Source organism: Mercenaria mercenaria, chromosome 7, assembly GCF_021730395.1.
Source record: "Mercenaria mercenaria strain notata chromosome 7, MADL_Memer_1, whole genome shotgun sequence".
Taxonomy (NCBI): domain Eukaryota; kingdom Metazoa; phylum Mollusca; class Bivalvia; order Venerida; family Veneridae; genus Mercenaria; species Mercenaria mercenaria.
In genome coordinates, this window is record NC_069367.1 from 5,865,857 (window position 1) to 5,937,945 (window position 72,089).

The following is a 72,089-nucleotide window of genomic DNA, read 5'->3' on the forward strand; positions in this document are numbered from 1 at the left end:
AAATGTCCAGACGAACTGACTATTATGACTTAAATTCCTTTGAAAAGATCGCAAATTTTACACCACAATAACCACTTTCTTTTATTTAGAAACATAAGAAAGACGTTTAAAAAATTAAGCACGAAAGAAAATATCTCTCAAAAATCCCTATCAATGTTGGTATATTTGTCGAAGACAGCGCGTTTGAATAAACAACTTTTATAGCATTATCTTGTGCCTTGTCCAATATGAGCAACATTGCCGCCTTTAACGTATCATTTAGCACATGACCTACATTGGTATGTACATATAGATAAGTAAATAATCGACGAAAGGGAGATACCTGCAGTTTGTTTTCAACTAACAATCTTTGTGCGAATCTCCCGTTATTATAGATTATAATACTCACTCAGGGCGTTGAATTCTTCATGTGAGGAAGCCATCCAGCTGGCTTACGGAAGTTCGGTGGTTCTACCCAGGTGCCCGCTCGTGATGAAATAATGCACGGAGGGGCACCTGGGGTCTTCCTCCACCATTAAAAGCTGGAAAGTCGCTGTATGACCTATCATGTGTCGGTGCGACGTTTAATCCAACCAAAAAAAAAAAAAAAAGATTATAATACATATTTTTGTATTTTTATCTAATTTTGTTGATTGATAAATAATGCAGGTGTAGACTTTTTAAAAATAAAGAAATTTAAGAAAGTATTATTCCTAATGTTTGCTGATAAAAAGTTTGCAAGCGACAAATAAGGTTGTTACATTGGGTACTAAGAACATATTTTTATATTATGTAATATTTCGTATTTTGATCTTTCTTTTTCATTCATGCAAATATATTTGATGTAGATATTCTAAAAATATAAGCGATGAAACTTTGTACTTTGTTCTCCTATTTCCCATTAGAAGAAAATGCCTCTTACCTGATTTTATCATTTTTGATTCGTCATATTCTATAGTGTTTATTTAAAACATCTACTTTCCAGAAATGAAAGGTCGTAAGTGAAAACAGGTTCTTTTAAGAAAACCGAAAAAACTGTATGTTATACTTAAACTTGTCTGTCCATATTGAATCTTCATATCAAAATCTTTAACATACTGACATTACTGTATGTCATATATTTATAGAGATGAATTTTTTAAAGAAATTGTATATACGCCTTTTACGTCACATATTAAATAGGGAATCTTAAAAGCGGTAAATACGACCTTATTTATCAGTTTATATTTGTAAAACTGACCAAAATGGGTCATACCTTAGTAACAGGTACGACCTTATATGAGCCGTGCCATGGAAAAACCAACATAGTGGGTGTGCGACCAGCATGGATCCAGACCAGCCTGCGCATCCGCGCAGTCTGGTCAGGCTCCATGCTGTTCGCTTTTAAAGCCTATTGGAATTGGAGAAACTGTTAGCGAACAGCATGGATCCTGACCAGACTGCGCGGATGCGCAGGCTGGTCTGGATCCATGCTGGTCGCACACCCACTATGTTGGTTTTCCCATGGCACGGCTCATATTATTAACAAATTATCATTTTAGGTCAAATAAATAGGGTAACATAATTCTGATTATATGTTCACGTTATAGCCCTAAAGGCTTTCAATACATTATTTGAAAAAGTACGGTCCATATAAGGTTACGACCTTATATTTCTGGGACTTTGAGTCATGCGATTAGTCCTATCCAATTTACAAAAAAAAACGAGAAATGAATTCGTTACATTGGTACTGAAATCATATTTATATACATAGCCATCACACCAGATAATTATGCTGGATAAGTATGAATATTAAACGATATTCAAAGGTTTGACGAAGCTTTATCACAGCCAATGAGCCGCAGTTAGTGTATCTATCGTCTGCTTCGGAGCTAAATAGCAACATAAAAATGTATTTTTAAAGTGTGTTCGCGGACATAATCATATGATTTGGTTTGATTTCTGCATTTTATTTTCAAATTTGTAAGAACATCTTAAGGCAAGCACAAGAATACCAAATTCCGTTTTTCTGTTGGAAGTACTAATACGTGCAAATCCCTTCACGATCCCTAGACCAGTTTTAAGCGAACCTTTATGGTAAAATGTGAAAGGAATTCATGACCAAGAAGAGGTATAAATATTAACGATTCTAAACATCCACTTTACAGCACTTAGAGACTTGCGTTATGGTTAATCAAAAGAATAAGGTATCATTATGATATACCCGGTTTGATTGAACCTGGTCACAAAAGGTCATAGAAAGTGCAACACACCTCAGGCCTTCGCCCAGCAAACACAATTCTAAATAACGATTACAAAACAAAGTCTAGCATTTTGAGAGCAAAGGTCTTATAAACTAATCAGATTTCCAAAGCATTTGTTTTCCTACGTAAAGTACGTAGAATGTCACTGCTATAAATCAATTTTTTTTAGAATCCAGTGACATTTTGGAATTCTTACTGAAAATATATTAGGATTTAACCAAGGTTAATTAGCTTAAGATGCAAGAAAGAACCCATCATTGTTTCAACATTTCATTGACAAATGTCCAGACGAACTGACTATTATGACTTAAATTCCTTTGAAAAGATCGCAAATTTTACACCACAATAACCACTTTCTTTTATTTAGAAACATAAGAAAGACGTTTAAAAAATTAAGCATGAAGGAAAATATCTCTCAAAAGTCCCTATCAATGTTGGTATATTTGTCGAAAACAGCGCGTTTGAATAAACAACTTTTATAGCATTATTTTGTGCTGTCGTTATTTTTACAACTTGACGTGGCATGATTCAGGTTACGCATAAAATCATTTCGATTACATCAGACATTCCTTTACTAGATACGTGTGCATATTTTAAAACGATTACACGTATATACAGTAACTTTCAAATATGAATATTTATGTCAATGTAATTACGTAAAACATACGTCTGTTTTCTCATTCCGTAGTGATATTACTCGGATAGGATTTTTTTACCTGTTTTCTGAATTTTATGTGCTATTAATCTGTGTGCCTAACAAATTGACCAGATCAAGTATACCGCCTTTGTGTTTTCTAAAAATTGACATTCAAATAGAAAGCGAAATTGGAAACCATTTGAAACCGGGTGCGGAGAGTTAAAACAGAAATACTTTCGTACATTGACACGCAAGGTAACATGCTGAAATTGGCTATACATAGGTGCTATAGTTAGGAACTATTTTTCCAAACGTTTGAACAATTAATTTTTTATCATATAAGGGAGTAGTGCAGGCATTTGAATTTTAAATCATAATGTAACATGCAGATATTCTATATCTAACTCACTACTTAGGGGAAAAAACTAAACATAAATGATAACGAACGTTCTGATTACATTGATTGGGCAGCGATAGCTTCAACACATAATAGTTTCAAACTACTGAGATAAACCATAGAACGTTGAGCGTATAATTATGGATGTCGTTAATTCAGATATTCGTATGGATATTGATGACATCAGAGCAATAGAAAAAGTATTTGCTCATATGGATTTACACACGAAAATCAGCATGGACAGTGCCGAAATATTAAACAATTTGCGAAGACTACACTTTATTAAGGAAGGCGTGTTCAAATTATTTCAAGAAAATTATCCGATATCCGGTGGATCTGAAGTAAGTCGACTCTTACAATTTAACAGATTTCTTTGGTATATAGCGGGTAAACTGTCGTTTAAACAATTTATACTCGTGTTACAACATTCAGGATACCGGAACGTTTGTACCATTCTCATTGCAGAGAGAGGAAAAGCAGGACCAGATTTAAAGCAGTGTCAAAGGAATTCGTACAACAATGTCAAGGACATAAACACAGTAGACGTTATTTCAAAGACAGTCCCAAAACACGTACCGCCTCATGCTGAATGTTTAAGCAGGTACTACATCCAACTAAAGGTGCTGGTTGACAATAATGCTTTACCGAATGGTAATCGTATGACACTAGAATCAGGAATTACTGTACTTGATAAGTTGTTAAGTACATGTATGAATGCTGAAAGAAGACAGCTCCTGGTCGACAAACGTGTGGTATTGTATTTCCTCTTGGCGCAGCAATATGCTGACTGCAACGAACGAATCAACATCTTAAAACGTCTGCATGATGCTATGCCTCACGGAATTGATGTTGACAGAACAACCTTCGATGTGATTTTTCACTCATACATGGCTGTGAATTGGGCAACGAAAGGGAATGACAAAACAGCATTAGAACATATGGCTATTGCAAGAGTAGCTAGCTCTACATGTTTACCTTGCTTGCCAGTGGTTGTTTCTGCCACTGGTGCACATTACATGGACAGCGAAGCTTATTTGCATTTAAAATCGACTGATCATCTCCAGAATGCATCAGCAGACTATGAAAATGCTATAAGACTTGTTAATGAAGCTACGGAAGAAGAGAAACACCTTTGGAGAAATGCTATCATGTTGCAAAGGGTTCAGTTACTATTGGGCATTAACATGAATTTTAATGTCAATGACACTGAAATTCGGCCTGATGAAAATAATATAAAGGAAGCAAGGAGCATATTGTCTAGAGTACATCAATTTAAGGCGCCACTTCAAAAGCGCCGAAAAACGATACTGTATTTCTGCATCGCAAGGCTGCACGAGTTGGATGGGAATATACATTCCGCAGTAAAATATATAAACAAATCTTTGGCTGAAAACGGGTCGTTCGATATTGCTGAAAAAAGAAATATTACTGACTATCTTGATCGTTTACAATATTCACAGCCACGATAGTTACTTACAATGGAAGACATATGAATACGTCGGGGCATGTGCGGTTCACGAAATAATACAAATAGAGGGATAAGTCAGATGTATATCTTAAAAATTCCACAAAGACCTTAAGCTGATATGTTAATACATATATGTGGAAATCGATTTTCCATGAAATTGTTTAACCATTACATAGGTAAACGTCCGTTGATTATGGAAAAAGGGTTAAAAATGACTTCGGGGCTACTCCTAACCATTAGTGATGTAAATATTACACGTCCCGATGTGCATGGTAACAAAAAAAAACACTTCAGGTGTTTACTGCATCGCAAGGATGATTGAACATACTATTATGAAGAGTGGATTAATTCTAATTCTAATGATTTTTTTATGCTTGTTTTTGTTAAAACACGCTAATGCAAAAATGACGTCAGGTTAATGGGAGATGACGTCAATGTTTTGTTGCAACCAAGAAAGCGCTACTATATTTTATACATATTTCATTATGTTGACATAACCTATATATTTTATTTCATGTTTTAGCAAGTAAACATCTGAACGAAAACGTTTAAGATTTATAACTGCAGTCAGTTTTTAAGTAGTACATGTGAATATGGGTTGCTTTCTTGTACATTTTGCGGAAATAGCTATACACATGTATTACGTAACATTGCAAATGACATTGCAGTCATACATAATTGGGTTATGAATCGTTTGAATAAATTGATTGTTTACTTTTTGAATAACTTTCAAAGGGTAGTCTTAAGATATTCAGCGTCAGTCGAACATTATCTTGCTATCGATAAGTATCATTCCATGATTAAACAAGAGTGCCAGAATGTCACAACATACGCCCATCATTTGCATATGGATTTTTTATGCCAATTATAGACAAGTCATTGTACTTCCTCCCAATGCCTCCTTTCACTATGTGAACTATCAACAAAATCCTTTCCATAACAGGTGTATAACAGTAAGCCCAAACAATGACATATCCAATTCTAACAACCAAGTTAAAAAGATTCAAGAATAAGCTATTTATAGTAGCAACAAAGGAAAGTAAATCTTCAAGAAATATATACATTTTTTCTTAGTCCACATAAAACTCCTTACCAGGTAGAGATACCTTAAAATACACCCAAATTTTAAGAGGAAAAACCATGTTGTACCACAAAAAGGTCGTCTTGGTTTTTCCCTACGGTCAATTATAAAAACAAGTTACATCGTAAGTTATTTATTTTATTTATAGTAAAACTAAGAAGCATGAATAAGAAATGATCCGAACAATCTTATTTTTGTATCTGACTTTTGGCCTTTTAAGTGTGATATTGACCTTAGACCTAGGGACCTGCATGATGGTTCTTGCGCATGACACTCCGTCTCATGATGGTGAACAATTGTGCAAAGTTACATCAGAAACCCTCAATGCATGCAAAAGAAATGCTCCGGACAAAGTTTGTGGACGCCGCAAGCCCTCCCGCCCGCCATGGGCGTTCCTTTATTATTATGTTCCGTCTTTCGAACGGGCATGTAAAAATGTTAAAATGTCTTTGCTACAGGTCTTCAATTTTTTTTGAATATGAGTTATGTATATTTATTTGGTTTTGGGTACTTAAATACGTTTGGCTGCCGAAAGGAAGATGTTATATTTCACTTAACAATATTTAGAACGGGGAGGGGGAACACATCACTGTGTATAGACTCTCTGTACGCCCAAACGGAAGTCGCCAAAAACTAGGCGTTCACTTTCGTTTTTCAAATTTTTGGAAGCTGTCGGTAGTAAGTATTTTTATGTTTTTCTCTGGCTGTTTGAAATAAATATTCTTGTTGTATATATTTTTCAGTGTATGATGAATATCTCTCGGCACACAGTCGTTAAATAGACATTAACGCTTGAAATTAAAACGTATTTTCAACAAAAACATAGATGGTCAAAGCAAAAGATGAAGCATTCAGGCCAAAAATGCCCATTATTTTGGAATTGCGAAGGAGATTCATGTCAGAACCACTGGCACCAGATCATAAAGAAAATGCCTCCGTACGTGTTATACCCTACCCCTAGGTATTCTATAAGAACCATGGTCATGAACGGGAAAGTGCACTAACCCGTTTCAATCGTACATTTCTCAACTTAAACGCGCAGTTCGGTGCATAGGTACCTAGTATATTGAACAAGCGATAATTTATCTTCCATCGTGCACCAGTCACATTGTCTCAATATTCCATATTTATGGTGGCTGATTTCTGCCATCTCGTTCTGGCGTGTTGGCGCGTTTGCAGAGCGCCAAGACGCCAACACGCCAGGACGACAATTATACGCGCCAAGACAACAAAATACATATTTGTCGTTTTGGCGCGTTCATTTGTCGTCTTGGCGTGTTGGCGCGTTGGCGCGTTGGCGTTTGCAGGGCGCCAAGACGCCAACACGCCAGGACGACAATTATACGCGCCAGGACGACAAAATTCATATTTGTCGTTTTGGCGCGTTCATTTGTCGTCTTGGCGTGTTGGCGTCTTGGCACCCCCGCCCCCGCCAACGCGCCAACACGCCAAGACGACAAATGAACGCGCCAAAACGACAAATATGGATTTTGTCGTCTTGGCGCGTTCATTTGTCGTCTTGGCGTGTTGGCGTCTTGGCGCCCCCGCCAACGCGCCAACACGCCAAGACGACAAATGAACGCGCCAAACCGACAAATACGGATTTTGTCGTCTTGGCGCATATTATTGTCGTCCTGGCGTGTTGGCGTCTTGGCGCCCTGCAAACGCCGACGCGCCAACACGCCAAGACGACAAATGAACGCGCCAAAACGACAAATATGGATTTTATCGTCTTGGCGCGTATAATTGTCGTCCTGGCGTGTTGGCGTCTTGGCGCCCTGCAAACGCGCTAAGACGCCAGAACGCCAGGACGACAACTTCCCAATTTAGCGTGTTGGCGCCCCCGCCAGAACGACAAATGCCTTGTTTGTCGTCTTGGCGCGTATAATTGTCGTCCTGGCGTTCTGGCGCCCTGCAAACGCGCCAACACGCCAGAACGAGATGGCAGAAATCAGCCACCATACATATTTCTGAGATTATCAACAGATTTTATGCTTTCGTCAACGTTACAGAAAAAACTTGCTTGAACTTCCCTAATGAACATCCGGTCTAGAGGTCACGGCAGTGCGCACATGTTTGGCGAAACGTAAACAAACAAAAACAGATTTTTAAAAAATCACAATTTTACACTAAAACTCGAAATGATGAATGAAATTCATCTTGTATATGATCTTTAATTTGAAATCGTACTTTGGTCTGCATCTGTTCTGTATATTTTATTCATTTTGCACATTTTGCTGCATTTTCACATTTTAGCGAACACGTGTAGTAAAATGACGATTGACATACATTTTCACAACAGCCAATCAGATTGGTTTTGTAATCTAGAACGGAACTTCACCAGGGAAGTTCAAGCAAGTTTTTTGTGTAATGTTGAAATTACTATAAACTACGCGTTGTTTTTCTAAGATAAGATGTATTGAAAAAATGTGACCGGTACACAATGGAAGATAAATTACCACTTGTTTGATATCCATAGTACACATTTACCGCACTGCGTGTTTTAGGTATGAAATGCGCGATTGAAACGGGTTAGTATATTTTCCCGTTCACGACCATGGTTCTTATAGAATACCTAAAGGGTAGGGTATAACACGTACGGAGGAATTTTCTTTCTGATCTGGTGCCAGTGGTCAGAACCGCTTCTGAATGTTTCATTATCAATCCATGCATAGAGTTTATACCTACAAATATGAATTTACAATTCTGAATAGTTGAAATATTGTTTAATCTAACATGCATCTGAATTATGCACTGGCCGCCTAGTCACAAAACTTGATATAAAAACTGTACCACTATTCGCCAAAACACTGTACGCCTATTCAATAAAGAAATGATGAAGTGTTTGCGCTTATAAAGTCCATATACTGTACTCATTGAATTAATAAATGTAAGTTTTGTATTATATTTTACTTGCGACAGTCAAATAGTAATTATTTGGTCTATTTCACCAACGATGACCTTGTCTTGGACAAGAAATAGTACGCATGTTTCCGCTAACATACGAGAAAAAGATATAATATATTCCGCTCAGTTTGACAGGACACTTTATTTTTCATTTTAGCTCCACTATTCGGAGAATAGGGGTGTTAATCTACTCTCCCCGGCTTAGCGTTGGCTTTCTGTGGTTAAAAGTTTTTCGGTAACCTTTGTTTTTTTTGTCACATCTTTCTTACTTTTGCTTATATCTTACTGTAACTTCACATAAACATTGTGCAACAAACAAACAAAATCTTTTTTATGCAGGGTTTGTGTGCATTATACACAAGGTCAAGGTCACCCAAGGTGTTATACTTAGTGTTTGAAATTATTTTTTGTTTACAAATTTAAGCTTCGTCGCTGTCTACCTGATTACCTGGTAGAGTCAAAGTGTCCAATTTAAAAAGGGTCCCGCTAAGCTGTCTTCCAAGGTAGCTTTATTCAAATTAGTTATACGTGTAGAACAGCTGGTCATTTTCAGTTTGTTCTGTAGCGAATACTGCAATAAATATGACTGAAAACGAAACGAGAACGACCTGGATGTTAGCTTCGATCTGCTTGATTTTGAATGATATCAGCGGTGCTGTGGAGCCGGATATTAAAATAATAGACCAATTTAATTGATAAATGCTTACCAATGAAGAAGAACCTATACCAAAAATAGAATCGAAACTGCAGTAATAACATCTAAACTGATCCATGACTGTTCTGAAAACGAAAGAAATTATAACTATTGTTTCTTTAACTGTTGGTTATCATAAAACGAAGTCAAAACATTGAAATATAAGAATGAAAAGAAGTTTTGAATAGGCGTACAGTTTTTTGACTAAGCGTACAGTACGGATTTAAAAAATTGCGATTAGTGGGCCAGTAATATATCGAATAGTGGGACAGTGTAATCGGCATATATGTCTCAGAAAAGCATATTTTCCTGAAAACGTATTCGTTACCATAGAGCCAGGCTAGCATTTATCGATGCGTAAGATATTTATCTACGAAGTAGCAGTGGTTTCAATTTTTTTCAAAAGCTCAAGATACATGTATTTCAAAGAATTCATAGTTTCATTACAAAATAGAACAACTATCAACACGTGGTTTGACTTGAAATTAAGTATATAAAGAGTTTTATCAGGCGTGTTTGGTATCTACGTAAACAGTAGCTCTCAGACAAAACGTAAATTAAAAAATACACTTACTGTATGCGATATTAACGAAATAAACAAAGAAAATCCAAGCCATCCGCGACAGCAAAAAATTTGTGTTTTGATTTTTGAACGCCTAGTTTTTGGCGACTTCTGTTTGGGCGTACAGAGAGTCTATACACTGTACACATGGATAATAAAAGCTACTACATCTCCAGTCAATAACATTTTAGGAAACTGATGCATTAAGAAAATATAATTACATATGATAGCGAGAATTTATACGACCTGAATCACCACCACAAGCGACCTGAATCACCACCACAATATACTAGACTAATTACGGATAAGCGCCTAACATTTCAAACAAGCGCACGCATGCCACAGCAAGCCACAGCAAGTCCAATAACCCGATATGATTTGTTTCGAAGCTGTTTTATATACACGCCCGAATTGTACTACACAATCAACATTTGCATATATATTAAAATCTCTGTTTTTATGTCTCACAAATCTGCAGTGTAATTTTAGTCTTTTTAACTGATTAAATTTACTTAACATGACTATCACCGCCTATTATATCATATACTTCTTCCCTTTTACCTGGTTATTCACGTCACAACCTAGTTTTAAGAAACAAAAGCACTTCCACATAAAACTTCACAACAAAGTTTGAGCGTATTATAAACTATTCTTTACATTTTGGTATTATAAAAGTATCTTTTCAGGTCATTGTGGAACTTATAAGATATAAATCCGGCTTATCTCGTGAAGCGCACATACCCCGACCTATCCATATTTCTACCATGATTGTAAGTTATCATCATGGCAGAATGAATCCTGTAAACGATCAAGATAGTCAGCAATATTTCTTTTCTCAGCAATATCAAACAAACCATTTTCAGCCAGACACTTTTTGATATATTTTACTGCAGAATGTTTATTCCCAACAACATGGTGCAGCCTTGAGATGCATAAAAACAATATCGTTCTTCGGCGCTTTTGAAGTGGCTCCTTGAATTGGTGTACTTTACATAATATCTTCTCTGCCTTTTTAATACTTTTCGGTTCTGGCCGAATATCAATGTCAATTTTGAAATTTATTTTGATGTCCAATAATAACGAAGCCATTTGCAGCATGTTAACATTTTCCCAATGGTGTTTCTCTTCTTCTGTAGCTTCATTTACAAGTCTTAAAGCTTTTTCATAGTCCGCTGAAGCATTCTGGAGATGATCAGTCGATTTCAAATGTAAATAAGCTTCGCTGTCCATGTAATGTGCACCAGTGGCAGAAACAACCGCTGGAAAGCAAGGTAAACATGTGGAACCAGCTAACCTCGAAATAGCCGTATGTTCTAATGCTGTTTTGTCATTCCCTTTCGTTGCCCAATTCACAGCCATGTATGAGTGAAAAATCACATCGAAGGTTGTTCTGTCAAGATCCATTCCATGAGGCATAGAATCATGCAGACGTTTTAAGATATTAATTCGTTCGTTGCAGTCAGCATATTGCTGCACCAAGAGGAAATACAATACCACACGTTTGTCGACCAGCAGCTGTCTTCTTTCAGCATTCCTACATGTACTTAACAACTTATCAAGTACAGTAATTCCTGATTCTAGTGTCATACGATTACCATTCGGTAAGGCATTATTGTCAACCAGCACCTTCAGTTTGATGTAGTACCTGCTTAAACATTCAGCATGAGGCGGAACACGTTTCGGAACTGACTTTGAAATTCCATCTACTGTGTTTAAGTTCTTCACATTGATGTACGTATTATCTTGGCATTGCTCTAAATCTTGTCCTGCTTTTCCTCTCTCCGCAATGAGAATGGTACAAACGTTCTGATATCCTGAATGCTGCAACACGCGTAGCAATTGTTCAAACGACAGTTTACCTGTTATATACCACAGAAATCTGTTAAATTGTAAGAGTCGACTTACTTCAGATTCATCGTATGTCGGATAGTTTTCTTGAAATAGTCTGATCACGCTTTCGTTGATATATTGTTGTCTTCGCATTTTGTTTGATATTTCGGTAACGTCCATGCTCAGTTTCATTTCTAAATCCATATGAGCAAATACTTTTTCTATTGTTCTGATATCATTAACATCCATGTGAACATTGGAATAAAAGACATCCATGATTATATGCTCAACCGTCTATGGTTTATCTAACTAGTTTGTAACCAGGATTTGTTTTTTTTATTTGAGCTTTAGTGGGTTTGGTGTAATCGTTTTATCAACGAAAGTAACTTTGAAATGTTAAAAAAATATATATTTCATATAATCACTAGTCCGACCTACCACTGATAATATTACATACATGGCTGCGTTTTACTAATGTTTGTAGATGAATTACGTTATGCCACGCAGTTGATTTGTTTTTATTTTAATACTTTCAATAATCATAAAAGAAATACTGAAAGGTTGTTTATATATCTGAATTGTTTTGGTTCCTTTGAGCACTCCTATTTATAGGTAATGAACTAAATAAAAGCAGGTCCATTTTTCTTTTATTTTCTTCTTTCTTGACTAAGGCACATTTTCATTTTAACAACTGTATCATATTGGCCCCTGGGTAAATATAAATCTTAATTTTAACATTTAGTCGCTGGTGGCAAGTGATTCTGCCTTTGCGACTAGTGCAGACCAAGATCAGCCTGCACATCCGTGTAAATGGTAATACGTCTAGTGGAATAGTTCCATTATAACACAAATATTACAAAATATTCTAAATAGTCTGCACAGCGTCTGACCAGCTGTGTGTGTAAATTAAAACAGATGGGCTATGTGACATTTCTTTGTAAACATGTTTTTAAGTAAATTATTTGATCACATTTGAAAGCGTTATTTCTCATACCTGGCGCTAAATGTCACGTCGACATGACGTCAACATAATATCGTTGTGACGATTTAAGCATTGCCAGTCATATAAGAATTCAGATATGATAAAACCTCTTGATAATACCCCAGTCACACATACGGCGTGGACAAGTACGTGTAGCCACGGATAGAGACGTATCGATCTGTACCTGAGCCGTAACTCAAAGTAGTAATCCGTATCAATCCGTACCGACACTTGGTCAAAACATATTAAAGACTTATCCCAAATTTGCAAGTTTCTGATTTTTGAACATACACAAAAGTTTGAGCGATCCGTAGCCATTTGAGCGTGAATTTAATCCAACTTGGTTGAAACTTATTCATCAGTAGTTAAACGTACTAAAACGCAGTTATCTCTACTGAAACGTACCTTGCCGTATTGATCCGTAGCTGAACGTAGTTTTCCGAGGCTGTCCGTACTTATGCGTAGTTCAACGTAGTTCACCGAAGACCGTCCACGCGCTGGGCAAGTTACCAGGCGTAATAAAACGTAGTTTAACGTAGTACTTATTCGCGCCCTGTATTTTTGTTCCCAGTTTCTTACTATTGTTTCCGTACTAAGATCTACTGCTCCGTATTTATACGTGTCCGCCCCCACCACAGACAAATCCCATCCATGCCGTACCTCAACGGACATATCCGTATGTGTGACTGTAGCTTTAGGGAGTTCAAGTGAATCTAAGTGCTTTCAATACAATAGAAATTCTGTTCGCCAATTCGGACTCTGAGATAAATTAGCAATTAACATTGTCGAACTTGACATAAACTGGAATGAAAAGGGTATATAAACAAAACTGCAGTGCGTGAATTTCTTTACCATTTTCTCGTTTAGCCTAACAGTACCACCTGTTATATCGAAGGGGTGTTTACTGAAAATTTACTGACTGAATAGCGAACAATGCAGATCAAGATCAGCCTGCGCGGAAGCACTGGCTAGTCTTGGTCTTCAATGGTCTCAAAGGCAGCATCACTTGCCACCAGAAGGCTAAAGGCCAAATGTCTCATATTAGTTGCTAATCGATGTAAGGGGGACAACTGTCTTATCGTTTTAAATCACCAAAGCTTTGTGTGTACTTTCCCTTCTTTATAGTTACCATTATTTATAATTAATTGTGGTTTTATTGATTGATACATTATATGAATGTAAGTATATTCCATGCAGACATTCTAAATGTAAAGAAATTAAAAACAGAAAGTTAGTGCAATACATTCAAAGTTGGTTTTTTTTCTCCCCCATTTTGTAATGGAAGGTAGGTCTCTTACTTTAATGTCCTAATCAGAAGACATGACTTTCCTCTAGTGTTAGTTTAATAATAACTTGAATCCAATTTATGACAAACACAAGTAGCTAATTGGTATCAGAAAGCATGTTTAATTATATAACAAAGGACAAACAAGTTATTACGGATTGTTACGGACATTTAAGGAAATTAAAGGATTTGTTGAAGGTAATAGAAGGACACATTAAAAATTAAAATTTATATTAAAAACCTGTAAGAAGGTCCGAAAGCATAGGACGCATCCAGGCAAAGTAATAACAGACTAGATTCATGAGAGGTACTGAAAAGTTCAACATACCTCAAGCCCCCCCCCCCCCCCCACCCCTTACCACTCGATTTAGAGGAATTTTATTATTCTCGTAGTAGAAAATTACATGTTCGATATGATTTCAAAGATAACAATAATAATACGCCATAATACCGTAACAAACATATAATTGCAAACAACCGTTGCTATAATTTAAGGTTACGTACTGAAAAGAAGCGTCTAGGCAATTTCTGTCATGAGCTTAGGTGAACAGATTGCTTCATAACTTTATTAATAGATGATGAGAAAGACAGGCAAATAACCCTGCAGTCCTAGTGAGCATTTGAAACTTTCTATAGAGTCTGTGTTGTGATCTTTTTGGTCCATGAGATCATGAGATCTATTAACTTATTCACAGAATATGGATAATAATAGAGTTCCGCTTAAGCCGGTGCTTGTTTTTTTTTTTTTTTTTTTTTTTTTTTTTTTTGTTTGGTTTTTGTTTTGTTTTTTATGAACGGACTTTTATCAAATCGAGACTGCTATTATTTTCTTGTCTACGTTCAATGCTGCCAAAGTATCTTTCTACATATTTTATTTTCAACCTTTTCCGCCATATACAATCAAAGATAAAATTGTAGTATTCAGTTGCAAAACGGATGAAAATCAAACATGCACATAGAGCGGGTGTGGGTTAAGCAGTTAACAGTTAAGCAGTAATGTTGAATGTTCGGAAATACCTACTTGTATTGCCGTTTTAAAACAACTTGTTTATAGAGTTATTCCAAATGATTTAGCTTGTATAATTCCGAACTATATAAGTATACAGATATTGCCGGTATAATGTATTAAAGATATTACCTATTGGACGTGTATTTTCCGAACAGTGGGGGTTATTTCGGAAAGTATATGGGGGCTAATTCCAAACAGTCCCAACTTTTTAGAAATAGACCGTTTGATATTGATTGTTTGGAATTAGTCTACACATTAATTGACAAGTGTGTCTAATTCCGAACGGCTACTTAATCTTCCAATGTTTTCCATAAGGAGAAATGCAGTTAACTCCATTCCTACGGGTCACTTCTGACGTAAGAATCCCATCAAAACATTGTCAGCGATGTAAAACCAAAACTTATAGATCCTTACGTATCACTTACACCGAAATACAAAAACAGATAAATCCCACTTACTTGCAAGCTGTCGTATAAATTCTGGTCTGTTATTTTGAAAACATGCGCCTCAAAACTTTGCATTCGTTGCAATATTGTTGCACTACTGTACGGAATGTGATGATAGTACTTATTAATTTGACGTCGTGGGTTAGACTAGTGCCTTTCAAGAATACAAAAATGTCGTTGGAAAAATGTGTTCGGAATTATCACGAACGGGGTGTCGCTATCGCCCAAATATGGACTGTTAACTCATGAATTATAACATTAGCCTTGCCAGCTAGCTAGCCTTGATTCTGGTGATTTAACTAAAAGCTGTTTCAATCTTTACATTATTAACTTTATGTTAAAGGTTAATGAAACGGAATGCCTCAGATATTCTATACTTTGTATTTTGTGAATGAAATAAGCAATTATCTATACTCACTATACCGTTTCATTGTAAATCCATATAAAATTTCATTATGGGGTTTAGGGTATACCAATACATCATACGCTTGGTATAATAAAACCATACACATGGAACGCTTGCTCCTAAAGGAATCGATACTGAAGGAGGATCAGAGAGAATTGTACATGTTCAACATGCAATATTTCAGCTGGTTTCTTAGCAAGCTAAACTCTGCAGACTGAAACTGTAATCATGTTGTGTAATAGTTATGTGTGTTATATTGATAAAAGTTATGGATAGACACGCGGCGTATAAGGTAAGATAGCCAGTCATGTCGTTTAAATACTGTACAGTCATATAAAGCATGCCTTATTTCGTTGTTTTTTTTTTCTCGCGTTATACGTATTATCTTAAACTGGACTAAGAGGAAGCCTGCAATAAGAATTGTTGATAAATTTAAGTTGCACATTGATGCTTAATCTGTTAAACCTTAAGCCGCATTTCCCTTTACCTTGCAGCATGAGGAGACCTTTGCAATTGAACATTTACATTCTTAAAGTTAGTGTATTTCCTTTCAGAGACTAAAAGCACCCTATATATCAACTATCTCTATATCGTGTAAATTAACTTTTCTATGTATTTTTTTTGTCTTCTTTCAGTACTTAATTGGAATGTAATGGTGGCTTATATTTGTATAACATACTGCTTTAAAAATATGATAATGTAAAATTTATGTTTCTGCAGTGTATGGTACTACAGTTGAAAGTTTGAATTCGGAAACTGTTATATAAAAAAGAGGTTCAATAAGGACATAAAAAAAACGAAGAAAACCTAGCCACTAAATATACAAGTCGAATCAAAATTGGTGCATATGACTGGATGCAGAACTATTATTTTAACGAGGGAGTCCGAAATTAAATTTGGATCTGTAACAAACAAGAAACGTTGATTTAATCAAGTATATATTTGCGGCATTCAATCCATTTCAAACAAACTATTCGGCCTTATTTGTCTAAAACTACACTCCTTTTTGCCTGCAAATACAGAAGAAATAGGTAAATGTATAGAACAAAAGGGTGATTAAAGCAGTACCTTCAGTAGTTATGCATTCGGATCTCGTGTATTTTGCCAAACCAGATCAGAACGGCGCAAGCGCTCCTGGCAAAATCTGCTTGAGCCGAATACAGCGTTGAAGATCAAGAAACTGGTATAATAATCATATTGTATTAACGCTGAGGTATATGTTATACAATAAAGCACCTGTTTATTATACATATATAATTAGCATTATGTAATAAATTGATATAGAGAGGTACATGCTTCACAAAGTCTTATCACCTGTAGTGTTGTGGATGGAATTTTACTTCTCATATATTTCTTGCTGGAAGATTTCATATACATTTTTTGTATTTCTAATTGGCAAAATATTTTCCTGATATGAAGGGCATGCCGACCGATTAACTCATTAACTCCAATGGAAATTTACCAAATTTTAGATGCAGGAAAATTTCTGTCCCATTTTTAGCTCACCTGAGCACGAAGTGCTCAAAGATAGCTTTAGTGATAACCCTGTGTCCGGCGTCCGTCGTCGTCCGTCGTCCGTCCGTCCGTCCGTCCGTCGTCAACAATTTGACTGTTAACACTCTAGAGGTCACATTTTTGACCCAATCTTAATGAAACTTGGTCAGAATGTTACCCTCAATAAAATCTTGGACGAGTTCGATATTGGGTCATCTGGGGTCAAAAACTAGGTCATCAGGTCAAATCAAAGGAAAAGCTTGTTAACACTCTAGAGGTCACATTTTTTGGCCCAATCTTAATGAAACTTGGTCAGAATGTTACCCTCAATAAAATCTTGGACGAGTTCGATATTAAGTCATCTGGGGTCAAAAACTAGGTCATCAGGTCAAATCAAAGGAAAAGCTTGTTAACACTCTAGAGGTCACAATTTTGGCCCAATCTTAATGAAACTTGGTCAGGATGTTACCCTCAATAAAATCTTGGACGAGTTCGATATTGGGTCATCTGGGGTCAAAAACTAGGTCATCAGGTCAAATCAAAGAAAAAGCTTGTTAACACTCTAGAGGTCACATTTTTGGCCCAATCTTAATGAAACTTGGTCAGAATGTTACCCTTAATAAAATCTTGGACGAGTTCGATATTTGGTTATCTGGGATCATAAACTAGGTCACCAGGTCAAATCAAAGGAAAAGCTTGTTAACACTGTTGAAGCCGCATTTATGACTGTATCTTCATGAAACTTGGTCAGATTGTTAATATTGATGATCTTAAGGTCCAGTTTGAATCTGGGTCATGTAGGATAAAAAACTAGGTCACCAAGCCAAATCAAATGAAAAGCTAGTTTACACTAGAGGCCACATTTATGACCATACCTTAATGAAACTTGGTCAAATCTTGATGATCTATAGCTCAAGTTCAAATCTGGGTTAGGTGGGGTCAAAAACTAGGTCACTAGGTCATATCAAAGGAAAAGCTTGTTAACACTCTAGAGGCCACATTTATGACTATATCTTCATGAAACTTAGTCAGAATGTTAAACTTGATGATCTTTAGGGCAATTTTGAATCTGGGTCATGTCGGGTCAAAAACTAGGTCACCGGGTCAAATCAAAGGAAAAGCTAATTAACACTGTAGAGGCCACGTTTATGACCATATCTTAATGAAACTTGGTCAGAATGTTAATCTTGATAATCTTTAGGTCAAGTTTAAATCTGGGTTAGATGGAGTCAAAAACTAGGTCACTAGGTCATATCAAAGGAAAAGCTTGTTAACACTCTAGAGGCCACATTTTTGACTATATCTTCATGAAACTTAGTCAGAATGTTAAACTTGATGGTCTTTAAGTCAAGTTCGAATCTGGGTCATGTCGGGTCAAAAATTAGGTCACGGGGGTCAAATAAAAGGAATAGTTAGTTAACACTTTAGAGGCCACATTTATGACCATATCTTAATGAAACTTGGTCAGAATGTTAATCTTGATGATCTATAGGTCAAGTTTAAATCTGGGTCAGGTGTGTTAAAAAACTAGGTCACTAGGTCAAATCAAAGGAAAAGCTTGTTAAGACTCTAGAGGCCAGATTTATGACTGTATCTTCATGAAACTTAATCAGAATGTTAATCTTGATGATCTTTAGGTCAAGTTCGAATCTGGGTCATGTGGGGGCAAAAACTAGGTCACCGGGTCAAATCAAAGGAAAAGCTAGTTAACACTTTAGAGGCTACATTTATGACCATATCTTAATGAAACTTGGTCAGAATGTTGATCTTGATGATCTTTAGGTCAATAGGTCAGGTGAGCGATATAGGGCCTTCATGGCCCTCTTGTTTTGTTATTATTCATTCATATAAAAACAAATACTGGTGTTCTGCTTTGTCAAGCACTGAATCAGTTTCAGTGCATCAATATACATGAAGTAGAAAGTGATGAGTGGAATCAGACACGATAAGAAAGACGGTTGGTAATTAACTCATGGTTTATTTTTAAATACACCAAATCTTTTATCATACTATAGCAAATACGTAAAAACATTAAAGGGGTAATGGAAAGCATACAACAATAGTTGAATATTGACAGATTATTGCAGAAAATTACGTGAAAAAAGATGAAAAAGTAATAGATTATGAGTAAATTATTTTAATATTTTAGTAGGCTTATCAATTAATCTTACTTTAAATAGCCTTACCACCCGTTATTCAACACCGGAAATAACGATTAACTGTGTACGTGACAGTAAGCTATATTTATTATACTCCACATATAATTTAAACAGCTAGCCAAGCGATTGGCACAATGTGGAATAAGCAGGTGGCTGATTAAATCATGCGGAAATAAGAGCAAACTGTGAAAGCAGAAAGTCGGGCGCTTAAGGCAGGTGACTGCTGAATACAGGTAGCCACTAGGGCAAGTTCAAGTGCATATAAACATGAGTGACACGTTTTCCTGTTGAGATATATCAGTAGTTATCCTGGGAAGCCGTTGATAATATTTGTGCTTAGTCAGAAGAAATCAAACCTAATACCTATGCATTAAAGATCACTTAATTTGCGCTAATTAGTTTTATTGGCATCATCGAGTTTCTGATATTATCAATTTCAAGTTTCAAGTTTCAAATTTCAAGTTCCCAGGCTAATCAGTAAATGTGATCCCTGTGGAAACTCGGAGGAACAATAGCATTTATATCTCATTTATATCCAATTCTAAACTGAATAATATTTAACATCTTAGAGCGTAATTATGGGCCAACTTTATTCTGTTATTCAGATCTTTTTCAAAGTTATCTTTCCATCAGTCTCTCTTAGGAATATTTCAAAGTTCATGCTCGTGTCAGTTTGAAATCAAATCAGAACCGTCAACTTTAAGTGCCAAGTCACTGAGTATTTGAAAAGATATTACCTTTTATGTTTTGTTGTTTTTTTTCCAAATGACCAAGGTGTTTTTTTTTGTGGTTTAAATCAGAACAATCATCAGTCGTGGCAAATCAGGAGATAAACCACACTGAACATGACCTTCAATACAATTAATCAATACAATTGTATACAACTGAAAGATCAAAGGACTTGTATATCAAATATGCAACAACCCAGCACGCAAGCCTATATGGGGCCCATATGGGCTATATCTGGGCAAATGTAACATACTGGTCCCAAATGGGACCCATATTGTAAGTATTTGTCTACATCGGACCCATATACAATGCATCATCTATGTGATATACCAATGTATTCATTTTGAGTTTATAAGTTGTGTCACTAGTGTAGAAATTCGTTTTTATATGATTTTCTTCAAATGTTTGTACATTTTCTTTGGTCTCAAAAGAAACATGTTTCCCAGAATGGTCTCATTTGGGTCCCATATTGTAAGTATTTGCCCACATCTGACCCATGTACAATAATTTAGTGAAGTCATATATAGTTCTTTTTTGTATGAAATTATTGTTATTATTATTATTATTATTATTATTATTATTATACCAGATAAACACGTTCAAAGGCGCTAATTAAACCTAGCCTAGTACTGCAAATATAAAAACACCAAGTTTATCAAACATGTGCTGCCCTTCTTTCACGAACGTATAACAGATATTGAATTTTAAGGCATGCCAACCTCACATTTTCTCTAAATTTAACCTGGTGGACAAAACATCTGACCCATCTGCTGTAACTTAACATATTCGATTGTATAAACTTCTTAATAAGCTAACTTTTGATCCAGAGACATAATAATTAAACAATCGAAAACACTCCCTTAGACGAATTTCTATACTTAAAATACAATTTCAGGGTTTTGTATTTTTTTCTTTTATTTAGCGTAATATTGACAAATGTCAGTCTATTTTAGAGATTTTCTAATGGATATAGACTTGCTATACATTTACAACCTTAAAAATAAAATAGAATAAAATGAACATCGTACTCTAGGAGCTAGCCTAGCACTCCCTCTTCAAGTACTTTACAATTTAGATTTTTTTTATTAAACTCAAAACAATCATGCCGACTTTATCGAAACGAGTTTCTTGTAGTGCATATTGTCAACTGTAACTTTTGATAGCTCAAAACGGCGGCTAGTATGATATTTTTTGTTAGCTCACCTGTCACATAGTGACAAGGTGAGCTTTTGTGATCACGCAGCGTCCGTCGTCCGTCGTCCGTGCGTCCGTCCGTCCGTCCGTTCGTAAACTTTTGCTTATGACCACTCTAGAGGTTACATTTTTTGTGGGATCTTTATGAAAGTTGGTCAGAATGTTCATCTTGATGATATCTAGGTCAAGTTCGAAACTGGGTCACATGCCCTCAAAAACTAAGTCAGTAGGTCTAAAAATAGAAAAACCTTGTGACCTCTCTAGAGGCCATATATTTCACAAGATCTTCATGAAAATTGGTCAGAATGTTAACCTTAATGATATCTAGGTCAAGTTCAAAACTGGGTTACGTGCCATCAAAAACTAGGTCAGTAAGTCTAAAAATAGAAAAACCTTGTGACCTCTCTAGAGGCCATATATTTTAATGGATCTTCATGAAAATTGGTCAGAACGTTTATCTTGATGATATCTAGGTCAAGTTCGAAACTGGGTTACATGCCATTAAAAACTAGGTCAGTAGGTCAAATAATAGAAAAACCTTGTGACCTCTCTAGAGGCCATATTTTTCATGGGATCTGTATGAAAATTGGTCTGAATATTCATCTTGATAATATCTAGGTTAAGTTCGAAACTGGGTCACGTGCGGTCAAGAACTAGGTCAGTAGGTCTAAAAATAGAAAAACCTTGTGACCTCTCTAGAGGCCATATATTTCATGAGATCTTCATGAAAATTGGTCAGAATGTTCACCTTAATGATATCTAGGTCAAGTTCGAAAGTGGGTCACGTGGCTTCAAAAACTAGGTCAGTAGGTCAAATAATTGAAAAAACTTGTGACCTCTCTAGAGGCCATATTTTTCATGGGATCTGTATGAAAGTTGGTCTGAATGTTCATCTTGATGATATCTAGGTCAAGTTCGAAACTGGGTCATGTGCGGTCAAAAACTAGGTCAGTAGGTCTCAAAATAGAAAAACCTTGTGACCTCCCTAGAGGCCATACTTATGAATGGATCTCCATACGAATCGGTCAGAATGTTTATCTTGATGATATCTAGGTCAAGTTTGAAAGTGGGTCACATGCCATAAAAAACTAGGTCAGTAGGTCAAATAATAAGAAAACCTTGTGACCTCTCTAGAGGCCATACTTTTCAAGGGATCTGTATGAAAGTTGGTCTGAATGTTCATCTTGATGATATCTAGGTCAAGTTTGAAACTGGGTCAACTGCGGTCAAAAACTAGGTCAGTAGGTCTAAAATTATTAAAATCTTTTGACCTCTAGAGGCCATATTTTTCAATGGATCTTCATGAAAATTGATCTGAATGTTCACCTTGATGATATCTAGGTCAAGTTTCGAAACTGGGTCATGTGCGGTCAAAAACTAGGCCAGTAGGTATAAAAATAGAAAAACCTTGTGACCTCTCTAAAGGCCATATTTTCCATTAGATCTTCATGAAAATTAGTGAGAATGTTCACCTTGATGATATCTAGGTAAAGTTCAAAACAGGGTCACGTACCTTCGAAAACTAGGTCAATAGGTCAAATAATAGAAAAACCTTGTGACCTCTCTAGAGACCATATTTTTCAATGGATCTTCATGAAAATTGGTCAGAATTTTATCTTGATAATATCTAGGTCAAGTTCAAAACTGGGTCACATGAGCTCAATAACTAGGTCACTATGTCAAATAATAGAAAAAACGACGTCATACTCAAAACTGGGTCATGTGGGAAGAGGTGAGCGATTCAGGACCATCATGGTCCTCTTGTTGAAATTTAAGAGCAAAATGTGAAGGAAAAAAATAAGTCTGTCAGTTGTTGGGACATTTCTAATGCATGTTTTGGTAATTTAAAGCGCGACTTTCGGTTTCAGAGCATGCTTGTTCATTGGAATACATACTCAAAAGTCATTAATATTGCTTTCATACAAATACGATTATGCCTTGGAAATGTATATCAATATTGACATGCATAGCAAATTTTCAGCAAAATTGCTTCCACACGATTACGCCTCGTATATAAATATTACCATGCATAGCAAATTTTCAGCAAAATTGCTTCCACACGATTACGCCTCGTATATAAATATTACCATGCATAGCAAATTTTCAGCAAAATTGCTTCCACACGAATACGCCTCGTATATAAATATTGTCATGTATAGAAAATTTTCAGCAAAATTGCTTCCACATGAATACGCCTCGTATATAAATATTGCCATGTATAGGAAATTTTCAGCAAATTAAAAGTGCTTTCCATACGAATATGGCACGTATATAACAACATTAAGGCATTGCAAATTTTCGGCCGAATTACTAATACGCCTAGTATGTTTTACCCCTAGTCTATTAAAATTGAACCATCTAGTTAAAAGGTTGAACACAAGATGCTAGCTTATTCTACGAAAGTGTGGGTGAAATACTTTCATTCCAGTATATTAATGCAATTGTTTTCATAGGATGTTTTATTCTTCTTTTGTAGTGTAGCAGATGTTTGTGAGAAACTTTGGATGAAAATAGCATACATTTTACTAAAAGAAACTGATCGATGACTATGAAAAGTTATGATATGACTTAGTGTAATGTATATGCGATATAATGATTATAAATATTCATATCCTGCTGACATACATAATAATCATAGCGGGAAGTTATTATCGATGTTAAATATATTTCGTACTTAATTTAAACATATAGAATGAATATGTAAATGAATTAAATATACTATAAATGTGTGTTAAATGATTATGATTACCTGATATATTTACATATTTGATATATAATATAGTTTAAAAGGTTTAAGTAATATAGCAAAATTTATATACAAATTAAAGTGTAAAGGATATATCCAATCGGAAATTAACGCACAGAAAGGTGGAAAAAATAGCTTGTTTATATTATAAAGTTGTTTTGCAAGGTATTAATATTACGGACTGATTAACAATTAATCTCTAAAAGGTACATAATGGGAGGAAGGTAGGTTTACTATAACTATCCGTCAGTTGATACGTGATAATCGCCAACGGAAAATTACGCTGTACAATATTAGAATTATTTTATGGCCATTGACTCTTTTCAAGTGCCCGCATCACACGTGGTTTTCCTCCGTATTTTAAAGGGGCGTGGTAGCAGCTTGTTTGAAATATTTTCTTAATTATAGAAAGTACTAATGAGCCAGTGATTTCAATGTATTCCTTGGTGTTACAAAGCGAATTTCTTACCTCCTTATCGGATAAAGGTTTTGAAGAGAACAGAACTGAATAGAATTTTTTTCTCTTTTTAATGATCAGAACTAGTTTAAGCTTGTATATAATGCTCTGGGAAAGCATCAAAATCTAAGAACATCGTTATTTACATGAATATACATTACAGAAAGTACAATGAGTTCTTTGGGTATTTTGATTTCAGTAGTGGGCTAAATTCTGTACGTGTACCGGTAACGTGTAAATGTAAACAAGTGCACGCGTTATACGAGTAGATCTATCTATTTACAGCGAGAAAGAGAAAAATATACATCAAACTATTGTGAAGAATTTAATTAATTTTATCGTAGTTTTGTATGGCATGTTTAAATAAAATAAACATACACATTTCATTTAATTACAACAAACATTTGTGTTATTTGACACATGAATGAGTTGAGCTAACTAGCAGCTTAAGTGTTACGGTTAAGAAATACACTGTTATAATATTTATTTTCAATATTTTGTTATCGGATATATTACATAGTATGTGTTAAGAGTTATTCAGTCAATGGAAATATACCGTACGCTTTTCAAAGTAAGCCGCCTTTATTAAATGAAAACAATAGGATTGGGTGGGTTGGGTTATATCCAACTGGTGGAATTTTTATAATTGGATGGCCTATATAAGAGTTACTTAGTCGTTAATGCTCCATGGATGTGTTACTGTAGGGAAGGATAGCCACGGGCGTGTTAATGCGAGAAACAAAGCTGGCACGGCCAAGGTTTGTCGTATTACTTTACATCGAAGAAATTTGCATTTGAAACATTATTTTGTATTATGGTTGCATTACGTTTCTTGTTCCTATTGTGTTTTGGTTGCTTAGATCAATTTAAGTAAAAATATCAATATACAAAACAAAAAAAATACAGTTTTACATATAATGTATTCTCCATTATCGTTTAATATGATAAAATTTAATCATGTACTATGCAACATATATTAATGTATTAAGAGAGTGATGGGATATTTCAACAGAAAAGTATTTGATGTCTTGATTCATTATGCGTTGCTGTAGAAAAATGACCTTCCTATTACTTTCGCTAGGTAATCTTATCTGGCCAGTATTATAACTTTAATTGCAGCAATAAAATAAAAATCCATAAAATAGTAATAGTAATGTTTTATTCTTTACTTAAACAAATTATGCTTTTCGCCGGCTATTTCAATTTTAGAGTTATACCTCGCAACGAATAAAGGTTCTTAAATAACAGGCTCATGTTAAATTATATAATGCGAAGTAACATAATCCTATTGCAAAGGAGTAAATGACACAATTTTGTCAAATCTAAAGTCACTGGCTTCCAGATTTAGGCTAAAAATGGTCTTTCTTCTGTTTAAAAGTGAATATATGATGAACATATAAACACGAGTTTTTATTTCTTGACTGTCAGTTTAACTCCGGTATCCCGTTACAAACGCCTTTCAATTCTAAATGCAATTTATTCTTATATGTTTCCATATCTTATGAAAAAAAAAAGAATAGTGATTTTCTAATATATATGAAAAGATTCTCTTTTTTTATTTCGCACGATCTGGATTTAATCATCTCATAACCATACCTACGCTTATTGTTATAGAAATAAATGGAAGGAACGAATAAATCTATCGGCTTTTATAGTTTTTTTTTTAATAAGGGTTAGGACACATTAATTAAAACGTGAAAAAGAAAGCGTTTAAACCAACAGTATTATCAATAAATGATAAAACTGATTTTATTGTATGCAAAAGCTAGAACCTGATAAATCTTCATTTTTCAACGCAGACAGTTTAGGCATGTGCTTTTATAAATTAAAAAGAGAAAAAGAAGAATTATTCAAGTTACGTTTTCATAGAATAAAATGCGTTTTATACAAATAACGAAAAAAGAAGGAGGTAGATAACGTGTTCTTATTTGAATTTTGAGACCCGTTGCCAGTTACATGTCGGTGCCTGGATTGATTCCAAAGAATTAGATTCATATTATATAATTAAAAGAGGGCCTTAATTCAAAGCCCGGGTGTTAATTTTGGAACATGTCTGGATTTTGGCTGGAGTAGTTTTGTTATTGTAATGTTTGAAGTGTAATACCCCCCCCCCCCCCCCTAAATTATGCCTAAATTGTCAAAATAATAAATACATTATGAGATTAATGTACTGGTTGGGACCATTTTCCGGACAGGACTAGTTTCCGGACACATGTAATATTCGCTTTATTTCGTTGTTATTCACGCAATTGTTTCATCTAGATCATTTAAATGTTTGTTCTTCATGTCTACAGCAAACCACTATTTTATAAGGCTGTATAATGTTTTGGTTTTTGATGATAACTCACCTGCGTTTACAAAACAACTTTCTGTCTTAACGGGGCATGAAGATAGCATTGCGCATGCGCAGTAGTTCACAAATGCCGAGGTATCAAGCGGGGAAGAAATAATCAAACTACATAATGATTGTCTGCTGATAACATGTTCTATTTTTAATTTAACGCTAAAAGTTACGTAAGATGCAGGGCTGAGGATTTTTGCACTAATTTTATTCTATATCTATTGGAATTATCAAGAATTTGTATAAGACGAAATACGAATTTTTTATAGTCAACCTCGGTTTGCTTTCGTAGCTGCTATTGAAAGTCGAGTTACGCCGGTTTCGTGCGCAATTTTGAAGAAATGAATGATAAAGAAATGTGTAGAAATAGTTTAATTACTTATTTTGATATCAAATTAACAACAAAACACTGTCAAAATATTTGTCCAGAAACTGGTTTACCTGACGGGAAAAATAACTCATTTTAGTGACCCCATTTGAGGCCCCATAGAACCCATATTTTACGTCACAATGCGATGCTGATTACAACATCAGATGTGGAAGGAGCTGAAGTTTGTGCAGTGTGAGCTTCATTTATGTCAAATATTTTTTTATGGAATAATGGAGCCGAAATATGAAAATGTGTCCGGAAAATGGTTCCCAACCAGTATAGATTTATTAAATTTTGTCATCCAGGGTAATCGCCGCGATAACCTTACATTCCTGATACGCCTAAGGAAAACTGCCACAGTCAATGAACTACATCAATACTCTACTTCTTTATTTTATTAAAAGAAAACTTTAAAACTTTAAAAACCCATATAAAACATAACACTTTATATATACGTCCGATTGTTGACAGTACACAGGTTATTTATAGATTACACGCCACGCCTACTGCATAAATGTGTCATATCGACAAATATGTTTAATCTATATTCTCGAGTCTTTAAATGTAATTTACCGATATCGTTTTACACTATGTTTTTAAAAATGCTGTCATTTTGTCATTTTTTAATGTTTTTCAGATCTGATTTTTGCACTTTATTGCCCAAAGTCTATATTTTATGTTTATATCGGTATTAATTACTTTACCTATTGTATAATAAAGATATTTACGATCGCGCTGTATAAAATTTTGCGGTTGATTTTATCATAATTCGACCGTTTCTCTGTGATTTTGCTTATTTTATTGTTATTATTATACCAAAAATGATCTATCGAACTAGCTGTATGTGTTCTTTAACAATACTGAACATTTCAAGATAATCTATATATTAATAAATGTTTTACACGCGATTCTTGTGTACCCGTCGCCTAAATTACGCGTAAAAATTCTTACTTAAAATTTACCTGTTTACCTGTTGTTTGTTTACCATTGTGTGTAGACGTCTGTATGTTTTCGGGTCATCATCACTACTGGATCTTCCTATGGTGGCGTCTTTCTAATACATGCTTTCTCGGTCCGGGCGTTGTTTATGCCACCATAGGTCCCTACTACATATAATACTAACTTCTGGCCTAACTTTTGAATAAAAATAAAATGTAATTTGATATTTACTTTATTATGATTTTATCTTCTCTGTTCTTTTACTGTTAAAAATATCTTTAAATTGTTTAAAATTTTGTTAAGATTGATAAAATTTGATAAAAGTTTGATAAAATTGGTAAAATCAGATTCGGCCTTTGCCGAAAAACGAAAACACAAAGACTTTTGTTTCTGATTTTTATTATGCCAAAGGGATTTAAAATTTTGCTTTTAAAATTAAATTAAAAGTAATTGGATAAAAACAAGTGACTATCCTTACCGAAAATATAAAGGGTGTGCAAGGATATGTCCCCTGGTTTTAAAATTATAGTCTAAAATTAGCCTTAATATGGCTTAACATTGTATATATGTTAAAATCTAAAAGTTTTATTTTTTTAAAAGTTATTTTAAAATGATAATAAAGTTTTTAGGCCTTTTTGTTATATAAAATAAAACATTGTAATTAATCATTATATATGTACATATAACTATGCTAAATCTATAATGTAAATAATAAAATGTATAATAATTAAACCTCTTTCGGGTTTTTCTTAGGTATGTACATAGACTGTCAGCTCCTGATACTATATTAATTTTAGATTGCTTTGCACAGTTGCGGCCCGACCATGCCAACTTTATTAGATAGCGCCTTTCACCCTGAGGATATATCGCTTGTATTGACCGCACCAGTGCCGTTAAGCCTTACATGGTACCCCCAGACGGGGTGCATATACTAGCTCAACCCCCCTGATTATTGACGCCATCTCTTTTGAAAGAAGTTTTAAAATTTTATTATGTTATACACGTTTCCCCTGAGATTATATTATCTCTATTGACCGCACCAGTGTTGTTAAGCCTTACATGGTACCCCCAGACGGGGTGCATATAGAGATTCAAACCCCCTGGTACTTTGTGAAATTATATTAAGTTCAATTCATAAAATTAGTTGTCTGGTCGGGCCACTCCTATGTAATGTTTATGTTTTGTTTATATTCTGTTTAAGTAACCTATTTTAGTTATGAAGAGTATTAGGAGGCTGTAGACCTGCTGCTCAACTTCCTTTGGAGGGAAGAGGAGTATTTTTCTGTCAATACAGACCAACCCGAGTTTCAGGAGTCCGACATATTGCCTACATATTTACTGACGTTTTTATACCACCAGTAAAAACAAGTGTCCATTGAGCCATTAATTAGATATAGCATAAGGCAATAAATATCGATTTTATTGAAAACATGGTTTATGGACCCCCGCTAAATTTCGGAGATGGACGTAAATGTACGGAAGATAACGATCAAAGTTACAAGATTATCGATTTTTTCAGCAAGGCTTACCAGCAGTCGCGTTTAGTACAGAAAGTTCGATATGCATACTTTAACTCCCTGAGGCCGATATCATAATATGCATGCTGCGGCGAGATAAGAATTATCACCTGACGTTGAAGAACATTATCTGATCTTATCATAATCACACTCGCATGGAGTCAATTGAAATCATGCATAAAAATATTATTAACATTGTGTAAATCAAACTATACTTATGAAATCTTCAAAGTTTGAACAAATATTTATATATACATCTATCCACTTTCGTCCGTAACTTATATCCGAATAGAATAATAATTTCACTTCGAAACATTCACCATTTTTACATACCTATTGCGTTTAAAAAATATTTGAACATTTCCGATTTTATTACTTTTTTTCACATGTAAACACATTAAATTCCAATAAATAGAAATACATTATTAGCACAGAGTATTTACATCAGCTTAAACGTTGTGTGACACGCACTGAGACATTGACACCCATCTTTGAAGAATTATTAAATTTACAAAAAGCGTTTATTTACACACATTTTTATGTATGAAACTTGTTTTGCTGTTTTTTTTTTTATTTTTATCCATTTGAATTTAATGCGATGTAAGTGTACGAATATTTCAGCTTTCTAAAACTTAACATTTTCCGACCATTCATTTCTCTCATAATGAAATTTCATCGTCGGAATCATCATCCGACGGAACTGATACGTCAAAACTAGCATGATAATGAATATTTTCTTCAATGTATGAAAAATCTCTGGCAGCCGACATTATTTTAATCTTTTGAAATACAGTATGAACGAAACACAGCGGAGTTCGTCTTTTTTATTTCCTTTACCGCATACTTACAAATATTTATTTTAACAAGGAAGCTAATTATTAGCGTAATTAATAATTATAACATCTAAAAAATAAAAACCGGTATGCAAAATAATTTTGCTTTTATCAGGACTATCAAAAATTAACAAGTACGTGACGCAATCAGCATGATCTCGGTGCCGCGACTATACTCGTCGATCGCCATCCTAGGGAGTCCTGATATCGACGCTACAGGGGTAGAAAATATAGCGCCTTTAGTCGCATTTCGGCCCCAAGGAGTTAACATATCCGAAATGTTGAAAAGTGGTACTATTCTCATTTGACTGAACTTTTACATTTCACATTGTCATAAACTCCCTGTTAGAAATCTTGAAATTTGTGAAAGTTAGAGTAAAACCAACATTATGATATTAAATCAGTATGAAATTTTTTAATTTAACTTTGAAGTGTTTTTAGTTTGTAGCATTTACTTGGCTATGCATGTTTAAATGCTTAAAAAAGGCGAATCCAATAATAATTGAGCCGCGCCATGAGAAAACCAACAGGTTTGCGACCAGCATGGATCCAGACCAGCCTGCGCGGTCAGGATCCATGCTGTTCGCTTTCAAAGCCTATAGCATTCAGAGAAACTGTTAGCGAACAGCATGGATCCTGACCAGACTGCGCGGATGCGCAGGCTGGTCTGGATCCATGCTGGTCGCAAAGCCACTATGTTGATTTTCTCATGGCGCGGCTCATATGTACTTTAGATGTCACTATACGTTGTAAACATAAACCAGCAGGTACTCGCAACTGCAGCATGGTGACTGGTCACTTAAAATTCCTGATGCCATATACAGACACTTAATAGGAAAATGGCACAACAATTGTAGCATAATAACGGATTCAAATAGTTCTAAGTGTTTTTTGCTCTGTAGAGCTTTTTTTCCTTACTTTTTATGCAACGTTTTTGCTGAAATAAAATAACAGACCAATGCTTGACATTTAGGTAGCATTTTCGTAATGAAATGATAGCATTAATACATTTGACATAGAAACTGAGGTAAAACACCATCACTAAATTTTTTTGAGGCCCAGATGGTAACCCCATCACTACAATTTGGGTCTCATTTCTAGCTGATCTTACAAAATGTATGTTGACCAACAATATTTTTATTGCTTGCATCATATATGACCCCCCCCCCCCCCCCCACCCTCCTCTCGCTTTTTTTTAGTTCAGAACTGACCAAATGTAAGCTACAGACATTTAAAATGTGTCCTGGTGTTTGCTGAAGCCATTGGTATGTTTATGCCCTAGGAGAGCATTATTTTACAGTGTATAGCTATAGTTTGTCTGCAGTCTATGATCAAATGCTTATATAAACGATGATTAATTTCACAGGATATTTTTTTTAAATTGCACATTTTTCTCCAAGAAACTAAGTATTTTTCACTCTGCCTGCATGTCTATGTTCTTGGTTAGTACAACTCATTCTACAAGACATTTATATTCTATGATGCAAACCGATTTTTTTACTGCATACTTATCTACTTAATGAAAGCATATAAATAGTATGTGCCCGCGCTTTGATGTTTTGCGTCATTAACTTGCAACATATGTTACGGCATTAAGAACAGCATGCTAGCCTTGAAAATAATTAAGCTATTCTACTAATTACATACACAGAAAAACATTCGCAGATATGAAACCTCGATATGAAACCTTGACACGTTTAAGACCAAGCGTGTAAAAAGAAAGGTCTTTACTTGATCTTAAATGTAGTTTTGATTCTATATTGGCAAATGATGATTTTATAGTGTTTGTTTTGTTTTAACACTATTTATGTACGATGGGCGGTTATACGCCGGGCGTAATAATTTTGAAATTATTTGTACGACGTATTACCGCCCAAGAGTATAAATAGTGTTAAAACACTCTTTTGGTATGAATCATTTCGATTCTAATATGCCCTGAATCTAAAACAGTAGATAAAATATAGAAGCGCTCTTTCTTGCTCGCAACAAAAACATTGACATCAACGCACGTTAACGTGACGTCATTCTAGCGTAAGAGTGTCTTAACAGAGAAAAGCATATTAGAATATACTGTCAATCCTTTTGAAACGACCGGTCATTTTGACTTATGAGATACGTTTGCTTTGTACACAGCCGATAATTAGACAGAAAAGCAATTAACAATCTGATTGAATGAAATAAATTTGATTCGTATGTTAGTATTATATAAAATCGCATATTTTACCAAAGGTCCTCGTTTATGAAGTGTTTTTTTTAATAAATCGGCTTAAAATCAACTTTGCGACCAGTGCAGACAGACATCATCCTGATCATGGTCTGCACTCGGTAAATTTTCAATGAATACCTCTTCGAATAATAAATTGTGGTGCCCAAATTGAATGATGGACTAGTCGAATTTAGGAATTAAGCAGGCTAAAGGTTAATGATACATTTACACAAATAGAGCCAACTCGTTCACCAACTCTTTGGTCGGAAGATATGAGCACTGGTCATTTGAATAAACTGACAGCTTTACGTACAGGTATACTCGTACAGTATAACAGTAATTGGAGTGAATTCATTATCAGACGTAGTTGTTTTTTTTACAATAAATCTAGTATAATATAGATGTATCTATCAAATGGCTATATATTTTTTGTGTAATTAATCATGTACCATATGGGAAATAATGAAGCTTCTCTTCTATTGATACAGTATACAAAAGAAAAATGTTAGCGTTAAAGCCTAGTATAGTTCATTCACAACTTATACATTGTCTAAGGCTGCAGTCAATAATCATATAATAGTCTTTTTTAGATAGATTTTTTTCCTTGCATAGCATATTCAAAAAATAACAAAAGAAATGAAATACAAAAAAAATACACTTTTTCTTATAGTAGCGTACAGCGATTCATGTTTAATTTGTCGATCCTATTCTGTCGTTCTTTTCGAATAAACACCGAAAAAAAGTTTCATTTCTTATATCTACATTATATTTCGTTTCCATTTGTAAACAAGATTATATTAAAAATAGCACACATTTTTTTATGCATTTGACATTAAAGTCAGCTTCTCGGCCATTCAGTTCACCAGATGGAACAATTGCGACGTCATCTAAGGAACGTTTTCCCTGACTATACGCAGACGTCGTCAAAACAGTGACCCGTTATCTCTATGCAGCGTTGACTTAACTTTCGCGCCTTTCCTTTTGCTGTTCATACGCAATGAACGTGACAATTTTCAATGGAAAAGAATAGAGCGAATATAAATATTCATAAATGACGCAGTCATATTATACCCCGTGTTCTAGCACCGATGAAGGCACCGGATTCTTGCCTTCCTAGCGGGGAAAGTATACATTTGTCCGAGCACGCGCCGGGATAGATATTCCTGTCTTTCCCTAGGGAAAGACCTTGTCTAAAATAGCGTGCACTAAGGTGCCGTCACATAGAACTTGCACTATTGTGACGTCACAAACTATATAAATAATGTTAGGAAATACCAAATTCTATTATTTTGAACGTGATACCATCTAGGCAAGAAAAATAATCTAACATGTCTGCCTATGTAAAACAGCTGTTTTCCCTACCCCCGGGACAGCTTGGATAAAAAAAACCTCGATAACGCTCGGTTTTCCATTCCACACTGTCCCTCGGGTAGGGAGAACCCTGTCTTACCACAGGCAGGAATGAAAGATCCTTATAATCTCCTGTCGTATTTGCAAGAAAATAAATTACAGAACCGCCAACTAAAAAAAAAGCAACGTTCTAAGCAATTAGCAGCCTACTTCATCTTTAAACAACGAAAGCACACTTATAATATTACTATGATCAGTTGCGTCTTTCGTAAATTGCAAACACTTTCTGTAAATGTTATTTTCATTTACTAATCTAAAATAGATCTAACTACAGAAAGAAAATACCCTCTTTGTTATATCTGCCTGAGAAACTGGGAATCGGGACACTCATAATTTATTCTATTTAGCCTTATGATAATAATTACAAGTGAGAAACCACACTAGATTTTCATCACTGATTATTCGCAAGGGGAAGATCATCTGATTGTATCATTTCAACATTAAGCAAGCATTTACTTCATACATAAAAATTATTTTATTTACTAAACGTTTTAAAAACAGAATATGTTACGAATAAAGAGAAAATCGTAGTTAGATGTTTTGCAAATGTTCTTAAAACGTCAGAGTACAAACGGGAGAGCTTTTTCGTTCTATCTAAACTTGCGATCATGACTTATTTACTACCTTTTTCCGATAAGCTAGCATCACACTGCCGCGGATGGGCTTTGGTTGAGTTCCGGATAGCATCCGTAAAACACATTTGTAATTCATCCGGTGTATCCGTTCAGAAATCGGGGAAATCCGGAGGCAAGAATGCGAAGTTATGAACATGCTCAAAATTTTGCCACGGATAATATATCCGTAAGGAATGCAACAGTTCTGAAAAGTTAAAAGATCGTAACAGACCGGAAGACAATCACTGTGGTCAAAAAGTACGAGCGATTACGGTTTTATTCAGGTTTTAATAAAGTTGATTAACGTTCTGTTACGACTGCATTAGAGATTTATAATTACTTAACAAATTCACAAACCCCATTTTATTCCAACACATTCCTCATTCGCAAGCCCATCCGGGGCAGTGCGCTTCTAGCTCTCGACCAAGGTTGTATGTAAATAATGAGTTCTAGTTTATGTTAAAATTTTGAAAACATTTAAGTGTAAAACGCAAACTTAGCACTTTAGTTATTGATTACAAAAAAAAATATCATGAGTCACAACTATCATGTTCTATATAAACAAGTTATAAATAGAATATTTGTAAATTTAGATCGCTGGCTTTTAATCAATTACCCAGTCGCCGATATGGATTCAAAATCTAGTCTGGGATGTTCTTTTTTCTAGCTTACTTAAGATCGATGGTTACATCCAGATGTCCACCCGTGCCTGAAACGGCACCCAATATGTTGTGTTCGCGAGTAAAAAATATTTTGATATTATATGTTGAGATACACAATATCTTCTTACTTGATATTGCCCAGTTTAAGATCCGTACCTATGAAAATTATATTTGAGCCGCACCATGAGAAAACCAACATAGTGCGTTTGCGACCAACATGGATCCAGACGAGCCTGCGCATCCGCGCAGTCTGATCAGGATCCATGCTGTTCGCTAACTGTTTCTCTAATTGCAGCAGGCTTTGAAAGCGAACAGCATGGATCCTGACCAGACTGCGCGGATGCGCAGGCTCGTCTGGATCCATGCAGATCGCAAACGCACTATGTTGGTTTTATCATGGCGCGGCTCATTTGATATTTAACGAATTCACAGTAAACCTGTTAATGAAATCACTCAATATATATACGTAACGTAAATTTAATTCCTAGATAATGTTTTTCCTGTATGTTCGAAATACAGTTTTTTTACTTACTTAAAGCATGATACATTTTTTAAACCAGGAGAAACGGTTGAATAGCTTTGTCGGGTCTTGTTATTGGCAAAGATTGTGTGTTCTATTATCATTATTTACTGCAATTAAATTGTTAACGATTTCATTTTAGCCGAATACTATACACCACAAAATATTTATAACGATGAAAAATCATAACTTTACCACCGTTTGTTGAAGTTTAAAACATGTACAGTAACTATAGACATTTGATTGAGAAATAATTGGTAGTTTCGATTTTCTTTGTCTTAAAGTAAGACATATTTCATTTCAGAATAATATCTAGAACAAGCGTTACAATGCAGAACATTTCGGTTTTAATCAGTTGTTTAAATAGAATGTTCTGGTGTACTTTAAGTATGCATTTTTGTATTAAGTGTTTAATCACAAATTCGCTCCGTCATGTTACATATTATGTTCTGTATTAAATACTGTATGTATCCCACGGCTTATAAACATATGTTGAAAAGTCGATGAAATGATGAAATATCTCGTCATTCTTTGTTTACCTTTTTCCGTATATAAACGTTTTCTGTATTTTCAGAGAAATTAAAGTAAGAGTTTGACAGCGACGGAACGAGCGAGAACATTTTGACATTTTGTTAAAAAAGAAATATGGAGAAAGCATCACTTACTACTGGGGAGTCTAAATACAAGCCGGATGACGAACAGGAAATATCGTTGTGTATACGAGTTTTAAGAAAAATAAAGAGTGTATTTTTAAATAATTTACTTCTGTTTTCAACATTGCTCGGCGTGGGATTTGGATTTGTCGTTGGATTTGCTGTAAGAGCGACACAACCGTCGGAAAATGCTCTGATGTGGTTAGGTAAGTTACTTTTTTTTCGCTGTCCTCATTTTTTTTTTTTTTTTTTTTTTTTTTTTTTTTTTTTTTTTTTCGTTTTTTGGGGCCAATCACAAACGCGCAACAAAATTATAAAGGTAAAGTAAACTTCAGTTTCATCCCTTTTTAAAAGGGTTAGCCAGACTAATGAGTCATTTTGCCATCTTGAATATTTCTGATTAATGTCAAAAACCAGACAAGAAGGCAATCGGTAACCATTCTTATACTAGATGGCGCTCACCGAACGGATCCCAGTGGGGTGGGTTCGAACCTTTCATTTCCCGGTTTTATTACTACTTCAAGAGGACTGGGTATTTTTAAGGCGATGGAACCATACTAATGATCGCGGGCTAACTGCGTAGTCTACGTGTGCGACTTCGGCATTCTCCGGTATTTACGGATCACCACGTGCGCGTTCGTAAAATTTACGTCCGAAGAATGCCGAATTGCCTCGCGAGAATACGTAATCACACGGAAATTGCCGAGTGTTAGTACTGGTCCACTACCTTAAGTAAAAACATCATAAGGGAAACTTTGCATCCTCAAGTTTCAGGTGTTGATGTTTATTTGTGAACTCCCCAGTATTGGAAAATGTATTGTTTTATAATATTTCCTGTTCTATTTTAAGATATCTTAAGTAATAATATAGCTTCCTGGTTTCAGGTCATAAGACTCAAATAGTGTGATAAGACGTAAAAAAAAATACAATAAGACAGAAAAGTCTGTTTAACAAAAGTTATAGCGTAATAATTGCTTTCCGGTAAATTGTTAATATGTATATTGTGACAGATTACACACGAAGTTTTACTTGAATATGTAATGCCCATTAGAACAGCCATTTACAAACTTGCGCGAAACGGAAACAACTTTTGTTGGAATTTTTTTCTGCGGTACGTGGTCCGATTTCGAAGGTGTCCCAGTTATCCGAATTCACCCTGTATATAAATAAAAATAAATCAGAACTATTTCTAGAACATGTCCCCAAAACAATGCTGACCACACTGTTCTTGTTATTTACTGTAGATCGGTAGAGTTCGCGTACACTATATTTAGAGATTTCATGGTTGTCAACCTCATTCAAGACAGGGAGATTTTGTGTACGCTATATTTAGCGATTTCATGGTTGACAACCTCATTCAAGACCTGGAGATTTCGCGTACGCTATTTTAGAGAATTCATGGTTGTCAACCTCATTCAAGACCGGGAGATTTCGCGTACGCTATATTTAGAGATTTCATTGTTGTCAACCTCATTCAAGACAGGGAGATTTCGCATACGCTATATAACCGCATTCAAGATCTGAAGATTTCGCGTACGCTATTTTAGAGAATTCATGGTTGTCAACCTCATTCAAGACTGAGAGATTTCGCGTACGCTATATTTAGCGATTTCATGGTTGACAACTTCATTCTCAGTTCTAAGAATTCGCGAAACGTGAGACTTAGTGTCTATGTTATAGAAAATGAACTATATTAATATGCGTGAATAGTTTGAACTCGCTAGTGATAATGTTAACGAAATCAAAATCATCGCAGATGTTACCCATTTAACCGTATGTAGATCTTCCAAGGATGTCATGTCAACAAACCAGAGGACATTGACCTTCCACCAGCTATAAACTATATCCCATAATAAACATCTGATACATTTGAATACCTATTAGATTATTTATATTAAAGAGAATGATATATATGTTTTCAGGTTTACCCGGGCAGCTGTACCTCCGACTATTGAAAATGATGATTGTGCCTTTAATCGCATGCAGCGTCATTTGTGGTATGTAAATTCGGCTTAAGACGATTAAACTTTAAAACGTAATAAGTATGAGAATTATGCTTTAATAAATTTAAACACGAATATCTAATTAATAATATAAATGATCGACTGTGCGCTTACGCAGTCAACAACAGGTTTTCTTTGCAAAAATGTAAATAAATATAAAACAAAGTCTCCTCGTTTGGTATTGACACAAAGGTTTTTTTTTTGCACCTATCTATTTTAGTAGGAACTCGTGACTGCAGCAAGGTTCTTTATCTAAATACAAATCAAGCGGTGCATCACGGGTTTTGCATTACAGGTGCACATGATGTTATTTGCATAAATTATCATATGACATAATGATGTATTTGCATATATAATTGTATGGCTGTATTACAATGCCTTGAAATTTACTTTCCAGCTGTTTATATTTTTTGGCCTCACATCAAAATATACGTTACAAATATTTTTGTTATTTCACAGGTGCAGCGGCCCTGGACCCAAAAGCTAATGGAAAAATCAGCCTGATAGCTTTTGTCTTTATCATTTCTACAAATGCACTTGGCTCCGCCCTTGGAATTGGTTCAGTTTATATGTTTAACCCAGGTAAATTTACAATGCTTTGATTCTCATATTTTTTACTTAAAGCAAGGAACACGTTTTAGATCTTTTCACATTTAGTGTAAATGTATAATTTATTGCGTTATCATAGATGGTCAATGGTTGAAGAAAGTATAAAGGTATAGTTGACAGCGATACTATTTAATCGCAAATTTGACTCTTTATTTACGCATAACTTTATGGTAATTGATGATATCAAGACATTTAAATGTAAGTAGTTTTATTTACGGTTTATTAAAGCAGTTTTATTTATGGTTTTCATATAGAATTTAACAAACGAGTTGAATAAGTTTATAAAGTGCGAGGCTCTGCCAAGCATTTTAACAATTTTATGAAAAGAATTCAATAAATCCAGTGTAGAGAGACACAACTGTTAAATTCTTGTTATCACTTGCAAGCCTTTTCTGCTCAAAGTTTTTGTCTTTCTTTGCCTATGATATATACCAAGTCAATTCTACAAGCATCTCCTTTCATTAAAACAACGTCAAAGTCAAGGTATATAACACTAGTGTAATAACAAAATTATGTAATGACTTTATTAAACACACACGAGCTCAAACATATGATAAAATGATATACAAGGTATCTTCAAAAATGAGAGTATCAGAGTTCTTGAACACATGAAGGATGAAAAAAAAAATTTCAGTTTGAACACACGTATACATTGTCCTTAATCTAATTGTTTTATAATTAATTTATTTTTAATGGTTTTTAAACATTACCGTACACATCAAAGAGGGGTGAACTTTTCATTTTATGCTTTCGTTTTCAAGGGGGATAATTTTACCGATAAGACGGCGAACTCAACCTAATTGTTGATCGTGGTTATTTTCACTCATTTAGTATTATATTTAGTTGTTTATATAAACAAAGATTAGATCCTTTTAGGCCTACATGGAATGCAATATATAAAATATACATCTAAAGGCAAGTTTGCATTTTATAGAATCATTCTCCTTATTCAAGTCTGACATAAGCCTGTCGCGAAATCTTTTTAGAAATCAATGTCGAACTGTTTTCACTTAAAGAAAACGCATGCAGTTAAATGCTGTCAACTAAAATGAAATAAAAAACAAGAAAAGAAATGACATTAAGGATGAAATGTACTATTTAGCAAGCATATATTCCATACATACTCAGCACTGACTTGTTCACCGGAAAAACAAACAGAACTGTCGACGTCAATTGTCACAAAGGCGGTGAAAGTATGTTGGTATTTTGTTGAAGAAAAATTACTACATATTCCGAAATTCCACCGAATGAAACTATAAGACCAATTTCCCACAACTCTTTAACATTTTTTCTCTTTGTTATCTTGAAATGTATTATTTCTAATAGAATTTATAGCTATTTGTCCAGAACAATAAGATGCAAGTTGGAATTGGACTTCGTTAAGCTCAAGCTGCATTTAAAAAAATAGTGTGCTAGTTGAAAGTTAAAGTCCATTTTCAAATTGATGTTAACATGTTAACAAATGCACCCATTGTTTAAATAAAATGTTGTATCTTGCATACTCGTGACTTTTCAAATAAAATCATATATTTATATCTTTTTATTTCAGGAAAATCTGAAATTAAAGAACAAGATTCAGTTATAGAAGGCAATATGCAGACTCAGGACATCCTTGCAGATCTCATAAGGTACACAGGAAAACACATAGTCAAAAACACACATTATGTGATAAAATTAGCGTGTAATCTCCTTCAATCTTAAGATACTGAAGTAGTGAAATGTTTTAACGGTAAACTGTGTACCCATCTAAGTTTGTACTTAGTCAGATTTTCATCGCATTTTGGAGAAACTTGTCAGAATTCAAAATTGCTATTTGCAAATTTCAATAAAATCTATAAAGAAGGTCCTTTGGAAATACAGAATGCAACCTAAGAAAAAAATAAAAGACTTGGTTAAATCGAGTGTGTTCATGAGAGGTAATTATTGCGCAATACTCCTCACCAACTAGCACCAGTTTAAGGGGAATTCTTTTCCACATTTTATGGAACCCAGACTCCAAAAGAACGAGGAAATATAACAACACTGAAAAAGAAACAATAATATTCTGGTGTTTCGAGACAGCTGAATGTATACCCTGAAGCCTTATATAATGTTCCCAAACTAGAAATAAGTGTTAACAGTGGTATAGATAAATCATATGGAATAGAAATGATACTTTTGAACTGACGTATAAATTAAACTCAAGGGCAAATTCAATTAATGTTAATTGATTATTTACTTTTCCTTTCAGAAATATTATTCCAGAAAATCTTTTTGAATCAACATTTTCTCAAACACAGACGATGTACAAGGTCAAAAATAAAATAATTGAAGTGAATACAACCGATGGTTTAAAGAATGAAACGGTGAAAGAAGTATCGAAGTATTTAGGAAAAATGGGAAATCCAAATATTATAGGTAAGATGTGATACTTGAATAGCAGGCATAGGATGGTACGAAATTTGATTATGATAATTTTTTAACTTTGTCTGTTATGCAATATGAATGGAACAATAAGTATAATAATTATATATAACTCCTCTCTGTTTGCTGTTTCAATACAGATCTGTCTTGTGTCTTGCCATGACTTAAATCCTTTAAAAGATTGATCTGAATTTCAAAACGGTATTTTCTTGTCTTAAATAAGTTATACCGAACATATACACAGTAACATACTTCAGAAATAAACGAAGTTTTACATTGACTGAAATTTGTATTAAGATTGCCATCTTATGGAATGCTTACGATTCATTTATTTTTTCAGGTTTGATATTTGCATGCACATTACTGGGCCTGGCTGCAGCAAATCTGAAGTCGAAGGGAAAGCCATTTCTGGACTTTATACAATCAGTGTCAGACACTGTTATTGCAGTGGTTCGCTGGTTTATGTGGTGTGTATAATTCTAGGGCATTGTCAGGGGTTAGGTCATTTTGAAATACACTGCAAGCCGTCTGCACTGCCATGATATAACTTGTGTTAACTATGTTCAGTATCGTAATAGTGTGTAAAAGACATAATATCCTAGTAGGAGATTGTCACCATCGGCTGTGGTAGGTCGTAGTTTCGCTCCCTGATTGCGTCACACCAAAGACGTGGAAAATTATACCAGTAGCTCCTTAACTTGGCGATCAACATTGAAAGGAAATTTACTTCTCTTCTCTTATATAGCTTCAAGGCGATGAATGCCATAAGTAATGCGGTGCCGGGTTGATCAACTCGTTCCACAAGCAACCTATTCCCAATTTGTCCAGTCTAAAATAATCTTCGTTTTTCTTAAGATGAGCCGTGCCATGAGAAAACCAACATAGTGGGTATGCGACCAGCATGGATCCAGACCAGCCTGCGCATCCGCGCAGTCTGGTCAGGCTCCATGCTGTTCGCTTTTAAAGCCTATTGGAATTGGAGAAACTGTTAGCGAACAGTATGGATCCTGACCAGACTGCGCGGATGCGCAGGCTGGTCTGGATCCATGCTGGTCGCATACCCACTATGTTGGTTTTCCCATGGCACGGCTCAAGATGTTTGTCTATTTCAGGACGACACCTGTAGGTGTGATCAGCCTTATTGCTGTATCAATTGCCAGTATTGAAAGTGTGGAAGAGGTTTTTGCTCAACTAGGACTCTTTATTGTTGCAATAACAGTGGGAATAACGTTCCAGCAGTTGGTGCTCATGGCAGGAATATTTTTTGCTTTTACGCGTAAGAATCCATACAGTTACCTCATCTCAATAGCAAGACCTTGGATGATTTCATTCGCTGCTACAAGCACGTGAGTAAAATGATGCTCTTTATTTTCACACCGCATATTTCATCTGAACCTGCTATCATTTTAGAGACTGGGATCATGATATCGCTCTGCTACTTATTTATAGAAATTACTTAAAGCTGTACAGGTTGGAATAAACATTAAAGACATTTGTCAATAACAATCCTTCAGTAAACCTATTTTGTCACTGAAAAATTATGGCATTATACGTATGTACTTTAACTGTACCCGAGACAGCGGCCTTCGAGGCCGAGAATGCATTGTCTCGACCAACACTGTTTTCTTTATAACAGGACTGCTTTGCTGTCATACATGGAATGTAAAAACTGTGTGTAAAAGCATGTTTGTCACACCATTTTAAAAGAGAAACCCGTAATTTTGTAATTTTGTTTGGACTTCTGAGAAGTAATTGCTTTGGGTTTTTTATCAATTTATTTGAGACATTATACGCTTCCAGTTTAAAATAACGTCAGTTGAAAATGTTCTAATCTCATTGGAGAGATGTATATTAGTAAGGTATTTAGCTGATGAAATGTTTATGTTTTATTTTCAGTGCCGTTGCTATTCCGGAGATGATGGCAGCATGCGAAGACAAAAATAAAATTGACAAGAGAATATCTCGTTTTGTTATTCCATTCAGCGTGACGATCAGTTGCAATGGAAGTGCCTTGTATATTGCGGGGGCGTGTGTATTCATAGCTAACCTTACTGGAACCAGTCTTGCACTCGGAGATGTTCTGTTGATATGGTAGGTATTCTAGTTGTGCAGACTAAAACCTATATATATTTGCCATTTACGTTGTCTGTTTTTTGTTGTTGATTTTATTAGTTTGAGTTAGTCTCTTGTCACACTTTAGTCACGATAATGATTTTTGGTCAGTATTTTTTTATAAAGGTAATCCAATGTAATCGACCTACCAAATGGACTGAAAACAACTAATGTAATATGAATATACAAAGACCTACCAGAATACTGGTAAAAAGGATCGAATTTTGGACATACACTGTAATGGATGACATACAAGCTTAGTTTATGTACTTTAAAACAAAGTACGAAACGGATGACGGATATCCGTTATTATTTTTGTAATAAACAGCCTAGATTCAACAAAACGTTAAAAGCAAAAATAATGCCCTTCTATATCTTGTTTTGAACATTTCGCTTGCTTTGCCAGTTGAATTTCATTACAAAAAATATATTCATGTTGAAGGCAATGCATGTGCCAGATGTTAAGGGGAACTTACCTTAAAATAATTTTGTCAAGTTTGTAAATACTCGTAAAAACACTACATTTACACAAATTTAACAGAGTTCATATTTCACTCATGTACATAATTCTGTACCAGGTTGCTAGTGACAGTCGCTGCCATGGCAATACCTTCCGTTCCCAGTGCAAGTATTATGACAACAATCATGATTCTGTCCTCCATGAATATTCCTATGGACGACATAGCTCTTCTTCTAGCAGTAGAGTGGTACCTGTAAGTATTGTACTACCTGTTAATGCAGAAATGTATAAATCTGTAATGTCTTGGTATTCTTGAAATACATTTTATTCAGAATTAATTAAATATAAATTTTTTTGACCCCTTCATACCGAGGGGTTGACCCGATTAAAAAAAACCTGGTAAATCAGTGCAAGAATTTTAGAAACGGTATATTCCCTTGCTATTTGATTCTTTCTGTTAATAAATAAAAGATAGACAGCATTTTATTTATGGTTTAACTTGCATGATGCATTTGCTCTAGCATGTCTTTTTGCTGTTGTATGTCATAGTTGTTTGATTCGCTGATGCAAAATATCAATTGTTCATCATGTAATTAATGTGAATATATTGAGAGATATGATTTTAATCTGCGTTGATTATTTTAGAGACCGGATTCGCTCTACCAGCAGTGTGGTTAGTCACACGTTTTGTACAGCAGTAGTTTACAGTCTCTGTAAGAAAGACTTGGCAGACATTGACAGAAAGCATAAACATGACCATGACATAGAAAAGGTAGATGAAGAAGAGATGCAAGTTATTGTGGAAAATGGCAAAATCATGAATGGATTTGCAGACCTTAATGGCGTCATAGGGTCGCATTCCCTGAAAGCAGAGGAAGTTGTTTGAAGAAAGGGATGAAAGTACTGCTTAACTTTGTTACAGCGACCCATACAGCTTCTGTTATATCTTACCACGCATCATTCCGGACCTTCTCGACCGGTGCGGTATTACAATAGCTTGTCTGTGTGAAAACAACGAAAAACGCCGGAGCTTTCGAATCTTATGCAGGTTTTTTACCTGGCTTTCTGCGCGATCAATTGCAAATGCATTGGCAAGTTGAGAACCAGCTGTTGATATTTATGAACTCAAAGAGACTCTTTCTAAATGAAAGGTCTTTCCTTCTTGCCTAAGTGGTAGACAGTACACCGGAAAGTGTACTTCTCAGGTCTTTCAGTCTCAATTGATCAGTATCATGATAAATGGGCCGCTGCAAGCTTTTACAAAATGCTAAAAATGTTGACCACCTATTCTGCCATGGCAAATAAATGATATATATATAGAGGCTCAAGTGTCTCCGGAATTTCATTCATGTGTAAAAGATTTCTGATGTCACCATTTTATTAGGGATATGGGTGTTTTAAATTGTCATGAAAATTTTATAGTGCATGTTGCATTAATTCATGCATATGAAGCATTTTTCATTTTATTTTTTAGATAATTTTGTCTGCAGTGAATGAACTTCCTTAAACTTTGAGCAGATCGTCAACATTGACAGTACTAAGCTTATTTTAAGCGCAAGAATAAAATGGCGCGACTATTTTTGCTAGCGTCATTCAAGACGCTTTTCAAATTATGATTTTGAAACGAAGAAGATATGATAATTATTGCGGTAGAAAAAGACAAAAAGTGTAAGTTGACTGTCTCACCTTGTTATTGTAGTATCTGATATACTGAAGCCGGAGCCAGTAGATTTATGGAAATATGTAATTTATTTATTTCAATGTTGAAACCCGTTGTTATGTTAAACGTATTTTTACAAATTTCCGGTGCAATTTTTGATCAAATATATAGTGGACGCAACTTGACCCTGATGGTTGACCTTTGCATTATAATACATAATGAGGCACAACCTATTATTGAAAAGGAGTGTTTGTAAAACACGAGCTGCACGCGAAAATGGAAATATAAATTTGTGTAAATATATATAATGAAATAATCGATATGAATCAGCCTAAGGTCAACCATCGCGGTCAAGTTGCGACTACTATATATAGGTTATTACATTTTAGCAGGATTTCTTGCATAATTTAACCCTTAGCCTACTGGCGGCAGATCATTCTGCCTTTGCGACCAGTGCAGACCAAGATCAGCCTGATCATGGTCTGCACTGTTCGCTATTCAGTCAGTAAATTTTCAGTGAAAACCCCTTTGAATGATATATGGTACTGTCCAAATTGAAAGATGCACCAGTCCATTATAGAAATATAGCAGGGTAAGGGTTAAAATATACGTGCTGGTGAACTAGGCCACATGATACTACATACGAATTCTTTTTCTTTTCTGTTGTGTTTCAGTACTCTCATAAACTTTTATGCAAGTTTAACGTAGACATGTAGTTTAATTTACAAATGCCCATGTTTTCGTTTTACTTTTGTCTATATGCACTTCGATAATGGCATTTACTTCTGTAAATATTTTACATTAATTAGTCTCAATATGAATAGAATCTCTCGTATAAGCATAATACATAACTTTATATATGCAAATGCTTTTCGTCATGGTCTGATTTCATCTTATGAACTTAGTTGATTAAGATAATTTACTTTTTCACTACATTGTATTAAGAAATTATAAAACCCATTGATGATTCTTCTGTTATATTTTGATTTTGCATATTTGAGCCGCGCCATGAGAAAACGAACATAGTGGCACAGTCTGGTCAGGATCCATGCTGGTCGGTTTCAAAGCCTATTGCAAGTAGAGAAACCATTAGCGAACAGCATGGATCCTGACCAGACTGCGCGGAGGCGCAGGCTGGTCTGGATCCATGCTGGTCGCAAAGCCACTATGTTTGTTTTCTCATGGCGTGGATCATTTTCTTATTTATTTTGTAACGTTATTGTTATTTTCATAATTATTAATCTAATGGTTGCTGTTGTTGTTTATGTTATTATTATTATTATTATTCTTTTATTTTTATTCATCATTTATGTCTATGCACGAATTTTACGTGGTTATAGGGTAGAGTTTCTAGACAATAATTGATGACTAGTTTCACTGGCATTAAAAGTTCCTAAGTGTTCACTTGTCTAACTATACATTTTAAAAACAAGACTACCAAAAGGTATTATGTGCACTTTTACACATGCATTACAAATAGGGTACGTTTAAACTGATCATGGATAGTTTTAAGAGGGGATCTGCGAAGGAACGGGTTGTATGGGTTTTATACAGTCATAATAATCAAATTTTAGTGTCTATCCTACTTTGTGAATTATGAACACATTTATTTTTATCAATATATGTATGAATTAACGATAACTACGAATTAAATTGTTATTATTTATTTAAGCTTTGTTGTTTTCTCTATTTTCTTATCGCACAGTATTTACAGAATACTTAATTTCACATTGATTATCGACGTCCACTTAATATAAAACATATATCAGCCGCGTCATGTGAAAACCAACATAGTACGTTTGCGACCAGCATAGATCCAGACCAGCCTGCGCATTCGCTAACAGCATGGATCCTGACCAGACTGCGCGGATGCGCAGGCTGTTCTGAATCCATGCTGGTCGCAAACGCACTATGTTGGTTTTCTTACAGTGCGGCTCATTTTAGCAAACATTCATTTTATTTGCAATTGTAAAGGCAATCTAGCAGAAGATCATTTTGAAGTATAGAAGCAAGCAAACTGATTACAGACTTGGTTTGAGTATGTTCGTAAAAGGTAGTGAAATCGGCAACACCCAGCACACGCCCTAGCGCTGATTAAAAAGAGTTTTAGTAAAATTGAAAAATTGAATGTTTTTCATGACCTCAAAGGCTTAGTCGAATGTATCTATGTATTTGATATACTTTAGAATATGAAAATACTAATTATACTAGTCATAAAGAAATCAGTGAAGTATTTACATTTTGAGCTATTTCTTGTTCTAAAACTTGCCCTGTAGCTTGTCCCAGCTATTTTTCATCAATACTTGATTTTATTGCATTGTATACAGTGAGATAATAATTAAAGTCTGACTACCTAAAGACCGTATTTCCATGATGGTAATTATCCATGTTCTGCATGAAACAAAAGAAAATGGAGAACTACAGGTATCTAGTGACAAACTATGTACTAGGCCAAGGCAATGTGTTTCCCCACCTAATTATTTTATTGAATGAATGTAGCATTATGCACAATGTTTGATGTATTAAGCTGAGTTGAGACCACACTGTTTCTAGAGTGAAACATGGTTATTTTAGCTATGAGTTTAAACCTAAACTGAAAAGAGTTTGATTGAACAAGTTTGCAAATGAACTTGTGAAAACACATAAATTCAGGGAGGGCTTTAATTGTCTACATGTCATCTTGTCAGAAAACAATAAAGTATTGTTATCTTTTTGTTGGTGGAGGAAGATCTCAGGTGCCCCTCCGTGCATTGTTTCATTTCGGGCGAATAAAATGAATGTGTAATTCGTCATGTAAGCTTGAACAAGATTTTGCAACGTTGCAGTAAATGGAAATTTTCGCTAAGGAAATAGATGTTATGATAGAAAATAATAGTACTCATGCAGTCCAATCAGAAGATCAAACACACATATGTCATATGCATGTCTTAAATTCCAAGGTTCCGAAACATTAGTTTACTTCCATGGTAGGAATGAAATTTAAACACACCCTTTATATTGCTACATGTACCATTAGATAGAGACTCGCACTAAACAAGCTTACACAAGGGAAACAATCTGTTTATAATTTGAAATAGTTCATTGAACAACGTTTGTCAATCTTAATCCTTTCCTGTTATATCCACTCTTTCCTTGTGGGTTTTAGCTTTTCTTTTGAAAAAAAAAATCGCCTGTTTGTTGACAAATACCAAAACAAAACATGATATATTTTCCGAAGGGTATTTCTTGGTTTGATCGTTATATATTTTTCTTGTCAAATCACTTTCCACTGTAGTAATTATGCACGATTTTTCATGCCTAGAGGTAAAAGTGAATTGTTTACAGGATGTATAGTGTCACCTAAGCCTACAATAAAGTTTTATCGGAGTTGTCTCCATTTTCCCCAAATATTTTACCCAGGATCAATTTTACAGCTCAAATAACTTTTTTTTCATGAAACGATACTTTTATTTCTGTTTCAGACTAGGCATTTTGATGCAGATAACAACACATATAAGTATAATAGGCAGTGTTTGCTTGAAGTTTGTGTTTTTAGTCCACTGCCTACATTAGGCCTACATATAATTCATGTCGGGAATAGGATTTGTGGCATTGACGGTTCCGACAAATATATTCCGGCAATTTACTGGTGTATTTCATTGGTATAATTTGTATAACTGACTGTTACTGAATGTTCATGCAATGTAGACATTAGCAACAAACCATTGTTTCATGTAGTTAAAATCTATTTGCATTTTTTTTTAAACACATACATGATTCCTAGAAACTCTTGTGTTTTTGTTTAGATTTCGTTAAATTTAAGGTTGCAGGGTACTAGTACGGCAAATGATGTATTTTACATATGTGATTTTGGCATTTTCCACTTCTTTACGGAAAGCCATTAGCGCATTCGGCTATATTTACGTCCGTAGAATGCCGAATTTCATAACGAATGTACATATTCATACGGATATTGCCGAGTCAACTAAATGTACCGTGCAGAGTTTAGAAAGTAACAACACGCTAATATCACGTGCCTGCTATGGAAACACAACAAAAAAATATTCATTAATACCAAGCAAAGACAAAAATGCGTTTATCCGATACTTGTTTACATTTTATTGCCACGTATTGATCAGCTGGATCCTATGATTTGTTGTTTTTGCGTCATTGTTTGCCTGGTGATCAATTCTGATGAGCAGGTGAACCAATTATATGATCACGGAATCTAACATTTCAATAAATATTTCAGCATTCGATAAATAAGTGACTTTTACAAAACAGATACTTAATCTGAAAGAATATAACAAACCGTTCCGAATCAGAGCAGCGACCGGATTGAAAATGGAACCTTCTGTAAGTATTTTTTTCTTACTTTGTTGTTGTCATTTGTCTGTCTAACGTAGTCTTTGGAAAGATAGTCATTTTGCGGTTAAAACTCAGTTTTTGAGGCCTTGAGGCTGTGAACATACTTATGTACTAGAGAAAATGCAGCCAAAGTTGGTCGACGTAGCAAGTCTTATTAAATATAATTGTGTCCGTCAACTACATTGTTTACCTGATGATAGGTTTCAAATTACAGCCTAGAGAAATAAGGAAATATTTAGTAAAATGTCAATTTTATTTGCTTTTGATAACTAACACCTAGCTCTTCTTTTTTCGGAGTTTTCCTCGAATCGCAGAATAATTTATATAAAAGTCGTTACAGCACCTTTTTCAATATTTAGTACTTTTTAAGGAAATTGAATCTTGATTTAAGACAAATTGCAGAATAATTTTGTTCTTGTGTGTTTCCATGATGGTAATGATACACGATTTTCATAATATTTTAGAAATTCAGACAGTGCCATATATTAGGCCAAGACAATGTGTTTAACGTCTGAACATTTTTATTGAATTAATGTAGCAGTATGCAAAATATTATACCACAATTTGTTTTTGTTTCTACAGTAAAAGATGGTTATTATCTATGTTTTTAAAACAATACTGAAACGAAATAGACTGAATAGGTAAGCAGATGGAATAAGTAAACAGATGGAATAAGTAAGCAGCAGAGATGGATTTAGAGGCCACCATTTCGTGCTTACATTTCAAACTTTTACAGGGGAATATATTTTAAAGATTTCCATTGGCCAATCACACCTACCCCTCCCCGCCCCAAAGCACAGGCGGAGGGCCCCTCCCGAACCTACTCCACTCGGCGCGGTGTGCCTCGCTGGTGAGGCTTTCATTCTAAACTGGTGTCCCCATGCAAATATTTCTTGATCCGTGCCTGCTTCAGTAATTGAGTTCAAATAAAGACAAGACAGTCTTATAACTAGAGGCAGACAAGTTTTATTAACTACAGGTTAAATCGATTTTAACATGTATTACTTTCCTGTCAAGTGCCTGATATAGAAAATGAGGCTATGTAATTAGTACATTTGTCTTCGCAGACTTTTCTATCGATTTAAGGTAGGGGCCGGTATTTTTCGTTTGATTACGTCCTCTCCGATTGTGATTTGGCATTCTTTGGTTGTTATGCAATGATGAATCTGTATTATGTCCGAAGGATGCCGGAATGTCTTAAAAGTGTACGCAATTGCACGGAATTGCCGATTGTCAATATTATGCGGGTCCACTGTCACAAAATATGTCAGTGAATGTGCATTTAATAATATGAATTAAGGCACCGCCTAGCATGGGGATTTATCTTTTATATATCAACTTACAAATAAATATTTAACACGCAAAAGAAAGTGAAACCTCGCTCTAAAGTTTACATTTAGTGTCATCATACCTCTTACAGCGAATATCATACTTTGCAAAATTTACGGGAAGCCGTGACGGTGACGTAATTCACCGCGTTCTCGCACTGGCTTTAGGAGGCAGTAAACAGTTTTCTGAGCTTCTCGGCCTAGAGTCGCCTACCTAACTTTCAAAACCTCACACAAAAGTCTGTAACCACACACCTGAAATAAAGATATTGCAACATTAACATCACTGTATGTCTATCGTTACAAACCATCTGCAATACATCTCTAATATCTAGTTTTCTGTTTACAAGACCTGAATTTTGTGATCTCCCGGTCGCGGAAACTGATGACGAAAAAAGCTAAATTTGCCAATTTTTAAATCGCTGCAGAAAATTCCCTGCAAATGATAGCCCCAATTGCTACACTGTTCCATACTCCAGTAACACTGTAAAATCTGAAAATCCGTACAGTTTCTTCACTATTCCACTTTTCCTGAGGCCCCTGCTAAAATGACAACCCCACTTTAAGCTAGCTCAGAGGAAGCATGTATACGCTTCTGCAAGTCATTACGTCATACTATCAAGATCAAGGCTACTCAGCTGATTTTCTTTAAAGAAGTGAAACTCAATTCTAGCCGCTGAAACTTCAATTCTAGCAATTATTATTATTTAGAAGTTCAAATATGCACTTCATTCCGTAAATTGCCTCTTATTTGTAAATTTGACCTGGCCAATTCGACACTAACAGCTGAAAACTGTTTACTGCCTCCTTAGGACTTTTTTTTTTTTTGTTTGTTTGCACTCCTCGCAGAAACTTGACGGCCTTTACATTTCCTTGCTGTTTTAAAAGTGTTTTTCAGTTGCATGTACATTTTTCATTACGAAAAAAGATGTAAAAGAAGCATGTTGGCTCGGTTTACGAATTACTGTGACTGATTCGGGGTGCTCGGATGTTCACGCAGACAACCAGTCTGCGGCGTGTACATAAACCGGAACCGGAAAACATCGAAAAAATTGCCCCAGTATATACAGACAACAAAGACGAATAACTATATACGGACGTTACCGTCTCGGGGATTTTCATCCCCTATTAAAGAAGTCTGATTTGTGTCTAAAACAGTTGTACACATTTATTTACATAATGATACGATACGACACGATAAGATAAGATACTATATGAAATGATACGATTAAGTTAAGAATTTTTTTATTATTATAATAGTGACATGTGCATTCATATTACAAATGGGCCTGTAAGTTACTTGGTATAAAATCTAATCTAACAATATTGCCAATATAAAAAAAAAAAACTATTTCTTCCTTTCAGATGATTCAAACAGTGACTGCTATTGTATCTCTGTTCATTCTGATACAACTTTGCACCAGCGGTGAGTTAAACATAATATATACAAATTATGAGAAAAATGTATTGATATATAGTAAGTTCCATTACCTTATACATAAGAAAAACTATTTTTAATACATGTATTATGGTTTGTACGTATTATCTGTACATTTTGGTACTGTTCACTGTTAGAAACTGTCCACATTCCATTACTCATGGAAACTATCCACATTCCACTCAGACGTACCGTTTAACCGTTTATATTATGGTACCAAACTTTTAGTTCTCCTTTCATGTATATGAAGACTGCCAGTGCCGAAACTCAAATTATCTTTGATTCCCCTTTAGTTTGCGTCATGGCCCTTTTAAAACTTTATTTGTTTACGATATACGGAATTCTATCAAAATGTTCCCATTTTAAATTAACGACTCCTGACCTTTATATGTTCAATGCTATAAATATTGATGGAAACGGTTTGCATTTTAATGAAAACTTCTCGTATCTTTGTAAGGAACATGATGTGCCGAAATGCAAATTTCATTTGACCAATATAAGGCCTAAAAAATGTTTGCTTCCGGTATTTTGACCTACCCTAAATTTCTGGCCAGACTCTAAATGTTTTTATAACCTTGGAGAATTGTTGTGTTTTTTTAACTTTTAATAAAAAGTTGCAAAACTGCTCTTTCTATGCTTTAAGCATGGTCAGTGATTATAGAAATTTACTTACTAATGCATTAAATTTAAAGGCATAACCCCCTTATTTGTATTCATTTTTTTGAAGTAAAAAATAAAATAATTTCCGAAAAGTCCCATTCAATAAAAAATACTGACCTACCTAGCCGAAGTTTTTGAGCATGTTACCGGAAACACATTTTTTTTTTGTTACGCCTCACAATTCTATTTAGATTTGGTTGTTATATATTTCTATAACTAGCGGGATATGATGAAGCGTGCACTGATAATTCTGCATGTACCGAAGCCAATACGTATTGTCAGGCCAGCGTTAGCCCAACTTGCAACAAGGGAACGTGCAAATGTCTCAGGCATATGGTATGGGATGCCAACCACTCAAAATGCAGTAAGTGTATTGTTGCACCATACTCCAAGCAGGGATTGTCTCCCCTAGCGCTACATTGCATCACTCCATTTTTCACCAATACCAATACCAAGTGACCATGAAAATCACATGGCCATTGAACATAAATTCAGATATTATTTTCTTATTTTTGATTTTATTGTTCTGTTTTCATTTTATCACCAACATTAGCCTGACTTGCAGAGGTCTTTTTACTGCAAGGGGAGATAACTAAGAGATTGGTGCTATGTGTTATTAGGTACCTGAATGTTACAGTTGCACGTCGATTCAATATTACTTGAAACATTATTAATATTTTTTGTTGTTCTGTTGAAGCAGCTTCTTGTTTTGAAATTGTTGACATGAGAGACATCCGGTATAAGACCAACCGGTATAAGATGAAATTATATGTATGAACAAGGAATCATCTTAAGCTCATTTTCTCTATTGTTGTCATTGATATATTATAATCTTTTTGTTTGTTTGTTTGGGTTTAACGCCGTTTTTCAACAGTATTTCAGTCATGTAACGGCGGGCAGTGAACCTAACCAGTTTTCCTGGATTCTGAACCAGTACAAACCTGTTCTCCGCAAGTAACTGCCAGCTTCCCCACATGAATCAGAGGTGGAGGACTAATGATTTCAGGCACAATGTCGTTTATCAAATAGTCACGGAGAACATACGCCCCGCCCGAGGATCGAACTCGCGGCCCCGAGATCCGTAGACCAACGCTCTTACCTAATGAGCTAAGCGGGCGAGCTATATGGCAAAGATAAACCTCACACATGTAAACTTAGATGTGGGTAGCGAATCGTAATGGCGATCGTTATTTTTCGTTCATTACGTAATCTTCGTTTTTGGTATTCTCCGGTTGCTGTGAGGCCTAACTATAGTAAAGGAACCAGCGTAGGAGCCATCTGGTCTAGCGTGTAATGGCGGACAGGTTTAGAACGCTAATTTTTCATTTGGCATGGCCACAGAGGTCTAAATTAAAGTTGTTTTCAGTTTAAATTTCATTTTGGATACATTTTTGACATTTTGGTAGAAAAAAATGGGAAGTTGTATTTGGTGAAGTGAAACCCAATTTTAGTATGCGTAGTACTTCCAGGTCACAAGATACATGACCCCTACTTTTCTCTTTATTTTCTATCAGTTTTATCATAACTCTTTAAAATGAGGTATGGATTTGTTCTCTGAAATGGGTCTAGCTATGTTAGGTAGGTCTTTAAAAAAATGTCAGTTTTAGATAGAATATAAAGGGAATACTATTAAGTGTAGTGTGACCTAAGATAGAAAAATAAAGATGTAAAGGTAGCTTGATAACATAGAAGAAAAAAAAAAACACTTTCTAATCCGGTTTTGAAATTACACACACAAGTAATTGTAGCTTCTGATTGAAAATTGGATGGTGTTAGGATTTAAAGTATACACCTTTTCACTTCTTCATTGTTTTTAAAACCCATCTCATAATTTCAGAGGTAAAAAAGTATTATCATGACAAATGCAACATGACCTTGACCGCTTGCCAAGGTGGAAGTGAGTGTAGTGTTTCAGACGGACAGTGCATGTGCAATGGAGACACGAATTTTTACTACGCGTCTCTGCAGAAATGCATCGATCATACTCCAACTTGGAAAGTGATTGGAGAAGATTGTACGACTGTTGATGACTGCTACCAGGAGATATCGGGAGGTAACATGTCACGTTAATGGAGTCTTAAAGTCATATAATGTTCAAAGTTCATATTTGAAAAATAATGAAGAACTACTATGTAGTGTGATATTTGACTGCGAATGCAGTTCTATATTTATATTTAGCCAAATTAACATACATTTGATCAGAATTTGCTATTTTTAAAGGTATACTATTTTACTGACTGTTGAACATAGTATATCTTTAAGAAAATGTATTGGCAGCTTTAAACATGTTTTCAGTATATACTTTTTTGATACATTCTATACCATTCTGGCACACTGTACATCATCTTTAACACATTTGATAGCATGTGGTACATTGTACATTATTGTGATGAATTATATAGCATTCTGACAACTTGTGTCGCGTTCAGAGACATTGTTGTGCGTTATAACACATTGTGAAGCATTCTGACACATTAAATATCATCCTGTTATAGAATTCTGACACATTGTACGACATTCACACACAGTACGTAGCATTCATTGTTTAGCAATCTGACACATTGTTTGGCATCCTAAAATATTGTTTAGCATTGTGAAACATTGTATAGAATTATTACATATTGCAAAGCATTCTGATACATGGTATAGAATTCTGATACATGGTATAGCAGTCTGACAAATTGCAAGTATAGCATCGTATAACAATAATTGATGTCTAATATTGAGCAATCATTAACCTTTAGACTGCTGTGATTTTGTCTTTGCGACCATTGCAGGTTGAGCATGGTCTGCAATGTTCGCTATTCAGTCAGTAAATTGTCAGTGAAAACTCCTTTAAAGAATAAGTGGTACTGCCGAAATTGAATGATGGACCAGTCCATTTTAGAAATAAAGCAAAGTAGAGGTTGATATTCGTGGGGAATTATTGTTCGTAGATTTCATTGTTGCGTAAATTCACTAAAGCCCAACAAACATTTACAATGATCTTTCATTTGACCTGAAAATTGAATCGTTGAGTTCGTATCTCCATAAAGTAACAATTTTGATTACGGAATGTTATGCCCACAACGCAGTTTATCGTTATTTCATGTAAATTAGCTTCTCGTGGAATTCTAATCAATACGTACATGCTATCTGCGCTCAAATTAAATTTAATAAAATGAATTATGCATACAAATGTTCTGGGTAAACGTCATATACTCGTATTTGTTTTATTAACTGATTAAATATTTGATACATAAATGTGAAATAATTGTTGTTCAATACTTTTGATTGACAATTTTATTTGAATCTAAAACAACAACAAAAATTTTTGCCGATTACAATATATTTTCCTCAATTTTATCATCAGGTACATATGAAGTTTGCAAATTTTCTTCTCGTCTAACATAAGGTGTTTCGCTTAGTTTCTCTTTAGCTCAAAAACAATACATATTATGATTTATGAGCAACTACGATTAAAATCTGTCCAAATATTAATGCCAAGAACTGCAATCTTGCGACAAGTTACCATGCACTGTTTTTCGAGAAAAACTTATGGAGTTGAAACAATGGATCCTATCATTTCGCTGGTATTTATTCGTTCTGTCTTGTATCCTCTACGAGTGTAGTCGTGAAAATTTTTCAAAACAATATAGGTCATTAACGGTGTCACCATTAGACCATACCTAACTATTTGATTTGGCATAGTATATATGGCGACGTCTGGCACAAGACGACAGCTTTTCCCAATTGTTTTAGAATCTTCTTAATAAACTTTATCTTTCGGACCAATTGTTATTTGCGTGTATTTTGTTTTTAAAGTCTTCATATAAAACTGCCAGACTGCACGTGTAGGGTTTCATCTTGATGACAGTAACAGTGTATGTTCTCGCAATTTAGCCGTACAAGATCAAAACGCATATGTAAAACTAAAATATAAAGTCTTAAAGTCACATCTGACAGTTTACTTTGTGTATATAGGGAAAACAAACATTTTCCTACGGACAGAATTTCTTTAAACTTTGTGTACTGACTGAGAATCAAGTTTTAAACGAAAATATGTATTGAAAATCATAGGTACCGGTGCTTGATCTTGAATTATCTGCCCTTGAGTTTTCAGCATTTTCCGACTTTTGAGGGCAGACAATTCATGACCAAAGCTGTTTGCCTATATACGTATAGGAGACTGTCAGATGTGCCTTTAAACGTGTAATAAACAGATCATTAAGATTTATCGGTTATTTTGACAGACTTTTGTCATTTGTATAGAGACACTATCATTCTGTTAAGGAACACGTACGCGTACGCGTACAATAACTGGAATTTCAACCTCTCTGTTGACGAAATACACAATAATTCCCGAGACACAGCTCTGGTACTTTTACGTGTAGCCGTTAGAAGATTATATCAAGCATGAAAAAAGTTGCATTTAATGAAAAATTTGCTCAGTTTTGAGTCGTTTCTTACAGCTGTGAAGTGTGCCATTCCCACCGGAAGTACAGGGTCGCAGAAAAAATGCACATGCGCCCCCGGTTACATAGAGGACAGATCTTCGTGCAGAAAACGTATGTTATAGGGAGTCTTGTGTTTATTTTTACACCTTCTAAGCAATACCAAGTGTTACATAACGCTAATTTGTGTCCTTTCACAAAGTGAAACGCAACAAAATACTTACATCTTGTCTTAATATTAGGCAGGCGTAAGTAAAAGATCCTATATGATGATTTATCCAACCAATTTAGAGGACAAATGTCCATACAGTCAAACCTGTGTTAAAGACCACCTCTGGACAGTGACCACCTGGCTCTAAAGACCACAAGTTCTGTTTCCCATTTTAACATTTACAGTTTATTTTAACCTGTGAATAAAGACCACCTCCCAATAAAGACCACATTTTGGCTCTCCCATGGATGGTCTTTATAGACAAGTTTGACTGTAATTCAAAACTGAATAACAAGTCTGAACATGCTGGCCATTGTCTTCTAAGTTATGGCACGCCAACACATTCAGCATTGCTTCTCGTCCAGATATGATTTCATGCACGGGCGAGCATCTGGGTATAAACCACATAACCTCGTGAATCCATTACTTGCTTACATAGAAAAATGCTCTAAAAGCCATGATATTTGAAAGTGTTCCTTTTATAAAACTTATTAAAACATGAAAGCTAAATACTATAAAGAACCCAAAGCGCAAATATCCGACAGCATACCTTTATATTATTTAAGTTTATGATTTGACCTCAAGGCATATTATAAATACGTCATCAGCCACAAAATCATGATGTGCGAGTTACCATTTATTATCTCATAACAGTAAATAAACCATATAATTATATTTTTGTTAGTGTACGTGTGTTCAGTCTGAAATTGATTTAATTATCTTCTTTTTGACTTTTAGCGCATTACGGCGAATCTTGTACAACAACAGTTGACTGTGCCCAGGAGATTGCCCTCAGTGAAACCTCGGTAGTCGTAGAAACATGCTCGAACACATCTCCCAAAATCTGCACTTGCCCAACCGGTTCCACTGAAAAATCCATTGAACGAGACGGTCTTATTGCAAGTATTTGCCTTAGTAAGTAGTAAAAGTATTTACTGTTGAAGTCTTGAAAACTTCTAACGCAAAGGTCCAGAGAAAAAAATCTTTATAGGATCGTGTTTGTTATAAGATGTATGTCTGCCATTGATAAATGAACAGCGTTTATAGTAAATTGTCACTTAAATAAACATACATTTTCTATGATGCAGAAAATGCCCGCTTTTAAAGCTAAGCGAGATTCTGTCTTCGAGCACCTTGCGAATAATTATGCGATTCATTGTAAACGCGGTGGGTATGAAATGCGAAAGGAGCTACAATTCACGAAATTGGCTTCGTTGCATTTGGCACCGTAGTTGGAGCTACTGTTGCTAGCCACTGTATCGATTTCCGCCTCAGAAAGTATTTCAGCCAGTACTGGAGATTTCTTTTTCATTTATTATTCAATTATGTTTCATACGAACTTTAAATATTTTATCAAACTGAGCCATGGTCTCATTTTAATCGCAATGGTTATATTCAAATTGAAACATTTAACAATCATAATATAGGTTTACTCTGGGGAAAGAAAAAGTATGTACAACGCCATTGAATATTTCATTGCATAGAAATAAGCGTAAAATCAAATTAATCAGTTTCAGTTTTAGAAAAAAAAAATTTGCAGAAAGTCAAAATTATCCATAATTTAAGACCCTAGAAAATTTGTCATAAATCAGTCATATGTGTACATATCTGCATTTTAGGAAAACATTTTTTCTCAAATCGTAAGTGCGAGCGAGTCGCTTTACAAAAGCTTTATAACCGAGTGTGCCATTTCATGATAAATTTCACCGTAAACCATTTGATGGTTTAACAACATCACCCTTGTTCTGGTTTTGTTATATTTGGAATGAAAATGCGTATTCTAAATTATTCCGCCATTGGATTTTTCTCTTTTTTTCACATTTACAAGAGCAATGAAATAGTCATATTTTTGGTATCAAAGCCGAAGAAGTCGTATCCTTGACGATATTTCCTTATTTATGGTAATTTGCTGTTTAATGTTTGTGTTGATCCCTTTCATATTGCATGTTATAATGTAGATCTAATATATATTAAATGTTTCTTGTCGATGGTATCTGAAAGTAAAGCAGCTGGTGATGATGTTAGATGATTTGGGAGCTGTTTTGGTGATTCAAATCGTGGTGGTGACTATGTGTGTGTAGTTTCTTTGTTACTTGTAGGAGTTTTGGCTTTACTTTTTATTGAAGCCCGGTGTATCGAATTCTCTTACCTCGAAGTTCCGGCTATATTGAAGAAAAAAATTGATCCCGAAAACACTCGCACAAAGTATTACTTTAAGTCGTATTTCGGTTATCTCGTATCTAAACGCTCGATCTCTTGGATATAGAGATGTCGAGTTTCAACTGTATTTGAGCCGTGCCATGAGAAAACCAACATAGTGCGTTTGCGACCAGCATGGATCCAGAGCAGCCTGCGCATACGCGCTTGTCGCAACATACTATGTTGGTTTTCTCATGGTGCGGCTCATTTATTTTTGTATTCCATTCTTTTACAGCTGACAGCACAGGTACGCTGTTATCAAAGGGTACAGCTTGCCAAGCATACAATGAGTGTGAAACATCAAAATGCATGATGTGTCCAGAGGACACGAGTAAAAAATGCGTCGGTAAGGACCTGTAAATATTTTAATTATAATTTCTTCGAATTTGTTCAAGCTAGCATAAGCTAGTAACTCAATGGCTAGAAACTTAAGTTGAGGTCGTCAATTAATGTATGACTATTCTAATGTTGTCGTATTTTTCATCAGTTGGACATGCAGGATTGCTTTGTATAAAATATATCCTAGAAATTGGCTTTCTGCAAGAAAAAAAATGTCAATTAAAACTAGTTAGCCTTTCAGCTTCATCGAGCTTTGATAGTTCATAGCGTGCATTCACATAATAGTATATACATATTACAATGGTTGTAAAGTAACCGTTTTTATTTTCAGCTGCCCCAAGCTCATAATTTTGAATGTGAGAAAAAAAGAACATTTGGAGCATTTTACAGGGAACACGGGAAAGAAAAAAGGACCTTTAATTTTGTACGACGAGGTCGAGTTCACGACCAAAGGGCTTTTAAAATTACGTTTCTCTAGGTTATTGAAAGTGCAAAGAAAAATGCCATATTTAGAAAGATACTGAGTGTGAATGAATTGTTTTCTTCGCTTTTATCTAAAGCCTTGATTGCAGTATATTGTAAAAAATATTGATTTCGTTTCAATGCACGATGAGTCCTGTTTTTATCCTGTTGTTTGATTTAGTCTTCTGTTACAGAGTTGATCTAAGGAAAGAAATGAGAAGCTTCCGTTTTGTCCGATAGAAAATTTTCGCAGTGTTAGCTACATAATAACCTAACCACATTTAAAGAATGAAATATCTGATTGTGTACTATTTTGTATCTCCCAAAGGGTGTTGCTCTACAGAGGTTGCACTGTAATTCGGGTCATGCTTTGTGTTGATGATAGTTAAGTTAAATATATGTATCATACAGTCACATGAACTTTACTAAATATAGTTATCTGTGTATGTTGGGTTTATTTCTAAATTCTGTTTTGTGAATTAAGTAGATTGTCATTTATTTCGCGTTGCTCTTTATTAACTTTATTAATTGTGTGTTTTAGGATTGTGCGTTTACTGATCAAGTGTTCGCTTAATTTACTATACAAGTTTTGAGCTGAATGACTATTGCTTTACGTTGAAATTAAAATTTAGACGTTTTCGTCGACCTTGTTATATGTTTTATATACAGTCACTGTGTTGATAGTTTTCTGAAATTCACAATGTGAAGTGTTTATATCGATATGTTTTAACCCTTATCCTGCTATATTTCTATAATGAACTTGTCCGTCTTTCAATTTGGACAGTACCATTAACTGTTGAACGGGATCCATACCAAAAAAATGACTGAATGGCGAACAGTGCAGGTTATGATCAGACTGCACGGATGCAAGGCTGTGTAGGCTGATCATGATCTGCACTGGTTGCAAAGGCATTATCAATCGTGTCCAGCATGATAAGGGTTATGTGGCTATTTCTTAGTATGTAGTGTTTAATTTAAAGTTTATTACTTATTAAAATTCACGGACCTTTAAAATTCAGCATTTTTTCATCGACCTTTGTCAGTGTTAATATTGTTGAATGCTGAAGCAGAAGTAGTGTATATGTTGTCAATGACTACCTTCGATCTAACCATAACTTCCCGCGTTTCCCGTGGCCGAACGGTTAAGGTCGTTGACTTCCAGTCACCTGCTCCTCCATGATGTCATTTTGGGTGTAAAATTCTTTCATGTGAGAAAATCATCCAGCTGGCTTACGGCAGGTCGGTGGTTCTACGCAGATGCTAGCCCGTGCCTGCAGTAATGCCCGAAGGGGCACTTGGACCCTTTCTTGACCATCAAAAGTTGGAAATTCATCATATCATCTATGGTCTTGCCGGTGTAGTGGTGCAACGTTAACCGCCTCGACCCCTCCTAAAAAGTAAGGTCAGATGATGTTGAAACTTCTGGTCTTTCAGGATTGAGGAGTAATTTCAATGTAATTTTGCAATAGAATTTTCCCCAAGACGGCGCCAGGAAGAGGAATGAGGGTTTTTGGGTATCTAATTTCCTCACAGATACATTTCAACCAAGTCTGGAAATTATTTGCTTTGTTGCGTTAATGCGTCAAGGTGAAATGTAAAATGTATTGCAAATGTTGTTTCAAAAATACAAAATACAGTGTGTGAAATAACACAGTACATTCGTTTGCGCGCAAAACTGAATTCTATCGCCAACAATAGGGAACTTGAAATGCAGCATAACCTGGGCAGGTCATAACTGTTATATGTGGAAAAATAAAGTAAAAGTCATTTTATTTGGGTATTAAAGCAAAATAAATCGAACGTGCTTCTTCTTCAATACAAACTCCTACGAAGTGATCTTTGTTGCCGCTACACTCCGATTGATATCACAAGGAAGATATCTTACACAGTGGTCTCCCTTATTCTAAATATAGCGCTAGTGGAGATAATCTTGCTGGGAGTTCTGCGTCATGCCTATCTATTTTTTTTTCTTTTCAAATTGCAATTTCAACATGGAACAAATATGTTGCGTATCAATGATTCGATCAAGAAGTATTGGCCACATTTCTTTTTTGTTATTATTATAAAATCCATAATTGTGTACGTCTTTGCCATCCGATTATTATTCATCAATCCGGTTTCTTTAGTTAGGACCTACAATAGTAAGATTTGTGTCTTGTAAAATGGATGCAACTTTTTCGTATGACCAAAAAACGTGCGTAACATATCCCTGGTTTCGCAAAGCATATTCAAACTTTCATTGTTTCATTTTTGTCTGACGTCAGCATCTCTGGGCCATAGATTATCTTTGATGTTCAACTTTAAAAAAAAAAAAAAGAATAAAGAGAAGAAAAATTATAACAATGATATACAATAGACAAGAAACTTTACATTACTGTGACACATAATGATTAAATGTTAAAGAAGTAAGAACACAAGCAAACAAGTTTTTAATGTAATTTCGAACCTCTTGTCCCTCAGCGATGAGGGTTTGAACCTTGCTCCGGGTGTTGAGTTCTTATGTGATTAAACCCAACCATCCAGCTGGCCTACGGAAAGATGGTTGTTCTACCCAGGTACCCGCTCGTGATGAAATATTGCACGGAGAGGCACTTGCGGTTTTCCTCCGCCATCAAAATCTGGAAGGTCGCCACATCACCGATGATTGTGTCGGTGAGTAAGGCTGATATCTATATAAATTCCGCTTCACATTATTTTTTGTGTTTATCCTATTCAGTGTCACTCACTTGAAAAACAATAGGGACTTATTGAATTAATTACGTAAATAAACTTTTTCAATTGTCTTCTGTGTAAATATATCCAACTACAATGAGAGTGTACAAAAGGAAAACAAACAAACTAATAAAATACATTTTGAATATCTTATTCTAAAGATTTCAAGTCTGCACTTGTATTCTGTGAACATAAAAAGGGAAAAAGAAATTCGAGTATGTGTACGATTGTATTTGCTAAGATATATGTTCACATCTACAAAATGTTTCCCTTGCTGCATATGAAAGTTTATCTGTAATTAAGAAACATTTCCTTTCTCTAAACCCGCTAATAATATCAATCATACATAGTACGAATATAGGCATAGTGGCAACGCTCCATTTGTTTACTTGGGGTTATACTCGTTAAATCGGACACAAAACGATTGGTCCAATTTCAATCGAATGACTAATTTGCATTGTAAGTTCAAGATCAGGGCTTCATCTGCCAAAACAGAAGTAAATAAACAGGTAAATGATAGAACCAATATAACTGAAATGCGATATTGCATTGTCAATAAATATTAGTACGTCCATCTACGGCAAGAGGCCTATTAAAATAAGATTCTTAACTTTTAGCCTGCTGGTGGCAAATGGTTCTGCCTTTGCGACCAGTGCAGTCCAAGATCAACCTGCACATCCCTGTAGCCTGATCATGGTCTGCACTGTTCACCATTCAGAAAGTAATTTTTCGGTGAACATTCCTTCAAATAGTAAATGGTACTGCCCAAATTAAATGATAGACTAGTCCATTTTAGAAATTTAACAGGCTAAAAGTGAAGTAGTTATACTTTTTAATCACGTATCGTATAATGTAATCATTTGCAAATATAGCATCGAAATTAAATTGTTTTGAATTTACAACAAACATTTCTTGATAAAAATTGTCTAAATTAGTAAATTAATAAAAAAAATAAAAAAAAAATTTAATTAAAAACAACTCTGTTTTATACAAATCAGTAAGTACAAAATCCAAAGGGATTGATATCTTACTGAATAAATTCGTAAATACTGTATAGGAAAAAATCTCGTAGTCAAATACGGAATTGTGATTTTAAAAGTTTATTTCAAAATCTTACAAAAAATGTTTTAATTTCTTATTATTTTTAAGCTATTGTCAATTTCAGATAACGAAGGTGAGATTTATAAATGAAATAACTTTACATTAATTTGGATTGGTAAATTGACGAATATATTACAAAGTAAACAAAAGTTGACAAAACGGTTTATATTTTAAAAAGAATGTCTGATATTCAAAGAGTCAGTTTAATTTGACCCTGCTTAAATGCATAGACATTTGTAAACAGAATTGTCGTGTTTTTTTTTCCTGCCCCATTGCACTTCAGTAGCTCTATGCCATACAATCTATAACATTAGTTCTTATTACACTTAACGTAAAGCGGAGAAACAAGTCCCAGTTAGAACTTCGGGAATGTAAAGAACCACAGGGTATATTTGTATACTTTTAGTACCAGTTCATTTATTTATTTTTTCACATAATGAACAAAAGAGTTGCCCATTCATGCAAGTGATTACCAGCAGCTGGTAGGTAATGTTTAGAATAATCCGCCTGTAGAACACATTTACACTGTAAAAACGACACAAAGACTTTGCTGATATAGCCCATAGTGTGTACATTAGCGTGATATTTTTTTGTATATGTAACATGTAAATTACCCAGAAATGGAAAGCAGACTTTGAAAGGAATTGAACAAATAAACTTATTGCACAGAACCAACAAAAAAAATAAAAAAAAATAGAGAAACATGTACAGCTATTATGAAGTGCATAAATTGAAATTATTTTATTTCAAATTGATCTAAATTCAGCGTATATGTTAGGAACTATCGAACACGTGCATGCACGTCCTTCAGGTGTTCCCACAGTTATTGATTCTAACGTTTGCATTATCATTAGTCTGTCGACAAAAATTCTAACACGACCGGATTTGTTTTCCTAGCAAACAAAGAAAACTGAAATGGTGACATTATCATGCAACAAAATCACTATTTGTACGTCACGATTATAACGTCATACCGTCGAACGTCATTTTGCGCTGTGAAAAAGAGTACCACATAAAACGGGTAAATATTTCGTTGATGTCATCAAGGATGAATATAGTGATATACTGACCTTGATATAGTGCTGATTTCAAAATAATATATCTAAAACTGTGATTTTGTCGGGAAAAAAATTAATATCAGTTGTCAATATCTCAAACAGCCTTGGCAAGTCAGTAATGGAACAAATAACGGGTCGCATTTTATTTTGCATATTAGTGATACTAGTCTGGAGTAATTGACTTGTTGTACATATCAGTAGTACAAATCCGAAATATTTGTCTTTCTTTGCATATCAGTAATACCAGTCTAGAATATTTGTTTTACTTTGCATATCAGTGATTTCAGTCTTCAATATTTGTTTTGTTTTTCATATCAGTGATACCAGTCTAGACTATTGCATTTGTCATGACTTTGCATATCCGATGAGTGAAACCAGTCTAGAATATTTGTTTTATTTTGCATATAAGTGATACCAGTCTAGTGTATTTGTCATGACTTTGTAAATCAGTGATTCCAGTCTAGAACATTTGTTTTACTTTGAATATCAGTGATATAAGTCCGGATTATTTGTCTTATTGTGCATATTATTGATACAAGTCTGGGTATTTGCGAGATTTCTCTAAAACATTCAGCTTTATCAAAAAGCTTCATAACTGTGTCCTTTAATAACTGTTGGCTAATCATCCATCCGGTTTCTTTAGCACAAGGTTCGAGTCTTGTAAAATGGATGCAACATTTTCGTACGACTGTGCGTAAAACTTGTATAATATCTCTCTGGTTTCGCTCAACATATCCATACTTTTGATGTTGACATTTTTCTCTGACTTCATTATCATTTGTTCGTAGATTTCCTTAGACGGAAAATCTGAAGAAAAAATAATACTAGTAGTTAGAACATACTTCCCTTCTAAATTTCTATAACGAACTTTTCCACCTTTCAATGTGGACAGTACCATTAAATGTTAAAAGGGGTGTTTACAAAAAAATATATTGACTGAATGGCGAACAGTGCAGATCTTGATCAGACTGCACGGATGTGCAGGTTGATCCTGATCTATACAATGGTCGCAAAGGCAGAATCACGCCAGCATGATAAGAGTTAAATTACAATAGATTAGCAACTTACATTACCGTGACCCATAAAATGACCCTGCGTCTTTTTAACTGTTTTATTTATAGACGACGCAAATGCAGAGTTTATTTGACGACTGCCGCGTAGACATGCACAAAATTGAAACAGTATGGAAAAAAAAAACAATCAAATGTAAATGAGGGTTTCACTCTTGCTATTATTTTAATGAAAACATACAACATGTATTAATATGTTGAATATACTTTGGTTATACCAATATCAAGATGCTCGAAAACACGTTGGAGAACAACGGATGTGTTCTTCTTGTAATCCTCAGTTCGAACAATCAATAATTGTTTCCTTGGAAAAATTCTCAGCCAATCACTAACATGAATGTCGTAAATTCCCATCCGTAGACGCATCTGAAACAAAAGATATAACATATTTATATTATAATCTATATGCATGAGTCATTGATTTGATATCAAAAAGAGAACTGAACCTATTGGAAAATCAGAAAAACTTGAATTACACACCTCGATAGCCTAGTGGTAGATCATTCGCTTTGAGTGCGGGAGATCGTGGGTTCGGTCCCCGGCCGCATCATACTAAAGACGTGAGAAATGGTACCAGCAGCTCCCTTGCTTTGCACTCAGCATAAAAAGGGAAACTGGTTTCTCTTCTCGCATACTCGCATTCTCGTGGCGGGAGTGATTGATATAAGTTGTAGAACTTCCTTCACAAGTGAAAAATATATCATTATAAACTAAACACTTGAACTGACCGTTTGGATATAGAAGACCAGGATAAGCACTGTGAGCATAATGAAGAATGCACAGAACAAAAACTTTTGAAATTCAAATACATTGACAAACTATGAACGATGTTGTGTGTAGGGTGCTGCTGTAGGGGCGGGTGGAGGCTGTAATCTTAGTATGAGGTATATTATCTTTCTATATTTGTCTTTGTTTTTATGTGTTTTCATCATATTAGTCTCTTAGACGCGAAACCGTTAAAATACTCAGTGAAAGTAAGCTTAGATATCAAACATATTTTATTTAGATATATCATTTTAAAACGTATACATTCGGTTTGTTTACCTGGATGGATCCGATGGACTCATTATAAGCACATCCCCTGTGAGTAAAATATTTGAGACAGTCGTCATAAATTGCAATGGCATCAACAGTATGTTGATGGAATGATTCTGGACTGGTTTTATAATTGAAATATTTCGCCAAATAGAGGTAATCCGACCACAGTCTGCAAAAAAATAAATAAAATAAAATAAAATGGGAGAGAGAGAGAGAGAGAGAGAGAGAGAGAGAGAGAGAGAGAAATTAACCTTTTAGAAAACTTTTTACTAAAACCTGGGCTATGTAAAACTACAATTACTTAATCATCTATATTGAAATAAATCAAATTGTTTAAACAGCGTTACACAGGCACGTGTCCAGGTGGGGGGCCAGGGGGCCCGGGCCCCCCCCCCCCCCCCCCCCAGCTGGCTGCCTAGTTACGATTTTTATTACTATGGGCCCCTCAATTAACAAATTTATACACCAGCGCAACTGGCTTGATTTGACAGCAATACACAGGCCATAAGAGAGCCATAAAACCGTGTCCGGTAGTGGAAATTAGCCCCAGGCATGTCACAGGTAATCTGTGCATGCTTCGTTGATCGCTTGATCGGTACTTGATTGGGTAGTGGAGAAACTATTACGTTTTTTTACTCTTTGGAATTGTTATAAAATGATCAGAACATTGTTGGTTTTGTTAAGTAAATCTTAAAATGAATCTGAAAATTGAAACATTATGATGGTTGTATTTTGTTTCTACATTAAGGCACATTCCCCAAATTTATTAAATTGATCTTTTTATTTTACAACAATTATGAATTTGAAACTACTGTATCAATTTTACTCTTTTGGGTCCAATAACCTTACTTAAAAACTCTCATAGTTTTAAAAGTAGTTTCTCAGTAAATCTCACAAAACGCATCTAAAACTCGTTACTTATGAGGGGTTTTATACATAAAAATATCACTTAATATGTGCCGTGATGTTATAGTTTGTACAGTCAAAGAAGTATAAAATACACGTCTATTTATTTTTATAGATCTTTGGTACAGTTAAGAGTTCATTGTCATTTGAAATCTACGATGTAAATAGTAATTGTCATAATATTTCGTTTGTTTTGTTGGAAATCTAAAAACATTTGGCCATTTTGCAAATAGGATACCCTTAATAAATAGACTAGCCACTAGACTGATAATTATGACATTTCTATGATTTTTTTTCTTTTTTATGTTCATAAAGACAAAAGCCAGTCTATTCTAGAGATTTTCTTAGAGGACTGATGTTAAAATTGTAATATTGGACATAGTATATAGACTGGCTCAGTTCACTACATGAAATCATAAAAATGGGAAAAAAATATCATAGTCTAGGAGCTAGTCTTCTTAATAATCATCTTAAAACTTCAACATTTTTTTCAACTGGGTATCATACAGAAAATAAGTCCATACACTGTGACTGTGCAATCATACATACACTGAAAAAGGCTCAATGAAATGATTAAAAAGTAGACTTTTCCTTAAATATATGATACATTCATGCATCCTTAAAGGTGTTTCAGGTAGCAGGAAAATGCATCTATTCATGTGCCATATTAAAAAAATTTCACAATCGGGAGGGGATACCCCTCCCGAACCCACCCCAGGTTGGGCCCCCCCAGCAAAAAATCCTGCACACGGGCCTGTTACAGCGGTTGCAGTTTTAATTTTCACAGCGGGTGTTACAGAACAAGCTTCTATATACGCATTACCCGACGGTCCAATGGGACAGTATTTTACAAGCTTACAATTGTTGTCCTTGGATACCTTGCCATGATCTTCCTTCCGTTTTAAAAACTACATATAAACATTTATAGGAAATGCCAAGGTAATAATTTTGTAAATTCTGCAAATAGCTTTTATAACACACTTGAACATTTCAGTATGGGACATTCTATAGAAACAATGATTATGTCTCTGAGGCCTCAAGTTCCCTTTTTTCCATACTGTACACACTCGTGTTAAGTGATTTGTTTTGGACAAGCTGGGGTAATGTTTTAGATCAAACAAGATACGTATGAATTCATGATATCTTGGGTTTCACGTAACAGTGTCATTACCTTAGCTTTACTACTGGTACAATTTTGTGTGCAATCCTTATCTTGGTGCTCATATAAAAGAAAATGACTGCATATTCTGTAGTACCTAGATACAATTTTCGGAGACATTGCAACATTTACAGTGAAAGCATTTAATTTCAACGTTATTTTGAAAAAAAAAAAAATAATCCTAAAACCTTTGGGTAAATAACCACTGTTTAGCTGGTGAAATATTCAATATTACGAATATATCGGACTTGTATACATTTTATAAAAGATCATTCATTTATTAATAAGGCAGTTATGCAAGTTTGAACAAATTGTTCTAAAATGCAGAATTTTATTCAAAGTAATATTGTATCCGGAGGAGGTCTAGTCAGTAACAAAATAGGGCTAGGTGCTTGAAATTTTTAGTTTGTTAGATCGATTTGCAGATTATAATTCTCTGGTGAATTTTCACTGCGGGTTTCTACGGCGAAACTTTCTTTCGATGACAATCTCGCGTATAAAAGACGTTTACCACTGTAAATATCAATGAAACATTCAATAGTTGTAGACTTACATATTTTCAATCAACAAAATAAAAACTATCGATCTGTGTACACAATTTTTCAAATTGCACCAAATATAAATTAGTGTCCTGACATTGTTCCTTATTTTTGTTATTATTTAGAATTACTTTCCATGAAAACCTATCTATTGTCAAAATCAACCTTAATAAATACAGAAACGCTGACTATTTAACACTTAATACATGGGATAAAATAAATTATTTGCAATATGTCTACAAGACATTCTATGTTTTGTGGATAATCTTATGCTATCATTTCCAGTTGATCAAACGTACATGACTGCCTTAAATGGTACTGACTACAACAAGTTCACTGACTAACTACGAAAAGCTTAACCCTTATTATGCTGGACACGACTGATTCTGCCTTTGCGACCAGTGTAGATCATGATCAGCCTGCACATCCGTGCAGTCTGATCAGTATCTACACTGTTCGCCATTCAGTCAGTATCTTTTTGGTAAACACCCCTTTTAGCAGTTAATGGTACTGTCCGAACTGAAAGATGGACAAGTTGTTTATAGAAATATAGCAGGGTAAGGGTTAATACGTACATTTCTAAACCTCAAGCAAAGTCTATAAAAACTGTCACACGTGATTGTAATACCCATAGATATACACCAGAATTTCTTTCTACGTAAGTTCCAGCAGACAAAACAAATAAAGCAACGCTACAATTACAAATAAGGCATGGCTTATACCTCTCCACGGGGTCACGGATCAATGCAATAAGCCTCATTTCTGGGTTGATGTTGTACAGGTAGTCTGGGTTGGTAATCCTGGGTTCTGTGCATCCTTTGTTCTCTGGTAACATGTACCACAAGTCGTTTACAGCGGCAGTATTGGCTGTAGCTTCACCTGCACATTTGATGGGGATTTTAATTAACATAACAGACACAAAACCTGACCTTATAAATATAATAATCTAAAAGTCATTATAGAACACTAACACACACGAGGACAGTTATTGTTAAAAACAGAAAGCCCTACAGTAAGTTTTACAACAAGATCCTTTTGAATCATAGATTGCAACTAAGTAAAATGATAGCAG

General features: G+C 34.9%; 3 protein-coding genes across 5 annotated transcripts in view; 2 read left to right on the forward strand and 1 right to left on the reverse strand.

Moving 5' to 3' along the window:
* The first annotated feature begins 16,089 nt into the window (after window positions 1-16,089).
* On the forward strand, window positions 16,090-47,688 carry LOC123555072 (excitatory amino acid transporter-like). 3 transcript variants are annotated; one of them, XM_053547429.1, is made up of 11 exons: window positions 16,090-16,218; window positions 36,692-36,976; window positions 38,693-38,767; window positions 39,233-39,355; window positions 40,932-41,010; window positions 41,613-41,779; window positions 42,126-42,252; window positions 42,898-43,131; window positions 43,682-43,876; window positions 44,476-44,610; window positions 45,003-47,688. In XM_053547429.1, exons 2-11 carry the CDS (start codon window positions 36,763-36,765, stop codon window positions 45,241-45,243), a joined length of 1,590 nt encoding a protein of 529 aa, XP_053403404.1. In that variant the 5' UTR covers window positions 16,090-16,218; window positions 36,692-36,762; the 3' UTR covers window positions 45,244-47,688. The 3 variants fall into 3 exon arrangements, with proteins under 3 accessions (XP_053403404.1, XP_053403402.1, XP_053403403.1); XM_053547427.1 differs by lacking the exon at window positions 16,090-16,218 and adding an exon at window positions 25,144-25,463; XM_053547428.1 differs by lacking the exon at window positions 16,090-16,218 and having other exon boundaries at window positions 36,619-36,976.
* Window positions 47,689-49,886: 2,198 nt separating this feature from the next.
* Window positions 49,887-62,592, forward strand: LOC123555071 (uncharacterized). Its single transcript, XM_045345625.2, has 8 exons — window positions 49,887-50,352; window positions 53,058-53,118; window positions 54,011-54,154; window positions 55,628-55,843; window positions 58,242-58,337; window positions 59,173-59,349; window positions 60,869-60,979; window positions 61,304-62,592. Exons 1-8 carry the CDS (start codon window positions 50,341-50,343, stop codon window positions 61,318-61,320), a joined length of 834 nt encoding a protein of 277 aa, XP_045201560.2. The 5' UTR covers window positions 49,887-50,340; the 3' UTR covers window positions 61,321-62,592.
* A 1,718-nt stretch (window positions 62,593-64,310) lies between these two features.
* The window catches only part of LOC123556091 (carbohydrate sulfotransferase 15-like), a 12,346-nt gene continuing 4,567 nt past the window's right edge, over window positions 64,311-72,089 (reverse strand). Inside the window, exons 5-8 of the mRNA XM_053548935.1 lie at window positions 71,740-71,896; window positions 68,420-68,582; window positions 67,594-67,741; window positions 64,311-67,112 (exon numbers count right to left, since the gene is read on the reverse strand). Of these exons, the coding sequence (XP_053404910.1) occupies window positions 66,928-67,112; window positions 67,594-67,741; window positions 68,420-68,582; window positions 71,740-71,896 (653 nt within the window). The 3' untranslated portion in view covers window positions 64,311-66,927. The remainder of the gene's footprint in view (window positions 67,113-67,593; window positions 67,742-68,419; window positions 68,583-71,739; window positions 71,897-72,089) is intronic.

Excerpts from the sequence above, each read along its gene's own strand:
- LOC123555072 (XM_053547429.1), top strand. The coding sequence starts at position 36,763 with ATGGAGAAAGCATCACTTACTACTGGGGAGTCTAAATACAAGCCGGAT. Across the intron at positions 39,356-40,931 it reads AGTTTATATGTTTAACCCAG|GAAAATCTGAAATTAAAGAA; the intron begins GTAAATTTACAA and ends TTTTTATTTCAG. Across the intron at positions 41,780-42,125 it reads GGGAAATCCAAATATTATAG|GTTTGATATTTGCATGCACA; the intron begins GTAAGATGTGAT and ends TTATTTTTTCAG.
- LOC123555071 (XM_045345625.2), top strand. Across the intron at positions 54,155-55,627 it reads TGCCAACCACTCAAAATGCA|AGGTAAAAAAGTATTATCAT; the intron begins GTAAGTGTATTG and ends TCATAATTTCAG. Across the intron at positions 59,350-60,868 it reads TATTGCAAGTATTTGCCTTA|CTGACAGCACAGGTACGCTG; the intron begins GTAAGTAGTAAA and ends ATTCTTTTACAG.